This window comes from Hylobates moloch, unplaced genomic scaffold, assembly GCF_009828535.3.
Source record: "Hylobates moloch isolate HMO894 unplaced genomic scaffold, HMol_V3 SCAFFOLD_2, whole genome shotgun sequence".
NCBI classification, from domain to species: domain Eukaryota; kingdom Metazoa; phylum Chordata; class Mammalia; order Primates; family Hylobatidae; genus Hylobates; species Hylobates moloch.
The window spans coordinates 24,093,608-24,165,696 of NW_026652277.1; the positions used below are offsets into that span (position 1 = coordinate 24,093,608).

Genomic DNA, 72,089 nt, shown 5'->3' on the forward strand with positions numbered 1-72,089 from the left:
ATATGGTTATCCAATTGCCCCAGCACCGTTTGTTAAAAAGGCTATTCCTGCCATGGGCGGTGACTCACACCTGTAATCCCAGCAGTTTGGGAGGCCAAGGTGGGCAGGTCACCTGAGGTCAGGAGTTCGAGACCAGCCTGGCCAACATGGCAAAACCCCATCTCTACTAAAAATTAGCTGGGCATGGTAGCAGTCACCTGTAATCCCAGCTACTCAGGAGGCTGAGGCAGGAGAATCACTTGAACCCGGGAGGTAGAGGTTGCAGTGAGCTGAGATCATGCCACTGCACTCCAGCCTGGGCAACAGAGAGAGACTCCATCTCCAAAAAAAAAAAAAAAAAAAGCTATTTGTTCCTCATTGAATTGCCTTGGAACTTTTACCAAGTCAATGGGTCATGTATGTGTGCATTAATTTTCGGACTCTCTTCTGTTTTATTGACCTATTTGTCTATCCTCAGGTAGATTAACTTTTTTCAATCATTTCAAATTTATTACAGCTGCTTTAAGGCCGATCTTATGGACTATCATGTAAACATGTGATGTGCACACCCATTGTTGGGTGTAGAGTTTTGAAAATGTAAGGTGAATCAAGGTGGTCGATAGTGTGATTCAGGTCTTCTAGGTTCCTGTTAATTACTTGTCTTGTTGTTCTATCAATTTCTAAATAGAAAATGTAAAAATATTCAACTCTGAAACTGCTTCACTCTCCAATTTTGTCAATTTTGCTTTGTATATGGTGAGGGTCTGTTATTAGCTGCATACAAATCTATTATTGTAATGTCTTACTGCTAAATTCACTCTTTTGACATTATGAAATTGAAATATACATTTTTATCTCTGGGGATACTTTTTGTTTTGAAATTTTAGTAGACATTAGTATAGTCAGTCCAAACTTCCAGTGCTAGTGTTTGCATAGTATATCTCTTTTCCCATTTATTTTGAGCTGTGTCTTTATATGAAAAGTAAGTCTCTCATAAACAGCATACAATTATGTATATGTGTGTTTATCCATCCTGACAATCTTAACCTTTCAGTTAAAGTGTTTAGTCCCATAACATTTAATATAATTACGGATATGGTTGTTTGAGCCCACCATCTTACTGTTTTCTATTTGTCTCCTCTGTTTTTTGTTTCTGTTCCTCCTTTCCTGCCTCTTCTCAATTTTGTATTATGTGAGGCTGGGCAGAGTGTAATTCCATCACTTTGGGAGGCCAAGGCAGGCAGATCACTTGAGGTCAGGAGTTCGAGACCAGCCTGGCCAACATGGCAAAACCTAGTCTCTACTAAAAATGCAAAAATTAGCTGGGTATGGTGGTGTGCACCTCTAATCCCAGTTACTCAGGAGGTTGAGACATGAGAATCATCTGAACCCAGGAGACAAAGGTTGCAGTGAGCCGAGATCATGCCAGTGTACTCCAGCCTAGATGACAGTGAGACTCTGTCTCAAATATATATATATTTATTTATGTATAATAACAACATATATTATGTACTATAATACAACCTTGCAACTGTAGGCCTATATCCCATCTCTAATCATTATGCTATCATGTTTATATGTATTACATCTATGTACATTATAAACCCCACAAGATACAGTTGTTATTCTTACTATAAAGTTGTATGTATTAAAAAGAAATTAGGGAAAAAATTAAAAAGCCTTTTGCATTGACCCATATATCTACCATTTCTGACACCCTCCATTGTTTTATAAGGATCTAAATCTCCATTTGCATCATTTCCTTTCAATCTGAAAAGCTTCTTTCTTTTAGTGCAGGTCTTTGGACAACAAATTTTTTGTTTTCTTTCATTTGAAAATTGTATTTCATCTTCAGTCTTAAAGAAAATTTTCATTGGTTATAGAATTCTGGGTTAAGCAACTTCCCCCACCCTCACCTCTACCCCAAGCCAAAAACACTTACTATCTAGCCCTACTTAGAAAATGCTTGCCAACCACTGGTCTAAAGCAGTGGTTCTTAAAATGTGGTCCTTGGATCAGCAGCATCAGTACCACCTAGGAACCTGTCAGAAATTCAAACTCTCAGACCTCATCCAGACCTAGTGAATCAGAAACAGTTACTTCACACTTCACAATTCAAATAAACATTAACAAATACAGTATAATATTTCTAAGCAAAATATAAAGGTTTTCTCCATTTTAATTCTATTAACAGCATCTTTTTTCTTTTTTCAGTCTTGCTCTGTCACCCAGGCTGAAGAACAGTGGTGTGATCTCTGCTCACTGCAACCTCCACCTCCTGGGTTCAAGTGATTCTTCTACCTCAGCCTCCGAACTAGCTGGGATTACAGGCATGTGCCACCACACTGGCTAATTTTTGTATTTTTAGTACAGACAAGGTTTCACCATATTGTCTAGGTTGGTCTCGAACTCCTGACCTCAAGTGACCCACCCACCTCCCTCCGTCTCCCAAAGTGCTGGGATTAGAGGTGTGATCCACCATGCCTGACCAGTATTTCTTTTTTTTTTTCTTTTGAGATGGAGTCTTGCTCTGTCGTCCAGGCTGGAGTGTAGTGGTATGATCTCAGCTCACTGCAACCTCCTTCTCCCAGATTCCAGCAATTCTTCCACCTCAGCCTCCCAAGTAGCTGGGACTACAGGTGCACACCACCATGCCTGGCTAATTTTTTGTATTTTAGTAAAGACAGGGCTTCACCGTGTTGCCCAGGCTGGTCTCGAACTCCTGAGCTCAGGCAATCCACGTACCTCGGTCTCCCAAAGTGCTAGGATTACAGGCTGAGCCACCGCACCTGGCCCAGTATTTCTTTATAATAGGTTTTCTTTATAAATTTGTAGGGCCCAGCAATCTGTGTGTTAATAAACTCTCTGCTCTGTTTGAGACCCATTGGTCTACGGTAGTGTTGTCCAACAGAAATAAGCAAGCTGCATATGTTAATTTTCAACTTTTCCAGTAGCTACATTTCAAAAGATAAAAAGATGAAATTAATTTTGAGATTTAACTCAGTATACACAAAAATTTCAACTTGTAATCTACATAAAAATATTGAGATATTTTACTTTTTGATATGAAGTCTTTAAAATCCAATGTGCATTTCATCCTTACAGCACATCTTAATTCAGACTACCTCCCTTTCCAATACTCAATAGCCATACATAGCCAGCAGCTACTCTATTAGACAGCTACCACATAATCCAATTATATTTGCTCTTTGAGATGGTAGCATTGTTGAAATTTACTTAATTCTAATGACTGGAATTAATCATTCCAATTTGAATTACTTAAAATTCTAATGATTTGGCCGTGTATGGTGCCTCACGCCTTTGGGAGGCCAAGGCAGGTGGATCACTTGAGGTCAGAAGTTCGAGACCAGCCTGGCCAACGTGGCGAAACCCCATCTCTACAAAAAATACAAAAATTAGCAGGGTGTGATGCCATGTGCCTGTAATCCCAGCTACTTGGGAGGCTGAGACAGGAGAATCGCTTGAACCTGGGAGGTGGAGGTTGCAGTGAGCCGAGGTCACGCTACTGAACTCCAGCCTGGGCAGCAAGCGAGACTCCATCTCAAAAAAAAAAAAAAAAAAAATCTAATAATCTTAAAGTGACACCTTTTTCAATTAATATGTTAGATAAAAGGATGGCCCTAGTTTTCTGTAGCACAATAGGGTGATTATAGTGAAAAATAATTTATCGTATATTTCAAAGTAACTAAGAGTGGAATTGGAATGTTCCTAACGTAAAGAAATGATAAATGCATGAGGTAATGGATACCCCAATTACCCTGGTTTGATCATTACACATTGTATGCTTGTATCAAAATATCACATGGACCCCATAAATATGTACAATCGTTATGTATCCATGATAATTAAAAATAAGAAAAAACCCGAAGACACACATGGTGTATGAAAGCATCTTAGCAAATTTACCGGTGTTATAAGAAATAAAAAATGTGGTGAAAAGCCAGTACTATCATCCCTTGGTGCATATTAATGCTTCTACTGTTCAGACCTTGAAGCACAAGCCAACAACATAACCCAACTCTTTGAATGTATTTTCCAACATGAAAGAACACTCCAGGTAAATACATCAACCAAACTGGTCAACTAGTCTTTTCTCTGGCACTTCTGTACTTTGAATCTGTTAATGGAATCAAGGAAATTTCCCCTGTGGTGGCTGAAGGCATCAAGCGTAATAATCAAGATAGGTTAGCAGTCATGATTCTCACCACTCTGAACTGGAAGTGGCTAGTTTTATAGAGAGGAAAGCATTACACAGACCCATACAATATATCAGAAATGAACAAGAGTTCTTCCAGTACCACATTCCCCATTCTAGTACTCCCTGCTGCACTCATCTTTAGTATCATGGTTCTCCAGTATCCTATTATTCTCTTTAAGATACTCTGAGCTTCTCTTCCTTGCAATTAAGTCTTAGTACGTAACAAAAATGAGTGAAAGATTTGGACAAACATGTATTAGTGCTCGAAACTTTTAAGCAGATTAGTAGCCCACTGTTCCAAAAACAAATTACAGCCTTCCCTTATCTCAAATCTGGGTTTAGGTGTTGCTCCTACAGCAAAGAGAATTTGCCTATTTGTGTGTATTCACCCGACTGTAAGTTCCACCTGGACAGATGCTGTATTTCTCTTGCTCATTCTGATGTAATCCAGCATCTGGCACATGCCTTCCTTTGAATAAATAAATGTATATTCCTTATTACTATGTTCAAAGACTGATCTTCTGCACCAGCAAATAGCAGCACATAATGAAAACAACTGCTCTGCTATTCAGAGCAAAATTCAAGCAAAAATAATAATCTTTTTCTTCCAACTTTACCCTTCAGAAATGTACCATTTACTGAGAGCACCTAAGTTAATTCTAACTTTGCAATTCAAGTAATCACAGTGTAATCATTCTAAGCAAATTATATAGGATTTCTTCATTTTAATTCTATAAATGGGATGTTTTCTTTATAAATTTTTGGCAGAGATGTGCTGCTCAGATCTCCCCTCAAGGACTCGCTACCCAACTGCAAGGACTTGCTACCCAGCTGTGGCTAGCTGACAGCCTCGTTATTGGCTTTGTCGGAGTTTACCTCAACTTTCTAGCCAGGTGAGGTGATCCCCAGCCAATTACCTGACAATGCAGTGGGACAGTGGTCTAGCCATTTCTGCCTAACATACCACTCTATCAGGGAGTCTCTGCTCTGGAGCTCCCACTGGGCTGACAGCAACTTTGTCAACTCTACATCACGTGTGACAGTTTCCCCTTTCTGCACCCTTCCTTCTCCTTTCACTGGAGTTATGCTCTACTAAAACATTTTGCACTTCTAGCTACACTTTAGTATCCTCTGCCTGGGGGATCTTTCCTGTGACAAAAATCAAAGATTCATTTATTTCTAATTTAGTCTGTAAACTTACTTTCTCATCTATTAACCTCTTTTATGTTAATAATGCTTGGCAGGCTTTCCCTCAGACTGTGACATTTTGGGTTCATGTCCCCAAAACATTTTAAACCTAGTACAATGTTTGTTTCTTCACATAATCATTGTGCTTTTACCAGCAAAACATTCTACACATTGATTTTAAAGTTTGTATTATTGATATTTTAAAATATAATTAAATATATTTCACTTTATTAGGTAAAGATACGTTTATTATTCCCCCCAAAAAGCCTTAAGAGTTTTGAAACAGAAAAAAACAACAAACCTTAACAGCACCACCTTATGGTACTTAACTAGGAACTATTCACTACTCAATCAATGACAAAAAGCAGACTTTTGAAGCCATAATCACCCATGAGTTACTTCCTGTCCACCTAGTTTGAACAAGGTTTTAAAATACAGCAAATGACCAAAAAACAAAAAACAAACCAAAAAGTTCTTACTATTGAATCAAGTCTTTTAAGTTGATAAGTGCATATAAGTCCTGTTTTCCTTTCTCAAGGCTTTGGAAATACTGCAACCCTTTTTCTCCATCTCTCCCATTATTCTCTATAATACAGACCTTCACTTGCCTTGCTTTTTTTCCCCTTTGTTGAATTTACTAGTATCTGACAGTTTAAAACATTTTAAGTCTGCTGATTTCCCCACAAGAATGTAAGCTCTATAAGGGCACAGTCTTTATTCATTTTACTCACCATGACATTCTCAGTGCTGCCTAGCATGAAAAAGGTACTCAGAATTTTTGAATAAGTAAGTTCTTTTTTACTTAAAGAATGGTTATAATTAAATGAGCCTTGGAATAAGCAGGAAAAAAGCTCACTTGAGAGAAAATTTCACTATAAACTTGAAGATCTTAGGAAAGAATGAATTGAGCCATCAGAGAAGTGAAGCCCATGGCCAGCCAGGGAGAACCGGAAGGCCTGGATAGAAGAAATTAAGTCCAGATTGGTCCAGAGATGTTTTTGTTTGTCTGTTTGTATTTTTAGTAGAGACGGGGTTTCACCATGTTAGCCAGGATGGTCTCGATCTCCTGACCTCGTGATCCGCCCGCCTCAGCCTCCCAAAGTGCTGGGATTACAGGTGTGAGCCACCGCGCCCGGCCCCAGAGGTGTTTTTACATGTGCTCATCTAGCACATTCACATTGACAACTCTGACATAGATATGCAGCCTGTGCTTGACTATTTACAAGGATATAGAGATGCTAACTCTCAAGGTATTCTCCCAACCATATTTTGAAATCTTAGGCTACCAAAAGTAGCTAAAGAAAGTCGTAAGATGGGAATGAATGATTAATAGACCAAAAACTTAACACTGTCAGTTAAAAAACAAATATAAAAGGTATTAATTAGAAAAAGTATTTATTTCTGCTCCGTTCATACATCTTATTGTTCAGGAAACAGTTTTACATACATATCTGAAATAATCTACCATCACACACTCTAGTTAAAGGCAAAGCACCATAGGTAAAGCTGATCAGCTGTTCAGAGTTCTCAGCTTATCGAATCTTGCTTCCGGATTTTATGTTAATTTCTGAAAATCAGAACTGTCATCTCCAAAAAATGTTAAGGGGGTTGTAAAAAATAATCACTTTATTTGATATTATAGCTGTAGATGTGGAGTATATTTTAAGAAATGAAAAACTAAAAAGAAAATGCCACTCAACATCACTGGTATAGCAATAGGTCAGCAGGAAAAAAAAAATACTGTGATAAACTTGTCTCTTTAATACCAAGAAGACATTCTAGTCCAAGCTTCAATACGCTTCCTGTTTTTTCACTAGATCTTTCTTTTACTGCTGCTCTTCATTCTTCTCCACTTGTCGTATTAGAGGATTGGTATAGCCTTTAAAACTTCATTGACAGGAGCAAATCCAGTATCCACTGATTTCTTCTCAAAGGCACTCTAACCCATCAGATAGCCCCTGCAGAAATATAATTATAAGCACAAAAAGGGAAAAGAATTGTTTTTGTATTCTCTTATTATTATAGTATTTCAAAATGCCAAAACAAATTTTATGATATATCAAATAAAAATCCAAAAATATAATTGCGTGATTCTTCACTATGGTCCTTATTTCATATCTTGTCCACCTCACCCCAATATACAAATAAATTACTAAGCCTCAGTTCTACTATCCTTCCCTTTTTTTTTTTTTTTTTTTGAGACGGAGTTTTTGCTCTTGTCACCCAGGCTGGAGTGCAATGGTGTGATCTCAGCTCACTGCAACCTCTGCCTCCCGGTTTCAAGTGGTTCTCCTGCCTCAGCCTCCCAAGTAGCTGGGATTACAGGCGTGTGCCAGCACACCTGGCTAACTTTTGTATTTTTATAGAGGCAGGGTTTCGCCATGTTGGCCAGATTGGTCTGGAACTCCTGACTTCAGGTGATCCGCCTGCCTTGGCCTTCCAAAGTGCTGGGATTACACGCTTCTGAAGCCCGGCAAAAAAAGTTTTTTTTTTTCTTTTGAAAGATGGAGTTTTGCTCTTGTTGCCCAGGCTGGAGTGCAATGGTGCAATCTTGGCTCACTGCAACCTCTGCCTCCCGGGTTCAAGCGATTCTCCTGCCTCAGCCTCCCAAGTAGCTGGGATTACAGGTGACCCAGCTAACTTCTTCTGTTTTTAATAGAGACATGGTTTCACCATCTTGGCCCGGCTGGTCTCAAATGCCCGACCTCAGTTAATCCATCCACCTTGGCCTTCCAAAGTGCTGGGATTACAGGTATGAGACACCGCGCCTGGCCCTTCCCTCTTAAAGTTACAAAACAATATGCTAAACAACACAGAATAAGAAAAGGAAGAAAGAAAAGAAAATGATATCTAAAAGTTAAAGTTAAGAGTCAGAATCAATCTATTTTAGGCTCTCAGAAGTGCAACAAAATCAAGCTGTTTTTTATGGAAAGAAACTGGTTTGGATTTCTAAAAACTCTAATATTACCAGAAGAGAACTGGGAAAATCAGAAGCTATTCAGCACTAGGAGATGAGCCTTTGAGACTTCAAAACACAGTGTGCACAAACATCTGCCCCTGAACCTCTAATACTTTAGGAAATGTCTGGATAACAGGAGCTTTAGCTGTACCTGCTGGTAAGGTCAAACTTCATGCTGGTCAAACAGGAGATCCTTTTATTAAATGTGCAAGTTAGGCCCTGAAATCCACTTTAATTTAAAGCATTAAATCTAGTGTTATAAAAGTTCCAAATCTTTCCTTTGGCAATAAGCCCTTAAAGTCTATTATTAATTAAGAATCTACAGGATCAGGCAAAAAAACAGAAAAATTATGTACCAGCATCCACATTAAGAAAGGGTTTACTAGGCCGGGCGTGGTAGCTCATGCCTGTAATCCCAGCACTTTGGGAAGCCGAGGCAGGTGGAGCACTAGGTCAGGAGTTCGAGACCAGCCTGGCCAACATGGCGAAAACCCACCTCTACTAAAACTACAAAAATTAGCTGGGCGTGGTGACAGACGCCTGTAATCCCAGCTACTTGGGAGGCTGAGACAGGAGAATTGCTTGAACCCAGGAGGTGGAGGTTGCAGTGAGCCAAGATCATGCCATTGCACTCCAGCCTGGTCAAAGAGAGCAAAACTCCATCTCAAAAAGAAAACAAAAACAAAAACATCCTGGCTAACCCGGTGAAACTCCGTGCTCCAGCCTGGGAAACAGTGTAAGACTCCCATCTCAGAAAAAAAAAAAAAAAAAAGGTTTACAATACCCTATACTCACTGACAGCTTCAGAATGCCTCTTCTTTTGACCCTACTTCTACCACTTACTGCATGAGCCTGGCAAACCTCACTCAGTTTCCTCATCTGTAAAATGGAGTGCCTCAAAGGGTTTTAAGGATTATAAGAGAATCTACTCGTATAGTACTTGCTACTCATAGTTAAATGCGCTTGACAAATGTTAGCTGCTATTTTTAGAGTCCCAAGTTTCTTCACTGGTAACGTAGGATTTAAAAACTACTTGATAATACTGAGGTCTCCTCCAGTGCTTGGCACACAGCAAACACTCAAAAATGTGACTTCCCTCCCTTTCAGCTTCTGAACTCACTTGACTCCCTGTATGATTAGACTTATGTTCAGCCAATGCAATCAACCTAGAACTCACGTACTCTTTTCATTCTGCTATATCAGCCTGGCCAATCCACACTCTGCGTAAAGAGAACTTTCATCTAACACAACCACCTTGACAACCAGATACTTCTCACCTCCTCCCAAATCCAAAACTGAACAAAAATTTAAAAATAAAAAGGTTCAGCTGGGCACAATGGCTCACACCTGTAATCCCAGCACTTTGGGAGGCTGAGGCAGGCGGATCACGAGGTCAAGAGATAGAAACCATCCTGGCCAACACGGTGAAACCCCGTCTCTACTAAAAATACAAAAATTACCTGGTGTGGTAGTGCACGCCTGAGTCCCAGCTACTCAGGACGCTGAGGCAGGAGAATCGCTTCAACCCGGGAGGCGGAGGTTGCAGTGAAACAAGATCACACCACTGCACTCCAGCCTGGCAACAGAGCCAGACTCAGTCCCCCACAAAAAAAAAAAAAATTAAAAATTAAAAGGTTCTTTGGATATATACATTGACTTTAAAGACCTCACATAAATTTGCTACTATTAATGCCTGATGTGTCACAAAAACGATACTTTAAAACATAAGCTTCACAAGAAAAAAAAAAAGGTTCAAGAAGATTTTAAGCAACCATTCACTAGTATCTGCACTCTGTAGTAGAAGTTACCCAACAGCTAGCTTACACTATGAAACAAGGGTACTAAAGACTCATTAGGAGTAACTTCTTGTCATTTGTATATACCTATATGTGAATATACACTTTGTACTCTATCTCTTAACATAGCTATATATTATGGTATCCTTCCTTGTAACTAGTGGGTGACCCATGCTTGTCAACCTATATTTAGATAGAAAAGAATATTTAAATAGACATGTCCTGTTCAAAGCTGCCAAACTTAAAATAGTTTAACCTTAAGGACAATTTTGGAGATACTAAGAAATATTATAATGCTATAACAATACCATGTTAGAAAAAAGAAAAGAAGAACAAATACATTACTATACTTCTTGGTAGGAAATAAAAATAAAATTGTTGAAATACACTTACTATAATATATACTCAATCACTTAGCCCCCTCTCATGACCCAGAAAATTTCATAATCTTACATTCAGGCCTGTGAGAATTTTACATAAGTAAAATTGTAGATAAATACAATAAAAAGTAAATCAAGAACTCAAAAACCAACTAGAAACAAGAGAAGCCACCATGAAGGATCTCCTATTTAATCTTTATTTTAAGGCCATTCTTTCAATAATCACTCAGTGCGTCTGTATATTAAGGCAAGCACTGTGCTAGGTTAGCACTAACAGAAACTTCTCAAAACATTACCACATTCAGTATTGCATTTAACCCTTGCAACAATCTTAAAAAGGTGTGTGAAACAAGGATTAGTCTCATTTTACAGATGAAGAGTGTGACAGCAATTAAGTGGTTTGCTCAAAATCACAAGGCCAGAAAAGAACAGAACCAGCATTAAAACACAAGTCTCCTCACTCCTGGTCTACTACCCACTCCAATGGTCCTAGAAATGGAAACCTCACTTTCTTCTTTTAGAAATAGTAATGGTTTATTCAGGCTGGGCACGGTGGCTCATGCCTGTAATCCTAGCACTTTGAGAGGCCGAGGCAGGGGGATCACGAAGTTAGGAGATCGAGACCATCCTGGCTAACACGGTGAAACCCCGTCTCTACTAAAAATACAAAAAATTAGCTGGGCATGGTGGCGGGCGCCTGTAGTCCCAGCTACTAGGGAGGCTGAGGCAAGACAATGGTATGAACCTGGGAGGCGGGGTTTGCAGTGAGCCGAGATGGCACCACTGCACTCCAGCCTGGGCAACAGAGCGAGACTCCATCTCAAAACAAAACAAAACAAAACAAAAAAACAGTAATGGTTTATTCATTTATTTTTGAAACTGTGGCCATAATCTAACTTGATTAGAACTTTTAGGACTTTTAGGACTCTATCTTTAGAATGAAAACACTGACATTGATTAACACTTACATTATGATTGAGAGCATACCTTCTTATTTAATCTTGACAACTGTAACTCCCCAAGGTATATTAATACTTCATTTAACAGGTTTGGAACCTGAGGCCAAGAGAGTTCACAGAACTAATCCAAAGTCTCAGAGCTATTAAGTGGCAGGCCAAAACTGGACTCCAAATTCCTCACCCTCTCTGCTACACATTGTCCTCAGCAGCTGTACAAATGTTTTGTTTCTTTAGAATGAATTACATCCCTTATTTGCTAAAAATGAACCTTGGATATCAGCTTTTTAGTCACTGAAACAATCCAGCTGCTAGTTTCTCTACAGCCTTAATTCTCTAAAATATAGCTCCAAATCTGGAAGGAAATGAAAGAGATTCTCAAACATCTGAAAGTATGGTTACAAAGCCAAGCCATTAAGCTCTCCTTCAGCCAGAACTGATTTAAAAGGTAATTAATAGCTAGGTTATCTATTCCCTCAAGTCACAGAACAACCAGCAAACTGAAAAGAAGAAGAGGGAAAGGATGAAATTACAATAGGTATATACTGATCACCATGACAAGTGACAGGCCAGTGAAATCAACAAAACTGAAAAGTAGTACTGTGCATAACAGAAATGTAAAATGACCCTCAGTGGAGAACGTTAAATTATGTTTAATCGCACAGTGTCCAGCAAATAACAGTTATCAAATAATAAATATTTGCTACATACAAAAGTGAGTGTTAACGTGTAATACAACAAACGCTTTAGAAAGAGGTCTGTTGAAAATGAATACAATGTTTTAGTATTTATGTATTTTCAATTACATGGAATCACATATATGCATCATATCATTCCCTAAATATGTTAGTTTAAATATTATTACATTTATATTTTTTATTCCTTTCTCCCTTTAAGAGAACTTGTTTTCTGAACTGATCCCATGATCTCAGATTTATCCAGAAGATCCTTAGCTTTTCCTCTCAAGCTTAATAAACACTAGGTAAAATTGCTAAAAAGCCATTTTTGCCAGCTGAAATAAGGCAGGCCTTTTGTCCTCAATTATATGATAGTATCTATTTCAAGTAGTTTTATACAGCTTTATAACAGACTTGCCTGAATGTAGGAACCCATCCCTCCATCTCCAATTGAACACTTCGCCTGACTTTAGGGCATTACCATGCCACCACAGGCCACCTTTTATTTTTATTTTTTTAAGATTCTGCTTTTGGCCGGGCATGGTGGCTCACCCTGTAATCCCAGCACTTTGGGAGGCGGAGGCAGGCAGATCACTTCAGGTCAGGAGTTCGAGACCAGCCTCGGCCAACATGGCAAAATCTCGTCTCTACTAAAAATACAAAAATTAGCCTGGCATGGTGGCGCATGCCTGTAATCCCAGCTACTCGGGAGGCTGAGGCAGGAGAATGGCTTGAACCTGGGAGGCGGAGGTAGTAGTGAGCTGAGACCGCGCCATTGTACTCTAGCCTGGGTGACAGAGCAAGATTCTGCCTCAAAAAAGGAAAAAAAAAAAAAGAAAAAGATTCTGCTTTTAAGTTAAAGCTGCCCTAAGAGTGGAGGCTAAAGACAATCTAATGAAGATTCATTATTTTTTCAGAAGAACCAAGTTCAAACTTGTACCAGTTTTCTACTCAGTAACTGAACATCATTTCCTTTGAGTCTATGTATATTTAAAATGCAGTGAACATACAGGCGCATACATACATGATTTCACATACATTACCTCATAAATTATATTAGAACATTTTCATTTTCACAAAATGAAAATTACTCCTTTGAGACTGTACCAATAAAAATATTAGGGACTATGGTTTAATTTTTTCCTTTTAAATGTACTGCTATGTGTGCAAAGTTAATAAACAATCATTCTTTTTTTTTTTTTTTTTGAGATGGAGTCCCACTCTGTCACCGAGCCTGGAATGCAGTGGCACAATTTCGACTCACTGCAACCTCTGCCTCCTGAGTTCAAGCAATTCTTGTGCCTCAGCCTCCCAAATAGCTGGGATTACAGGAGTGACCACCACACCCAGCTAATTTTTTTTTTTTTTCTTTGAGACGGAGTCTTGCTCTGTAGCCCAGGCTGGAGTGCAGTGGCGCAATCTCGGCTCACTGCAAGCTCCGCCTCCCAGGTTCACGCCATTCTCCTGCCTCAGCCTCTCCGAGTAGCTGGGACTACAGGCACCCGCCACCACGCCCAGCTAATTTTTTGTATTTTTAGTAGAGATGGGGTTTCACCGTGGTCTCGATCTGACCTCGTGATCTACCCGCCTCGGCCTCCCAAAGTGCTGGGATTACAGGCGTGAGCCACCACGCCCAGCCCTAATTTTTTTATTTTTTAGTAGAGACTGGGTTTCACCATGTTGACCAGGCTGGTCTTGAACTCCTGACCTCAAGTGATCTGCACACCTCGGCCTCCCAAAATGCTGGGATTACAGGCCTGAGCCATTGCTCCCAGGCAACAGTCATTCATTTTTGATGTTTCTTCAAAAGTCAAGACATCAAATAAAACATGTTTTAATTAGTAAAATTATATCAATAGGGGAAACATCAGATCTTTCAAAAAAGCATAAATCAGAAAACAGAACCAGTAATACTGTTTCAGTGCTACTGTTTTCTCCTTTTCAAAGGCATCTCTTGCTAAAGGTAACATCTTTGTAAAAAAGAATTCCACCCTGGAGGTTATCATGGTGCATCTTATGATACAGCCATCCTTTATCTCAGATGCTAGAAACTTAGTTGATTTGGAAAAACCAGTGGCTATTGGTGTTTTTTTTTTTTTTTTTTTGACATCTTTTTTATTGTTGTGGTTATTCCACTCACTATAATCAAACTGTTAGGTCATCATAGATAATTTGCATGAAATAAGAAAGATACACCCTTTCCTTGCTGGGATAGTAACCACAACCCTGTTGTGTGTAATACAGGCCAAAAGTCCTTGCTCATCATCTCCTCTGGGACCTGCAAATATTCCAGGAAAGGTAGTATCATTACTTCCATTTCTTATATAAAACTGTCCATTGTCTCTCCCCACTCCATACCCAAGGTACCAGGCATTAGGAGCTGCAGATGAGAAATGGTATCACAAAGGGAACTATAAATTAATATTAAAAATTCAAATCCTCGATTTAGCTGCATAACAAGATACAGAAGGTAGCAATTTTCTGTTTGGACCACTGTCCTGTTTTGATTAGATCTAAACATAATCTATAACTGAAACCCAGAAAGTATACCCTTTTTCCCTAGCCTAAAGTTTGGATTTAGTCAATGGTGTTACATACTAGCCTATAGAATGCGGACAGGAAGACAAATGTTCACATAAATGATTGCAAAAGTAAGATGAAGGCAATCCAAAGTATTAAACACTTGTCAAAGCTTTTCTGTCAGTAGGAGATAGCTCTATTATCCTGAAAGTCGTATTTTCTTAATAGACTCATTCCTAAGAAGAGGACCTAAAACTATAAAGAAGGAAAACACTACGTAGAATGAAAACAGCAGGTAGAATGAGAACAAATTTGATTCTATAAGCAAAACCAGGACACTTTCTCTGTTCTGACACATGCCTCCAAAGGTTTCTTTTGTTTTGGTTGTAAATTTTCTTTTTTTTTTTTTTTGAGATGGAGTCTTGCTCTGTCGCCCAGGCTGGAGTGCAGTGGCGCAATCTTGGCTCACTGCAAGCTCTGCCTCCTGGGTTCACGCCATTCTCCTGCCTCAGCCTCCCGAGTAGCTGGGACTATAGGCACCCGCCACCATGTCTGGCTCATTTTTTGTATTTTTAGTAAGAGACGGGGTTTCACCACGTTAGCCAGGATGGTTTCAATCTCCTGACCTTGTGATCCGCCCGCCTCAGCCTCCCAAAGTGCTGGGATTACAGGCGCGAGCCTTTTAGTAACCTCTTTATTCTACCTGGAAGTCTCCTCTTTTCTTGCCCTGCTAATGAAAACTTCAGTCTTTTCTATACCAGTATAACTTACCAGGCTATGGTGACTTACTTCCACTACGAGCAGAAAAACAAGGAACAAAAAGAAGAGGCTGGAGTACCTTAGTCTTCATACAACTTAGCCAATGGCCAGAAATGCCTTCCCCAAATGAAAATAAGAGCTGCTGCCGGGCCCAGTGGCTCACGCCTATAATCCCAGCACTCTGGGAGGCTGAGACAGGTGGATCATGAAGTCAAGTGTTCCAGAACAGCCTGGCCAACATAGTAAAACCTTGTCTCTACTAAAAATACAAAAAAAATAAGCCAGGAGTGGTGGCGGGTGCCTGTAATCCCACCTACTCGGGAAGCTGAGGCTGTAATCCCAACTACTTGTGAGGCTGAGGCAGGAGAATTGCTTGAACCTGGGAGGCGGAGGTTGCAGTGAGCCAAGATTGCACCACTGCACTCCAGCCTGGGCAACAATGCGAGACTCCATCTCAAAAAACAAAAACAAAAACAAAAAAACAAAAAAAGGGCCAGGCGCAGTGGCTCAAGCCTGTAATCCCAGCACTTTGGGAGGCCGAGGCGGGTGGATCACGAGGTCAGGAGATCGAGACCATCCTGGCTAACACGGTGAAACCCCGTCTCTACTAAAAAATACAAAAAAATTAGCCGGGCGTGTTGGTGGGTGCCTGTGGTCCCAGCTACTCGGGAGGCTGAGGCAGGAGAATGGCGTGAATCCAGGAGGTGGAGGTTGCGGCGAGCCGAGATTGCGCCACCACACTCCAGCCTGGGGGACAGAGAAAGACTCCGTCTCAAAAAAAAAAAAAAAACAAACAAACAAACAAAAAAAGAGCTGCTGCCAGAGGAAACTGAGGCAGCTATATGGCCACACAGACATTCAGCTGACAAAGAACTCCATGCTTTCCCTCCCATCCTGCCAGGACTAAAATGGGAACACGATGATTGTGGGATCATCATGTACTTTTGCCCATTCTACCCCAGGTGTGTTACAGATAATGGACAGGTTAAGTCACAGAACAAGTGAATTTGTAAAATTCAAACACACTAAGAAATCAGCATAGTTGACACTTGATGTTTAACACAGTCCCTAAAAAATAAAATACTAAAAATAAAATACTAAGAGCTAATCTTTGTGGTATGCTTGCCCAAATTTCCTGTCGTTACTGTAGTTACTAATGCATCCATGAATTAAGTCAGAATATATGGAAATGTGATTGTATTTGTTCACATTTCAAGTAAATAATCTTAAACAGAAATATGAAAGATGTCATAAACCATTTTATTTTTCTTCTAAAGATATTGAAAAGTTTTCTGAATCAAAATAATCTTTAAATAGACATTAAACACACATACACACACACACACAAATATATAAACATCCTTTTCCTATCTTTTTGAAGGGCAATAACTCTCCCTTCCCTTACAAGGCATAATGGGTTTTCTTCCCACCAATATTCAAAGAGCAGCAACGGCCGGGCGCAGTGGCTCAAGCCTGTAATCCCAGCACTTTGGGAGGCCGAGGCGGGCGGATCACGAGGTCAGGAGATCGAGACCATCCTGGCTAACACGGTGAAACCCCGTCTCTACTAAAAATACAAAAAAAAATTAGCCGGGCGTGTTGGCGGGCACCTGTAGTCCCAGCTACTCGAGAGGCTGAGGCAGGAGAATGGTGTGAACCCGGGAGGCGGAGCTTGCAGTGAGCCGAGATGCACCACTGCACTCCAGCCTGGGGGACAGAGCAAGACTCCGTCTCAAAAAAAAAAAAAAAAGAGCAGCAACAGTGAGTGATTTGAAGCTATTCCCTACCATTAATACTACTGGAATCCTGTGTTACAGATTAGCCAAAAGGCATTTTAAAGAAACAATGACAGCCGGGCACGGTAGCTCATGTCTATAACCCCAGCACTTTGGAAGGCCAAGGCAGGAGGATCACCTGAGGTCAGGAGTTCAAGATCAACCTGGTCAACCTCGTGAAACCCCATCTCTACTAAAAATACAAAAAATAGCTGGGTGCTGTGGTGCGTGCCTGTAATCCCAGCTACTCAGAAGGCTGAGGCAGGAGAATCACTTGAGCCCGGGAGGCAGAGGTTGCAGTGAGCCAAGATTGTGCCATTGCATTTCCAGCCTGGGCAACAAGAGCAAAACTCCGTCTCAAAAAAAAAAAAAAGAAAAAAAAAAGAAACAGTGACTATCTTCAGTCATTGATGCCAGGACAAAGTCACTAAATTTTCTCATGAACATTCTTGGGGATAACAACTAAGAAGATCTATTAGTTTCAATTTTATAAACTATAGCTATAACCTGACGAAGTCACAAATATATTTGGTTTCTGGATTTTTCACCCATGTAAATGAAAGTTAAATTAAATGTGCTATGACTTTACGTTTTCCAGGTAATCATTTTACCAATTTGCAACATAAGTTGTTGATTACACAAATAACTTACGGCAGTTTCATTCTCATGAATACTCTAGCCATGAAAAAACTCAACAGGACACAGACGAATCCAATGAACAGAAGAAGAAATCTATTGAGTTTTGGGATATTTGGTGCATTCGATCGGTCCAGGATTATGAAACCTAAACCTCCCATTGTAAATAGGAAGCTGGATGCAAGTCCTTCCATAATATACTGTCCATTTACTCTGGAAAAGAAAAGAATGACCACAGAAAGATAATAAATAGAAATGTTTCCCCTTAAATTGAAATTTCTATTTCCGTTTTGTGCCAAAACATTTTTGTGCTATATTTCTTATTCTTATCCTTACAACTATTTTACTATACCTCTGGATATTCATCTGTCCATTCAACAGATATTTGTTGAGTCTATTAGGTAGCAAGCACTGTTTTAGGTTCTGGGGGATACAACAATGAATAAAACAGACAAAAATCTTTGTCTTCATGGAGTTCACATTCAAAAAAAGTTGTAAAACCTCAACTAACACAACTGTTTATGTAAAATAAATACTCATATTTTATGTATATTAATGCTTTACCCAGAACTTTAGCTTAACTTTTTTTTTTGAGACGGAGTCTTGCTGTCGCCCAGGCTGGAGTGCAGTGGCACGATCTTGGCTCACTGCAACCTCCACCTCCCAGATTCAAGCAATTTTCCTACACCTCAGCCTCCTGAGTCGCTGGGACTACAGGTGCGTGCCACCACGCCTGGCTAATTTTTTGTATTTTTAGTGGAGACGGGGTTTCACTGGGTTAGCCAGGATAGTCCCAATCTCCTGACCTTGTGACCCGCCCACCTCGGCCTCCCAAAGTGCTGGGATTATAAGCGTGAGCCACTGCGCCCGGTCTAGGTTAGCTTTTTTTAAAAGTTATGCTATTTAAATTTCTACTATCAATTTCAAACTAATTTTGAATCGGTTAGATGTGTTTCTTGAAGTTTTATGTTAATAATAATAAACTTGTTTCAAATGGAAATATTTTAAAAAGAAACTGTTCTTAAATAAGGCTCCATGAGCCCCATAAGAACTTCAGTGAACTACAAACCCCTATAATTGTATGTAAAAGTGTGTGTGTGTGTGTGTGTGTGTGTGTGTGTGTGTATTTTTCTAGGGATACAGAGCTTTTATCAAATTCTCATAGTTCAGGGACCTCAAAAAGAAAATTTCTCGTTAAAGGGATGATTACACATAGGCATATGTAAAGAGAGTTTTTTTTTTTTTTTTAATCAATTGTTTTCATTGAAAACACAATATATGCACCAGGTTCAAAATTCAAACAGTGTGAAAGAGGGCACTATGAAAAGCCACCCTACCATCAACCTGTCATTAACTCCCCTCCACAGAGAATACTAATAAATCTTTCCAGAAATATTCTATGCATAAATAGCATTACTGCAAACATAAACATATAGCTATGTTTAGGTAGATATTTATCAAGTAAATTTTAGAAAGCAATATAAGCATTGCTCAGGTGAACAAAACCACACTGGAACGGGGTTTCACTGATGAAATAGAACCCTCAAGTCTCAAAAATTTTTTTTTATTTAATGGTATAGACCAGAGTATAGTCCAAAAATATTTTCTTAAGTACCCATATACTAAATATCTTAGGCTTGTGGGGTATATGGTTTGTGTCATACTTATTCAACTCAGCCACTGTAGCTTAAAAGCAGCCATAGATCATATATAAACACATGGGCATGCTTACCTCCAATAAAACTTTTTTGGGGGAAAAAAAAAAGCAGCTATAGTTCGCTGACTCCCAGAACAATCTGTAAATGTAGTTTAAACTGACACCCTACTGTAAATTGGTGATACATCAATCATTATGAAATACTTTCTTAATAAATAATATACTCTTGTTCTTGACTCACTTTCTGCCATTTCAGAATCCAGCATTTTAAAACAGCTGTTGTCTAAATACACATGGATCCCATAGGTTTTATTCTATTTTTAAATAAGCTGGCATACCCCAGCAACCTTCTTTCCCACCACCAAATCATTCAAAAAGGTATCTTTTACCTGTAGGCCAAGAAAGCTACTGGCCTCTGATGCCCGTGTTCATCAGTCATAGAGCCAACACTTGGAGGTTCAACAATAACATCATAAATTATTCCTATAAGAAAGACAACAGAACAGATTAGATTGTATTACTAATTTTTGAAAACAGGATTATAGTTTTCATTGTCTTTTAAAGTTCATTTACTTTTTTTTTTTTTTTTTGAGACAGAGTCTCGCTCTGTCGCCCAGGCTGAGAGTGCAGTGGTGCCTCTTGGTTTACTGCCAAACTCCGCCACCCAAGTTGAAGCAATTCTCCTGCCTCAGCCTCCTGAGTAGCTGGGACTACAGGCGCCCACCACCATGCCCAGCTAATTTTTGTATTTTTAGTAGAGACGGGGTTTCACCATATTGGTCAGGCTGGTCTCGAACTCCTGACCTCAGGTGATCCACCTGCCTCAGTCTCCCAAAGTGCTGGGATTACAGGTGTGAGCCACTGCACCCGGCCAAGGTTAATTTACTTTTAAATAGGAATGCTTTGATTGTATTATTATAACCAAATGTGGCCCAACTCATCTAAGGTTCTGATAAATCATTCAGACATTCAACTCAATGTTTTAGAATTACTTTGAAAACAGTATGATATCTAAATGAAGTACAAATTTCATAAAGGAAATTCATCCAATAAGGGTTGCTAATACTCAGGAATGACTTTAGTATAAAGGGGATTTAAAACTAAAGGCTCTACTTCAGTTCACAAAAATTGTCTCAGATATACTTAGTTTCTATAAATTGAAAAATAACTAGAGAAATTGCTTAAATGTAAAACAAGGAGACATTTTAAAACCATGCCATCAGGCAGAATGGCAATACTAGAGATTCATAATCATTAATATTAATGTCCACCATTATGTCATAATGTCATCGTGATCATTAATGTTCATCAGCACTAATAGTTTTCTCAATCTCCCACTGTCAACATCTACTCTACCTTCTCCACTGTTCTCAAACATCTTCATCTCCAGCTTTTCTTAAGCATAACAAGCCTATCTCCCTTATCCTAGCCTGACAAAACAATCCTATAGGAATTCCCTTGTCTTTTCCCCACCAAATCTACAAATACCTGGTACCTGCATCCATCCTCACTTCCTTCTTTCCAGCTACAAAAAGGAAGATTCCCACCTCCTATTACGTGGGATCCCTTTTGCAATTATCAGGAGTCCATTTCCACTTGGACTCTCAGGGACCTTATTCCTTTGGATATCTCTCCTCTCTCCTGTATTTTCAAGCTCTCCTTCCCTACATCAACCCTCCTTGACTTCAGATCCTCTTAGCTAACATCCTATTTCTATCTTTGCTTTCTGAAAGGGAGTCAGACTTTCTCCTGGAAAGACTTAGGCAAACGTGCCATCTCCCCTTTCTTACTTACCCTTCATTCTTCAACTCAATCCAATCTGGCTTCTGCAACCATTGATACTGCTCTTTCTAAGGTCACCAATGATCTCCATGTTGTCAAATTCAATGGACACTTTTCAGTTCTCATCTTAGGAGACTTCTCAGAAGCACTCAATCCAGTTTACTAAACCAATTTCTTGAAAAACACCTCCTTATAGCTTTTGTGATACTCCTCTTCATGTTTTCTTGCTACCTCTCTATTGGGCCTCTTCTTTTATAAAACCACTAAATGTTGGAGGCCCTCAGGGATTGGTCCACTGTCCTCTTCTACTTCTCTCCAAAATGAACTCCCAGGGCTTTCAATTTCATGTGCTAAAGACTCTCAATGTGATGTGCCAAGGCCTCTCAAATAATGCCAGTACCATTAGAATTACAGGTAAGCTCCTCAAGAACAGGGACTTTGGACTTTGCCTATACTCTTCAGTGTCTCATGGGAGTTCCAGAAATGTCTGTTAGTTGACCAACTTCAACACAGGCCTCTTTTCTCAGGTCTAGACACATGTGACATATCCAACTAATTTTACCCCAAAACAACCTCTGGTGCACCATTTCCACCAAAAGCTTTGTTTTTTCAATCTCAGGAAATGATACTTCCATCTATTCAAGTGCTCAAACCAGAAACCTGTAAGATTCCTTCCCACTTCACTCTTCCCCTACACCCAGTGAATTCAAGACCTACTGAATCTACTTCCAACATATCTTTCATTGTATTATCCTAATCTCCACTACCATAAACCTTGTATAGTCTAAGTCAACTACAAAGGCCACCTAATTGGTCTTTTGGTCTCACATCTGCCCTACGTTTCCCTCTGCCTAGCATATCCTTTCCCCGAACTCTTCAGATTTTGGCTTACATATCATTTCCTCAGGAATCACATCCAATCCAATCCAGATGATGCTTCCAACTCCCTTCATTTTCTCAAAAACCTCTTGTTCTTTTCTTTCACCGTATTTACAACCATTTTTTGTTTGTTTTTATTTTTTGAGAGAGGGTCGGGTCTTGCTCTGTCACCCTGGCTGGAGTGCAGTGGTGCCATCACAGCTTACTGCAGCCTCAGCTTCCCAGGCTCAGGCGATCCTCCCACTTCAAACTCCTGCACCGTAGTCCCAGCTACTTGGCATGTACCACCACGCCTGGTTAATTTTTTGTATTTTCGGTAGAGACAGGGTTTCGCCATGTTGCCCAGGCTGGCCTCGAACTCCTGGGCTCAAATGATCCAACTGGCTCAGGCTCCCAAAGTGTTGGATTACAGGCGTGAGCCACTGCGCCTGGCCTGTTTTTGTGACCATTTTTAATGGACAAAAAAATTACGTGACATTTAACATGTCTTAACTATGACATTATAAGCTTCAGGAGGTCAGGGTCCTTATGTTTTGTTCTATTATCTCCAGTACCTAGTGCCTGGAACTTAACAGGGACTCAGTATCTATTTGCTGACTATTTGTCAGCAACAAATAGTTTATTTATAAAGGTGCACTCAGTTTTTAGAAGAGACTTCTTCCCTTCCAGTGGCAAAACCAATTCAGCACACAACATACCTCATAGACCTGGCCACTAAAAGGCATCCTTTCCACTTTCCCCCAGTGGTTGGGACGGAGAATCTCCCCATTGCAATAATCAACAGGGAAAAAAAGAGGGCCACAAAGAAAACTGAGGCTTCTCGCAAAGAATCCGACTCCAAGAGAAGTAAGGGTTACAGGAAAGAAACTAGCATTATTCATTATTATTACTGAATAATGACTTTTTTTTTTTTTGTCCAACGACCTTCGTGAACTGTGCAAAAATATGGAACGCTTCACGAATTTGCGAGTCATTCTTGCACAGAGGCCATAGTAATCTTCTCCCTATCATTCCAATTTTAGTATATGTGCTACCAAAGCGAGCACTCAATAATAATACTGAAATATTCTATATTATTTATTTTTAAAAGTTTAAAAGCCACATGCATTTTAAATTTTGTTTATTCAGTACAGTAGCTATTAACTTGATGAGCAAATGTTAATGGTTAATGCTAATGCAATGCTAGATAGTATCTTGTTACCAAAAAAGTATTTAAATGTAACTCAAATATTTAAATGTAATTTACTTAAATGAACAAAAGTTAATTTTCATTATTCTAGATTGGGGGAAGGGGGTAAATTCAAAGGTGCCTTCTAGAACTCAGCTCTCTCAGTCTGAATCCTCCCCCTTCAGTGCCAACTATTCTCACAAAACATCTATGAAAATAACAATTATATGGCCACGCCCTTAAAAGTAGAACTACTTTTGCTATCCCAAACCGTAGCTTTAATTTTATAATTTCCAGGTTAAGTACACCACTTCCCAAAATCTAAATTAATTTTATAATTTCCAAGTTAAGTACACCACTTCCCCAAATCTAAATGTACACAGTAGCACAGTTCTAAGTAAATCTTGGAACTGTGGCCTGAGAGGGTAGTGGCTCTGAAAAGACTGTAGCCGGACTGCCAACTCACCAGTACATAAGGCAACGCCCCTTGCAATTTTCTATTTGAAAAGGACAGAATAAGATGACAGACAATTCAGAAGCGTTTAATAGTAATGCTATTTATCTTATTTTTTAATTCTCAACTTCTGCCCACTGAAATACAGTATCGTCTGCAAATCTCATCTCCAATCTCAAATATTTATCACACCTGTGATTTCATAAAATTCCACTGATATTTATTGTAGGTCATGCAAAAGGCAACACAGAACCGTAGGTTTGAGCCAACAAAACTAAAGATTGTCAAGTCTCTCCAAGATTCCAGGACAAAGACAAGTTTAAAAGTCCCACAAGCTCTTGATCAACCATGGAAGCGGAGTTGGCCAAACTAGACTTTCCCAGGACATTTATCAAACAACGTATGGCAAGCAACAAAAAGAGCAACAATTTGGCCTTGAAAAATATATATTTGACTCGGATCCCTGGGATGGGAGGGCTAGGAGAGGAAAGGCAATGGGAGTGAGAACACGAATTCTCTCAAGACAGGGCCTGAGGGCGAATAAACTTGGACGTTAACACTCCGGACCCCAGAACTCCCCTCCACCCTCAGAAAAGATCCAAAGCAGAGCGATGCTTCCCCCGGGGCTGAGAGTCAGCGGACCAGACGCGCCTCCCGGGGCGGGTCAGTTCTCCGCGCCTCAGCTTCTCGGGCCCGACAGCCCGAGTTACCTCCGGTGATGAGGAAGTAAGACACCACCACCAGAGCATACACAGTCATGGCCGACGGCATGTGTAACCAAGGCGGCTTCTTCAGCTTCAGGTTGGGACATTCGAGCACTAAGAACGGGACACGGTACAAAGTCTCCATGTTGGTGGCAGCAGGCGCCGTTCTCCCCCTCAAGCCCCACGCGCCACCCGGAAACAGGCCCGCCCTCCCTAACAACTGCGCGTGCGCGAGGAAAGGACCTGCAGATCCGTAAAGCTCGGAGGTGGTTACTATACTCATAGAAGAAAATAAGAAACTAAATAAAACAAATAAAGGATACGAATAAAATGTTGTAAATTATTTAATCTAATTAAACTTAAATTGTGATAATGTACTCTACTTTTTTCTAATGGATATATACGTAATTTGTGTACCTTCAAGGACCTGCGGGACTTCTAACGTGGCCAAGCCGGAGAAGCGGAGGCCAAGGAATCTAGCTGAGCCCCGCCCACTCGCTGATGCTGGGGATTTGAGAGTTGATTGGACAGGGGACGCTCCCGGTTCCCAGAGCGGGAGATGAATGGGAACTTTTGGATAGAAATGCCTTTTATATTAGAGGTTTTTTCAAGGCATAGGAAAAGCCGGAGGCTGCTGAGCTTTTACTTCCGGATGTAGTCGTGGTAATAATAAGAATTAATAATAATTGCTAAAGTAATATGTTATCAATTTTTTTAAACATCCAGCCTGGATCACAAATGTCAACAGGACATCTTTACAGGGATGCCTTAATGCTGATAGCTTGGCATGACCATAATACTCTTTTGAATAACTCATCCTCTCAACTTTGCTCTTCCCTTGGTCATCTGTATGTCGGTAAAAGGTAAAATCCCTCTGGCCAAAAATCTTAAAGTCGTCTGGATTTCTCTCCTTACTAACCTTCTGCATCCAAAATATTAGTAGGTCTCTTTGGCTGTACTACCAAAATATCTCCAATTCATCTGCCCCTCACCACTGATACCCTAGTGTGAGCCATCTCTGGTCTGGGCAACATTTACAATCCAAATAGATGAAAATATATGATGGAGAATTAGCCATTAGGGATGGACTAGAAAGTCTAAAAGATTTTTTGTTTTCTGTTTTGCTTTTCTTTTTTATATAATCTTTGAAGACTCTACAAATGTTAACTTCCTTTTGGAGCAAGAGTTAAGAGTCACTGATTACATAAGTCCAGAGCATACTGACACATTATAGAGCCAATGTTTTTATATTTTTTATTTGCTTGTTACTAAGCCCGTGGTTTTTTTTTGCAGGATGCCATGTATTGGTTCTGCACTTCTAATTAGCTAACAACTCAATGGTTAAGAAATTGTTTGAAGACCATAATGAAAATACTATCAAAACATTATAGTATCCAATTCTAAGTACAGTTGAGGCTTGCTGCCCTTACTGTTCATTAGTGAGCCTCTCTCCCAGAGTCGTATTACCTATGTCTTAACGGAGCCACACGAATCTTAGGTTATGTAAAGGCCAGTGATAACACCAATAATGAATGCATTTACACCAGAACCAGCGTTTATATGTAGGAAGTTTCTCTGGGCACTGTAAAGCAGAATGTTTCTGAAATTCCCACAGTTTTATAAGTAAGGAACACTTTGGAACAATTAAAATATTTTGCTTTGGTATGAAGAAAAAAATAAAAATAAAATATTTTGCTTTGGAAAAACAGGGATTAAAGGTTTTTTAATTTCTTTTATAACTTAAAAAGGAATCTAACATTAATTAACCACTGCTTGGCAGGTACTATGTTAAGTGATTTACATTTGTGCTTATATACTCTTCATGACAATTCTGTTAGGTAAATACTAGTATAACTGCTTTACATATGACAAAACTGACTCCTGGGAAGGGAAATAAACTCAAAAAGTGTAGTATAGTCTGTGACTGGATGAGACCTAAAAGGCAATTGCTGTAGAAGTAAAATAGATTTAAGAGGTTTAAGATGGCATACGTTTATATACTTATTCTTCTTCCTGTATATACTAGGGACACATCCTTTCTACATACATTGTGGAAAACATCGAAATTATTAATATATAATTTTTAAATGAAAAATTAATTTCATAAATAATAAAATTGCCAAGTGAGAACACACTGCATTCATCTCTATGTTGAATTATTCTATCACTTTCCAAAAAGTAAGTTTGCTCCAGGAACCAATTCATTACTATTTTTTAACCTCTTAAGCTTTGAAATATTTTTCAACGTGAGTTTATAATACTCTATAAGCCACATATAAAAGAGACCTTTCATGAGTAAGATATGCATGTCTCTTATCATCCATGTCCTAACCCACAATTCCTACAGAAAAATGTTCTATTTAAACATAACATAAACTCTGTAACTGAAAACCAAAGAAATAATGAATATAACAGTGGGCATTAGAGCATGCCCTTAAATAAACATATAATCTAATCATTCAGTGGTTGTCTATTTATAGATGAAGAAGGACAAATGTTCAGAGAAACACAGTTTATAATATGCAGTAGAGCTGTCATCTTAAGCTACACATAAAAGCAAATGTTAATAATTCTTACTGTGCACAAGCAAATATATATTCAAAGAAGAAAAAAGTGTAAAGATCATATCTACCAAGCTTTTTGTGTTCATTGTAGAATATTTTAATAAAAAGCCTTGAAGTCAGAAATGGTTCTGCCAGTCAAAAGAGAGGGAGAGCTCCACAAATAAGTTTTTAACTAAATTCTAAACAAACCAGAATTACAAAGGCTACAAATACTATTGATTTCTGTTTATTTAAATATGTGTTGGAGAGGAAATTAGTAGCTTTGTTTTTTGTAGGATAATAATACTAATATTAACCTCGATTTTTATTTATGAAGACATTTTGCAGTTTGGTTGACAGTCTCTTGAATTATGTTCTTTCCCACTAGGTTCTGTATAAGCATGAGTACAAAGCACTATTATGTCTCATGATCTAAATAAAAACTTTTTCTAATACAATATTGTGGAGTTTGGTGTTATTGTTGTAGTTATTTTACATTTTGAAGGTTGTTTTTAAAATTATATGCAAGTAATGGCTGGGCACGGTGGCTCATGCCTGTAATCCCAGCACTTTGGGAGGCCTCCTCACCTGAGGTCAGCAGTTCGAACCCAGCCTGACTAACATGATGAAACCCCATCTCTACTAAAAAATACAAAATTAGCTGGGCATAGTGGTGTATGCCTCTAATCCCAGCTACTTGCAAGGCTGAGGCAGGAGAATGGCTTGAACCCGAGAGTCAGAGGTTGCAGTGAGCCAAGATCACGCCATTGCACTCCAGCCTGGGCAACAAAAGAGAAACTCCATCTCATAAAAATAAATGAATAAACAAATACATAATGAAAATAAGAAATAAAATTATGCAAGTAAAACATAGGAACCTGCCCAATGTAAAATAATTAATTTATTCAAATATTAGAGACACATATGGAACAAGTTTCCCATTATCACTACTCTAATTTTAGTTCTCCTTCCAGAGGTAGTGAAATCACTGAGTTCTAAAATGTACAATTGGGATAAATGTACTCAGTAAATGGAAGAATCACCATATTGGTTTCCTCACCCATATTGTGAGGGCTTTTATGGCAGGAAAGTCTAAGTGTAACCAGTAGAACTGCTTTTACCTACAGAAATAATAAATCTAAAGTGACTTCAGTGACTGATGTGCTATCAAAGACTTGAAAGATGCTGAGTAGTGATTTCTGCCACATTTCGCTCAATTAACTTGGCCCTTGCAAAAGAAAGATGGACCTTGGAGAACAACAGTGGATTATTGTAAATTTAATCATGTGATGACTCCAACTGCAGCTGCTATTCCACTTGTGGTTTTGTCGCTGGAGCACATCAACTCATCTCGTGGCACCTGTTAGCTGTTCTGGCAAATGCTGTTTCTACTTACGCCTATGGTAAAGATCATCAGAAGAAGTTTGCTTTCAACTGGCAGAGTCAGCAACACACCTCCATTTCAGAATTATATCAATTCCCCAGCTCTATGTCATAATCTGATTTGCAGGAACCTTGATTGCCTTCTCATTCACAGAATATCACACTATGACACTGCATTGATAATATGCTAATTAGACATAGTGATCTAAGTAGCAACTACACTAGATATATTGTTAGGACAAATGCATGTCAGAGGATGGAAAATAAGCACAATAAAATGTCAGGGTCTCCTCAGGGAAATGTCTAGGGGTTAAGTGATCTGTAACACATAGAATATCTCTTTCAAAATAAAGGATATTTGCTGCACAATGCTCAATGGACGGACCACTTGCAACATACACTTCATTTGGTCATACCATTTTGAGGTATTTGCTGAGCAATCCAATAAGCTGCTAGTTTTGATTGGGATCCTGAATAAGCAAACGTTCTTCAATAGCAAACTGCTCTGCCACTTGGGCCATACAACTTAGTAGATCCAATATTACTTGTAATGTCTGTGGTAGATAGGCATGCTTTATGAAACTTTTGACAAACCACTATAGCACAGAGCCTTAGAGCTTTGGCACAAACCTATGTCATCCTCTGCCGAGAAATAATCTCCAGGTTTGCCACTGAGATTATTTAACAGGCAGTCATTGACAAATGACTCCAGGCTTGCCACCGAGCCTTAGTAGAGATGAAGCTATTGACCATGGGCAACAAGCTACCATGAAACTTGAACTACCCATCATTTGACAATTTGGCATTGTCTAATCTATCATCCAATAAATGTGGGTGTCTACAGCAGCATTCCATCATCAAATGAAAGTGTTGTGCATAAGATCAAGCTCAAGTAGATCTTGAAGGTACAAGTAAGTTGTACAAAAAATAGTTTCAAATGCACATGGCCCACATTCCTGCCACATTGTCTCTTTTCTCTCAACCTATATCTATGGCATTATACCTTCAGGCAACCTATGACCAGTTGACTGAAGAAGAAGAAAAGCCTGATTTACAGATATTTCCACACAATGTGCTGGCACTCTCTCAAAGTAGATGGCTTTGCACAACAGCCTCACTTTGACGGAGAGTGGTAGGCCTGAAGGAAAGTGGTGAGGAAAAATCTTCCCATTGGGCAGAACTTTAGCAGTGTACCTGGTTGTTCATTTTGCCTGGAAGGAGCAACAGCAAGAGTTGCAGATCAATCATTTAGTTAGATTCATGGGCAGTTCAATCATTTAGTCAGATGGTTGAAAAATGGGAAGAACACAATAGGAAAATTACTGATGAGGTCTGGAGGAGAGGCATGTGGATAGACCTTCCTGTAGGGGTACAAAATGTAAAGATATTTGTGCCTTATGTGAGTGCTTACCAAAGAGCAATCTCTGCATAGGAAGATCTTTATAATTAGGTGGACAAGATGGCCCATTCTGTGGACATCAGTCAGCCTCTTTCCATATCCATTTGTGACCTTGCCCAAAGGACCTACAGATGAAGTGGCCATGGCAGGAGGGACGGAAGCTATGCATGGCCTTTCATTCACTAAGGCTGATCTGGCTAGAACCATTGCTGAGTGCCCAGCCTGCCACAGGAGAAACCAACAATGAGCCCACAATATGTCACTATTCTACAGGAGGATGAGCCAGACCTGGTGGCAAGTTAATTATATAGGACCAGGTCCAGTAGGCACTTGGTTTTTACTGAAGTAAACACACTAGAACAAAGTTTCCTTCCTTATGCACGATGCTGCTACCAAAATCACTATTCTGTAGGCCTAGGGAATGCCATAATCATCACCATGGTTTACTATACAGCATTGCTTCTGGCCAAGGAACTCATTTAACAGCAAATGAGTTGTGGCCATTGGCTCATGTTCATGAAACTTACTAGTCTTAGTATGTGAAATGGTGGTATGGTCTTTTGAAAACTCAGTTATGATGGCAACCCCTTTGGGAGCAGGTCCATGTCTTCTAAGATACATATATGCAGTAAATCAGTAAGCAACATATTTCTCTCACAGTTAGAATTCACAAGTCCAGCAATCATGTGTAGGGAATGGGAATGGCTCCTCTCACTTTTTCTCAACTTAGGGCTCTACTGATCTAGAAGTATTAGTACCAAAGAAGAATACTTCAACCAAGGAACACATTAATGATTCCATTAATTTGAGAGATGAGACTGTCCGCTAGCTACTTCACAAGTCCTCGTGCCAATGAATCAAGAAACAAATAAAAGAATACTTTATGGGCTAGGCAGATTTATCTTGATGATCAAGAGGAAATTAGATTGCCATCACAAAATAGTAGTAAGGAAGAGTATGCCTGGAATGCAGTAGATCCCCTGAGATGCCTTAGTAATCTCATATCCTGTGATAAACTTCAATGGAAAATTACAACAACCCAATAGAGCCAGGACTGTTAGTGACTTAGACCTTTCAGGGATTAAGGTTTAGGTCACTCCAACAGGCAAGAAACCACAACCAGCTGAGATTTTTGCTGAGGGCAAAGACAATATGAAATGGGTAGTGGAAGAAAGTAGTTATAAATACCAGCTATGACCATGTAAGCAGTTTTAGAAATAAGCACTGTAATAGTTAGGAGTATTTTATTTTGATACAAATATATTTTTATGTATATTAACCAATTTTTTTCAGGCTCCCATTCTCCTAGTCAAATGTAATATACAATTTGTTGATAATATTTAAGCTCTCAGTGTTTAAGTAATTGGATATCAAAAAGAGAATATTGAATCACCTAGAAGAGAGATGATTATCACCCAAAAATGGATAAAAGGAGTTCATTTCCTCTTTTGGGGAGACAGCATGTTTCAGTTGTATGAGGGATAGTTACATTATTAGGTGGAAGCATAATGTTGTTATTGCTGTCATTTAAAAATTAAGCAGGCCGGGCACAGTGGCTCATGCCTATAATCCCAGCACTTTGGGAGGCCGAGGTGGGCAGATCATTTGACGTTAGGAGATCAAGAGCAGCCTGACCAACATGGAGAAACCCTGTCTCTACTTAAAATACAAAATTAGCTGGGTGTAGCCCGGTGTGGTGGCACATGCCTGTAATCCTAGCTACTTGGGAGGCTGAGGCAGGAGAATCACTTGAACCTGGGAGTTGGAGGTTGTGGTGAACTGAGATCACACCATTGCACTCCAGCCTGGGCAACAAGAGAGAAACTCCATTTCAAAAAAAAAAATTAAGCTAAGCCGAGTGTGGTGGCTCACGCCTGTAATCCCAGCACTTTGGGAGGCCAAGGTGGGCAGATCATTTGAGGTCAGGAGTTCAAGACCAGCCTGGCCAACATAGTGAAATCCCGTCTCTACTAAAAATACAAAAAGTAGCTGGGCATGGTGGCACACACCCGTAATCCCAACTACTAGGGAGGCTGAGGAAGGAGAATTGCTTGAACCCAGGAGACGGAGGTTGCAGTGAGCCAAGATTATTCCACTGCACTCCAGCCTAGGCAACAGAGTGAGCTCCTTCTCAAAAAAAAAAAAAAAAATTAAGCCAAATATGGTTCAGAAAGGTATATAGAGATATTTAGTTGACAAGGAATCAACTGTGGTGGATTTGTATTTGTATTGTGTTAACTTAGCTAAGCTGAACTACATCTCCCAGAATCCCTTCATTGCAGAGCTCTAAATTAGTATGGGCCATAAGAGACATCATTATTTTTAAGAAACATATTGTTTAACTAGTGAAGTAACTTTCCAACTGATCTTCAGTTATTTCTGAAACATTAAAAATACCCAATTAAAAATAGTGGGTTAAAAAAATTGTAAAGCATTCATATCGTGGAATATTATACAGCTATTAAAAAGCACACTGTGGAAATTTATTTTCTGGAATGGACAGATGTCCAAAATAGCTGTTTTTTTCTGAGACAGAGTCTCACTCTGTCACTCAGGGTAGAGTGCAGTGGTGCAGTCATGGCTCACTGCATTCTTGACCTCCTGGGCTCAAGCAATCCTCCTGCCTTAGCCTCCCAAGTAGCTGGGACTACAGGCACACGCCACCTTACCTGGCTAATTTTTGTGTTTTTTTGTAGAGATAGGGTTTCACTATGCTGCTTAGGCTGGTCTCGAACTCCTGGGCTCAAGAGATCCACCCACCTTGGTCTCCCAAAGTGCTGGGATTATAGGCATAAGCCACCATGCCCGGCCTCCACAATAGGCTTAAAATGAAGAAAATCAGACCATAAAATTGTATGTAGAGTACTGGCTCATTTGTTATTGTATGCATTTTCCACTGGAAAAAAGTCTGAAGGAACATAAGATGACTGTGTCTATGTGATGTGAGTATAGATTATTTTTCCCTTCTTTGAAACTACTCGTATTTCCTAATTTTTCTTTAATAAGCATATATTACCTTTGTAATTAAAATAAACTTTTATAATAGTACTTTGTAAGAACACAGAGTACTTTCTGGTCTCACATCAGCACATCTGTCTCTCTATCCAGGTGTTCACTGCTGTATTCTGTGAGAGATGCATAATAATGCTTCTCATATTTGCTTACATTCAAGTAGGAGTGATTGGGTATTTATTACTATGTACCATTACACAGCCAATTGTAATATCAGAAACTCAGTGTCTCAAATTCAGGGACAAAATCTTTTTCACCATGGAATTCCTACCACCTCTCACAGTGCTGGCACATAGTAGGACTCATTAAATAAGTTGAATGAATCAATAAATGAACCCCTGATTCTTCTATTTCCTTTGATCCTTCAAGGTGTCATCTTAGCAATTGTACTTCCTTAATGTTTATTTAGTTTGTTCCCTCCTTTCTACCTCCACCACCACTTATTAATTCAGATCCACATGATGTCCTGCCTCTATTTCTCTCTACATTGCAGCTAGGGTGCATTGTTTAAGAAACAGAACAAATCTCATTATGCCAATCAAGATGCTGTCTTTACTGCTAGCTAGAGAGAAGTAAGCAGCTAAACAGGAAGTAAAATTTGGTTCTTTTTATTCACTACTGCCTTCTTTGCTATGTTACAACTCCTTTCCATATTTTAATACTTGTTTTGTGGAAATACGCCTAATCTCACACACTTCCCTCCTTTTCCTTGCCAAGATGGGAATCAATGGCAGCAGGCAAGGCCGGGCATGGTGGCTCATGCCTGTAATCCCAGCACATTAGGTGGCTGAGGCCAGTGAATAACCTGAGGTCGAGAGTTCGAGACCAGCCTGGCCAACATGGCAAAACTCCATCTCACTAAAAATACAAAATTAGCTGAGCGTCGTGGTAGGCATCTGTAATCCAAGCTACTCGGGAGGCTGAGGCACGAGAATCACTTGAACCCGGGAGGTGGAGGCTGCCGTGAACTGAGATTTCGCCACTGCATTCCAGTCTGGGCAACAGAGAGAGACTCCGTCTCAAAATCAAACAAAAAAAAAAAGACAGTAGGCAGTAGTGTTGGTGATGACAATGTTCATCACTTATTCATTCATTCATCAAGCATTTATGGATCATGTAGCAGAAACAAGCTGTCCTAAATGCTGTCAGTGCCAAGATAACCAGTGCATAACTCTTATCCCCAAGAAACTGTTATCCTAGTCTGAGGAGAATGCACGCTATGGCAGAACTGCCTGAGAAGCACATGCCTATTGGAGGTTTGGGCCAATTGGGCTTTGAGAGACCTGAGGAAATAGTGATTAATTCTCACAGGTAGGCAGTGCACAGTGGCTCACGCCTGTAATCACAGCATTTTGAGAGGCCGAGGCGGGTGGATCACTTGAGGTCAGGAATAGGAGGTCAGGAATGGCCTGGCCAACATAGTGAAACCCCGCCTCTACTAAAAATACAAAAATTAGCTGGGCATGGTGGCACATGCCTGTAATCCCAGTTACTTGGAGGCTGAGGCAGGAGAATTGCTTGAACCCAGGAGGCAGAGGTTGCAGTGAGCCAAGATCGCACCATTGCACTCCAGCCTGGGCGACACAGCAAGACTCTGTCTCAAAAAAAAAAAAAAAAAAAAATTCTCAAACAGGTAGGGAAAAGGCAGGCTTACAGAAGTGCTCATATTTGAGCTGGAGCATTGATAGAAGAGCTGGATTCCTCGGTTGGGAAAAGGCTTTCAGGCATGTGGACAAGGCTGAGCAAAGGCAGAGAGATGGGAAAGCCCCAAAGGTGGTAACAGAGTGATGGTGATGATGGAGGAGTAAAAGTGGAGATGCGACCTAAAAAAGAAGAAGCCTGACTAGTCAGGGTCTTTCAATGTCATGATGCTTTTAGATTTCATTATATAGGCATAAAGAAGTATTGAAGGATTTTAAAACTTGAAATGATTAGTATTGTGTTTGGAAGAATAGATGGGATGACAGAAAGACTTGAGGCAGAGAAACCTTTTAGGACCTTAGTGTGGAAGTCCAGATGACAGACAGCGAGGGGCTGAGACAGACTGGGAGTGAGGAGAGCAGGGAGGGTGGTGGTAAAGCAAAAGCTATAAAAGATCTTTTTTTTTTCTTTTTTGTGAGCCGGCGTCTCACTCTGTCGCCAGGCTGGAGTGCAGTGGCTCGATCTCCGCTCACTGCAACCTCTGACTCCCTGGTTCAAGCGATTCTCCTGCCTCAGCCTCCTGAGTAGCTGGGATAACAGGTACCTGCCACCACGCCCAGCTAACATTTTTATTTTTAGTAGAGAGGGGGTTTCACCATATTGGCCAGGATGGCCTCGATCTCCTGACCTTGTGATCCGCCCGCCTTGGCCTCCCAAAGTGCTGGGATTACAGGTGTAAGCCACTGCACCCTACCATAAGATCTTTCTGTGCAGATAGAAATATGAGAATTTGATTAAAAATAAATATAGGGCTTGAACACTCTGGAAAGAGAGGGCTCTGATGAAAGTGAATTGTGTAACAATGGCTCCAGGCAACACTACAGCTGTGTCCAAGCCGGACCAGAGAAGGCTTTTCCTGGAACCAGAGAAAGAGAATGGGAAAATGGCCAGGGTCGAGCAGTAATTCCATGGATAGCAAGAGGCAAGGCCAGAACAGAGCTTCTGCACCCCAGGGACTCTGATTATATATGCACCCCTCCCATCACCCCCAACCCACCCAAGCCTCACAGAGTGGCATGCAAGGAGTGGGAGACAGAGGTTCTGCCACCTGCCTGATGAGAACTATTATTCTAGAAGGACCCTCCAGGAGGGACCTAGGCAGAGTTGGGAAGATGGTCACTGGAGCATGGGAAAGAGGTTTAGGGTTGGAGATCCAGGAATCAGCAGCATGTGGAGGATAATGGAAGTCACCACAGTGGAAGAACGTGCCTACATGTGAGGTGGAACTGGTCAGGGTTGTTATTGGGAGGGTCATAGACCTCCTTGCAGAGCTGATAAAAGCTATGAACTCCTTCCTAGAAAAATGCATGCACACACACACACACACACACACACACACACACATCCCCCAAATGTAGTGTATAATTACAGGAAATTCACAGAGTAAAGTTAAAAGAGTGAGAAAGAAGAAAGCCGAAGATGGATGACTAGGGAATCACCCCCATAATTAGGAGGATACTACAAAGTAAATACAGCAAGATCAAAGAAACAGAAGAGCCAAGGGAGCGGTAGCAAAGAAGCCTTGGAAAGGGAAGTTTCCAGCATGTCAGATAGATTGAAATTGAAAGAAGACATTTAGCTTGACAATTAGACATTGGTGATTTTTGGCCAGTAAGTACAATATATTGTCAAGCACACAGTATTATAATGACTTGTTACTGAGCACAGTGCCTGGGACATGGTATCATGATAAATGCTTGTAAATATTTGATGAATTAATTCATTAATTTCAGTAGCATGTTGGCAGGAGAAGCCAGATTGCAGAGGGGAGTAGTGATAGGAATTTTTAAAATAATAGTAGTGAATGATTCATGGCACCCAACACAGCTGGGTATGAACAGAAGAAGAGAGCTGAAGTGGTAATGACAGAGGTTTTTATGGATGATGAGACTTGGGCATGTTTGTGTAAGATGAGAGAATAAAACTGTGGAGAGGAAGGGACCAAAGATGTCAGAGGGAGGGAAGGAGTTAAGTAACTGAACAAAATTAGGGCCATGGCAAGAGAGTATGGGATAGAGTTCAACAGAGGTAAAATTTACCTTGGAAAAGATGCATGCCATCTTCTAAAGAAAAGAGAGCAGAAAGAAGATTAGAGGCATAAGGCAACAGTTAGGATTTACTATGCACAGGAATTATATTAGGTTGTCTTACGTAATCCATCCAACGAATCTTTGGAGTAGGCATTATTAGTTTCATTTTTTTTTTTTTGAGACGGAGTCTCACTCTGTCGCCCAGGCTGGAGTGAAGTGGCACAATCTCGGCTCACTGCAAGCTCCACCTCCCGGGTTCACACCATTCTCCTGCCTCAGCCTCTCCGAGTAGCTGGGACTACAGGCGCCCGCCACCACGCCCGGCTAATTTTTTTTTTTTTTTGTATTTTTAGTAGAGACGGGGTTTCACCGTGGTCTCGATCTCCTGACCTCGTGATCCGCCCGCCTCGGCCTCCCAAAGTGCTGGGATTACAAGCGTGAGCCACCGCGCCCGGCCTAGTTTCATTTTTTAGATAAGAAAACTGAGGCTCATAGAAATCGGGCAACATGCTCAAGTTGACACAGTCAGAAATTGATAGAGCTCCAGATTACCAATTTCAAAGCCCATGCTTTTACATACATTAAAGTTTTGAGGTGCCAAAGATGAAAAGGGAGTTACAGAAGTTCATAACTGATAGTTTCTACATTTACAGATATTAGAAGACTGCTGGGAGTGAGAGGGAATGTTGCAATAGGAAGAGAGGTAAACAGTTGGGACTGCCACTGTGAAGAATAAATTGTTTTGCAACATCAGGGACCCAGATTAAAACAAAAAACACTCACAGAGGCACATAGATATTAAAATGTGTTAAAGAAAAATAACTGTAGATCTACACGTTTTTTACCTCACTTGCAAAGCTGTTGCAATTCAACTAAATAACAACAGCATTTTTCTCACAGGTACCCACATGTAATTCCTTTCTGTGGCCACAGTAGGGCAGGAGCTCTCTTTTATAGGAATCATAGTCCTGCATAATTTTATCCTCATCAAAGTGTATTTTTGATACTTTGAGATTTACAAACTATATTCGCAAGCATAATGAGAAGGCAAACTTATTTTAAAGAAACTTGCCTCAATGCTGTGATCAAGTAAATGCAATTAAACATTACATAAATGGGAAAAGCTGCATCCCACAGCATTCGAGCATATCTTTAAAATGCAAATGATTTACTTCTTTAATGATGAAAGAAAAAATCTTGTGAAAGCATCATTTTCAGATGAATAAAATATCAAACCCAGGGTATTTTTTATATCTAGTTGTCTTACAAATATTTTACATACAGGCTTGTAAACTAAAAAAGAAAAAAGTATATTTGGCACGTTTTGGTAATTGAATCTTAAAAATAAATAATTTCTAGCTAAGCTTTCAAAAGTATACTTACTAGATTTCATTTTTCAATTCAGAAATTTAAAGAGAATTCATAACAAAAATGGTCTACAACACCATTATACAGACGATTCCTTTTTTAAAAAAATAAGATAACATGTTTGGAGTTATAAATTCAAAAAGTACGAATAATTTTAAAAATGCAAAGCAAATGTCACCTTCCCCTTATCATCTTCTCCCCTCCCCTATTCCTTCCCCCTGAAAGTAACCACTGTTAGATTCCTGCGATTGAAGAACACTTTCCCAAGGAATGTTTTACCCTAAGATTAGGAATGGCATTTAAAACAACAGGCTTTAATCACTTCAAAAGAATTTGAACCAGAACCCAGGTTGCAATTTGATTGCACATGTGAAATGTTGCAATGGCCTCAGAACCAAAATCCCGAGTAAATGGCCAGCTATTCCCCCACCATTCCCACCAACACCTTTCAGAGGGAATGAGAAATCAAAGTGCCTGCTCACCTCCAGAAATGATCTTTCCAGAGGTAAAATATTTGGGGTATGCTTAAGCAGCAGCTGTTCCTGCTGTCTGCCAGAAGCCCAGAAAAAAGACTCTGTCGCCAGGGCTGTCAATATGGTCCTTTCTTACACACTGAGATCAATTTAACAAAACAAAACAAAAATAGGCTAGCTTAGAAATGACAAGGAATTTAGCCATACACGTTGAAGAGAAAAGTGTGTTTTACATATATCCTGAATAAAGTATCTAACTTTTAAAGAATGTTGTAAACTATTTCCATATGTACATTATATCAAAGTACTTTCCGCAAGTTCAGTTGAAAGGAAATACCCAGAGCATTAGGCCCATCAGAAATGATGTCTCCAGTTGTGGTTTTCAGATGCCCTGCCATGCATTTGCCCAGAACTAATCAAAGACAGCTTGATACTATCAGCCAGTGTGTGCGTATGGGGGTGTGTGTGTGTAATTCCTTACAAAGAGAAAAAAAAATCATTTTAGGTAAAACATGATACAGCAGGATATCAGTTGGCTTTTTGGTTTATTTCCAATATTATCACTGCTCTTCAATCATTCTAAATGAGAAGACTTCATCCTGGCCATCTTGATGCATTTTTTTGTGTTTCTCTGTAAGTAGGTAAGAAGGCAGCTCTTGTACTGCAAGCAGGAAAGAGGCTTACTGAGCATCTCTACCATGAACCATGTGCTGTGTGATGTGGACCACACGAGGTATTTCAGCAACCCTCAGAACCTCTGAAATTATGATTATTTATCTTCATTTTTACAGGTGAGGTGACTAAAATGGAAAGAAGGTAAGAAAATTGCTCAGTCACCTAACTGGTTAATGGTAGACCTATGATTTAAACCCATGTTTGTCTAATACCCAATCGTACACAGTTTGTACCACATCGTTGTGAAAGGGCAGTTCAAGATCCATCTGGGTGAAGATCAGCCAGGAGATCTGTTACCATGAAAGTTCTTGGCCTGACTTTCAGAGGTTCTGATTGGGGACATCTTTGATGGAGCTTGGGTTTCTGAATTTTAACAAGTTTCCCAGAAGAATCCTAAGTGAATCTAAAGTGTGAGAACCACTGACAATATTGTTAAGCTCAGATTTTTGAAACAGAAAAGGAAATTTCAGAAGACAAACCTCATGGGAGCTTTTGATGTCAATTTCTGAAGACATGGCAATCCCAAGTGTTTTCTTCACTGCCAATCCTGTCCTTTGCATCACCTCTTAGCTTTGTGTTACGTTGAATAGAGTGATCCTTGACTCCAAACAGATTGAGTTACCAGCTTTCTCTGCTTAAAATTCCCTCAGCAGAAGTCAGTCTTTCAACCCACCATCAGCAATTACAAAACTAAATATATAAATACTCCTTGAGGAGGGAACATGTTGACTCACATGAAATGAGCGTGTGTGTGGGTTTGGGTGCCTAGGGCAGGGGTTCCAGGATTATGTCCAGAAAGAGAGCATACATTTAGGGTTAGCATGCTCCTTGGTCCCCTGAACTCTTTGCTTTGGGGGTGGGATATTGGCAGGTAAAAGCCAGAGCAGCGCCCTCTAAAGCATGGGACCCAGGGGAGAGGCCCCTTGTCTGAGGGCCGCACTGGTCCTAGAGATGAATGGTAAGGACCCACACAACCTGGTGTCTGGAGAACCCCCTAACCTCATTTCTGTTGTGCTTTCCCTCAGCTTCAGGACCTCCTCCTGCCTCCGGACTATTCTCTGCTGGAAAGCTCTTTCCCACATATCCTTATGGCCACCCTCCTCACTGCCTTCAGGTCTTTGCTTCAATGTCCCCCTCTTGGGGAAGCCTCCCCTCACCAGGTTATTCAAACTGCAACCCCTTACTTCCACCCTGCATTCTATCCCCTTTATCTGCTTTATATATATATATATATATACATTTTTTTTTATTTTTTTTTATGTTTTTTTTTGAGACGGAGTCTCACTCTGTCCCCAGGCTGGAGTGCAGTGGCGTGATCTCAGCTCACTGCAACCTCCGCCTCCTGGGTTCATGCCATTCTCCTGCCTCAGCCTCCCAAGTAGCTGGGACTACAGGCGCCTGCCACCATGCCCAGCTAAATTTTTTGTATTTTTTAGTAGAGACGGGGTTTCACCGTGTTAGCCAGGATGGTCTCGATCTCCTGACCTCGTGATCCGCCCGCCTCGGCCTCCCAAAGTGCTGGGATTACAGGCGTGAGCCACCGTGCCCGGCATCTGCTTTATATTTTGTATAGCATTTATTGTTCATATCATGTTTTTTACTTACTTACCTATTGACATATTACTTATTCCTTCATTCATTTATTGTCTGTCAGCCCTCACTGGAAGGTAATCTCCAGTAAGGCGGGGATTTTTGTCTGTTTTGTTCATCTTAGTGCCTATATTAGCATTTTGTACATAGTCAACAAATTGTAAATAATACTTGACTGATTGTGAAGAAATTTTAAAAACCAGGGGCTTGGTGTCTTTCCCATCTTACACTGGAGCAGGATATCCTGGCTGTCACTGGGGGACGGCGTGAATTCAGAGATAATGACAAATGGAGTGAGGGAGAATGATGATGATTTTCATTCAGCAACCTTATCCTCTTTCGTCTCCCCCAAATTGTCAAAAAAATGAATCTTCCTGAGGGAACCCCTTGAGAATGAAGCAGAGAGCATGGTTGAAGAGGCAGCAATCAACGCCTTATTTTATCTACGGGATAAATGAGTGGCAAGACTCCATGACTCTCTCTTTTGCTTGTTCTCTCTTAAAAATAGAATTGTAGGGCCGGGCGCGGTGGCTCATGCCTGTAATCCCAGCAATTTGGGAAGGCAAGTCGGGTGGATCACCTGAGGTCAGGAGTTCGAGACCAGCCTGACCAACAAGGCGAAACCCTGTATCTACTAAAAATACAAAAATTAGCTGACCGTGGTGGTGGGTGCCTGTAATCCCAACTACTCGGGAGCATGAGGCAGGAGAATCACTTGAACCCGGGAGGTGGAGGTTGCAGTGAGCTGAGATTGCGATTGCGCCACTGCATTCCAGCCTGGGCAACAGAGTGAGACTCTGTCTAAAAAAAAAAAAAAAAAAAAAAAAGAAGAGAGAGAGAGAATTGTGGGAATTCCCAATCAGGAAAATATTTCAACATAAAAATATATTGGCTTAAAATTCTCTGGAGGAAATGTAATGGTAATATATGTCAAAAAGAAAAAGGGGTGACACAGTGGCTCACATCTCTAATTCCATTGCTTTGGGAGGCCGAGGCAGGAGAATCGCTTTGAGGCCAGGAGTTTGAGACCAGCCTAGGCAACGTAGCAAGACTCCATCTTTTTTTTCTTTTTTTAAACAAAAACCATTTTACAAATTAGCCAGGTGTGGTGGTACATGCCTGTAGTCCCAGCTGCTTGGAAGGCTGAGGCAGAGGATTGCTTGAGCCCAAAAGTTTGACGTTGCAGTGAGCCAGGAATGGCACCATTAAACTCCAGCCTAGTCAATAGAGCAAGACCCTGTCTCTAAAAAAACAAAACAAAATGGAAGAAAAAAGAAAGAATATAAAACTTCCAAATGTTAGAAAAGCTTGTTCCTGTCTTTTCGAAAATGGCTACTATACTATAACAAAGAACGATATCATGTCCTTTGCAGGAACATGGATGGAGCTGGAGGCCATTATCCTTAGCAAACTAATGCAGGAACGGAAAACCAAATTCTGCATGTTCTCACTTATAAGTAGGAGCTAAATGATGAGAACACATGGACACATAGAGGGAAACAAACACTGGGGCCTACTGCAGGGTAGAGGGTGGGAGGAGGGAGAGGACCAGGAAAAATAACTAATGGGTACTAAGCTTAATACCTGTGTGATAAAATAATCTATATAACAAACTCCCATGACATAAGTTTACCTATATAACAAATCTGCACATATACCACTGAACTTAAAAGTTAAAAATAAATAAATAAATACATTTACAAAAACTCAAAAAAATGGCTATGGAGCTTTTGATATGCTTAAAAATTGATAAAACAGTTCTCTTTAAAATTATTAAAATGTTCACTCTGTTGGAAATGATATCCTTTGCAAGGATTTACATTTTGAATGAAAAGTTTCAGATGACAATCTGAAAATGTGCAAGAGTCTACATAACTTTCCAAAATGTTAAGGGGTACTCAAGTAAAAAGAAATATTTAAACATCATTGCACTGTACCATTGTTTTAGAGGTATGTTGCTATGTAACAAATCACCTCAAAATTGAATGGAATGTAAAAAGCAGCCATTTTATTTTTTCCCACCATCCATTGGGCTGATTAGACATAACAATGCAGTTTTCTACTAGTCTTGCTTAAGGTCTCTCATGCAATTGCAATCAGATGGCAGCTGTGGCTAGAAAGAGTCGTCTAGATCAGGGTCCCAATATATGAGCTAAGAGACCAAATCTGACCTGACATCAGTTTTTGTAAATAAAACTTTATTGGAACATAGCCATGACCATTTGTTTATGTATTATCTATGGCTACTGACACTCTACAATGGCAGAATTGAGTAGTTGTGACAGAGAGACCATATGGCCTGTGACATCTTTTTTTTTTTTTGAGACGGAGTCTTGCTCTGTCACCCAGGCTGGAGTGCAGTGGCGCAGTCTCGGCTCACTGCAAGCTCCGCCTCGCAGGTTCACGCCATTCTCCTGCCTCAGCCTCTCCGAGTAGCTGGGACTACAGGCGCCCGCCACCAAGCCCGGCTAATTTTTTTTTTTTTTTTTGTATTTTTAGTAGAGACGGGGTTTCACCGTGGTCTCGATCTCCTGACCTCGTGATCTGCCCGCCTCGCCCTGCCAAAGTGCTGGGATTACAAGCGTGAGCCACCGCGCCCGGCCTGCCTGTGACATCTTTATATGACTTACACTAAGATGCAATAAACATGTGAATTTTCTTCAAGACCATTTGTTCTTTAGGCAAGTCAAGCTGTAAGCTTATTTTCAACCCTAGAATGAGAGCGAGTTGAGAGAGTAAAGCCTTCAGGCTATTTGCACAGATCAAGGAATATAGAAGCTGAATGAATATCAAGGGAATTTGGTCAGTAAATTGATTCTTTTCCTCCTTAATGGTAGGTGGTTGGTGCCTAAATTATCTAGGGGATTGCATAATTTAAATATCCCTTAATGTAGAGGAGGATTTATTTGCTCCTAACTAAAACAGTTTAGGAAAGCTTTTCTTTTGCTGGTCTCCCTTAGGATGGAAAAGTAGCCCTGGGGCCACACAGGTACAGTAAAAGCTATGTGCTGACAAAGATGTTCCTTCTTAGTGATTAACAATTAGTTCACACATTTCAGGTTTATTGGCCTTTAAATATTGAGAGTGAATTGGATTGCCTGAATTGATTTTGTTTTTCATAAAAACTATTTCTTGACTTAAGGCATTTGCACATGTTGGTTTCTATGTCCGGAGTGTTCTCCCTTTTTGTCACCCAGCCAACACCTACTTATTTTGTTGTGAGCTTAAACATCACTTTCTCAGAAAAAGCCTCCCTTAACTACCCCATGAGGTTCCCTTTCCACATTATTTCACAGCACTGTGGACCTTCTTTTTGTGAGTCTAATCCCAGTGTGTGCAACAACAAATGTATTTATATGTTCCCCATTTAACATTGTCTCTCCTGTGTGCCATGAGGCCAAGGGAAGAGTCTCATCTGCTTTGTTGACTACTGTATTAACATTTATCCAGCAGCATAGTTTCTGGTACATGGTAGTTTCTAATAAATATTTATCGAGTAAATGAATGAAAGCTAAAGCAATTATAAAAGAATGTAAATGTTTGGCAAAAATACATAATCCTTCGGGTTAACCAGAAACATTTAAGAAGATTTATTAAAAATTATTGAATAGCTAATATTTTGGAAACCCAAAAGCATCTTTTCATCCAGAATTATTGCGGATCTTATCCTTTAATTTAGAAAATGTTAGGGACTGAATGTTTGTGTCCCCCTCAAAATTTATATGTTGGAATCCTAACTTCCAATGGGATGGTGAGGCTTTGGGGAGGTATTATATATAATTAGATTTTGAGGATGGAGCCCTGATGACGAGATAAGTGCCCTTCTAAGAAAAGACATGAGATAGGTGATCTCTCCACCACGTGGATACAGCAAGGAGATGGCCATCTGCAAACAGGAAGAGACATGGAATCTGCCAGTGCCTTGATCTTGGCCTCAGCTTCCAGAACAGTGAGAAATAAATGTTGTTCAAGCCACTCAGTCTGTGGTAGTTTGTTACAGTAGCATGAACTAGCTGAGATAGAAATGAAATTCATAAAGACAGTGTTAACTTCTTTTCTTTTTTTTTTTTTTGAGACGGAGTCTCGCTCTGTAGCCCAGGCTGGAGTGCAGTGGCGCAATCTGAGCTCATTGCAAGCTCCACCTCCCAGGTTCACGCCATTCTTCTGCCTCAGCCTCCGGGTAGCTGTGACTACAGGTGCCCACCACCACGCCCGGCTAATTTTTTGTATTTTTAGTACAGACAGGGTTTCATCGTGTTAGCCAGGATGGTCTCCATCTCCTGACCTCATGATCCACCCACCTCGGCCTCCCAAAGTGCTGGGATTACAGGTATGAGCCACCATGTCCAGCCAGATAGTGTTAGCTTTTCTACTCCTGGTTTAGAATAGTGTTTACCACATCTAGTTGTTAAGAAGATGGAACTTTCCCCTTTGCAAGATTTTAAATTCTTTTCCCTTCCATTCATACAGAGAACTGGTCACACAGAGCACTGGATTCAATAAAAGGCTCGTTTTGGATTTTATAAAATCAAACCCCAAACTCTTTACAGAATCAAAGTATTAATAAGTACTCATAACAACAATTTATAAAGTGCAAGTCATTATCAAACATGTACCAGATATATATCAGAGCCCCTGGTACCAAGAGCATACTATATTAGTGATCGTATACTGTAACTTGAGTAATATCTAGGGATGTGCTGGTAGTATTTAACCTCCAGCTCTCTGGGGGAAAACAGGATTTTGTAGCATTTGCTGAGGTGTAAATACTCTCACCATAACAATCTCAAGGTGCCAACCAGACGTCACTGGATGCAAAGCTGGAAAGAGGTGCACACAACTGGCTCTCACAAGCTGAGGTAAGGTAGCTCCAGCACACCAACTTTTTCTATTGGACCTAATAATGGCAGAATAATTATTACCATCAATAAACAATATACTTTAGAGAAAAATCATAACATTCAGAACTGCTTCACAATCTTACGCTGTGAGGATTATATGTGGTTTTAGTTGGTTTGATAAGATGCATAGTTTACAGTGAAAGTTGGACATAGCCCTGACTATCAAAATTCTGGAAGCCCAAGCTCTTAATCATTAGGGTAGAGATTATAGGATGTTATTAAGTTGCTAAAACAAACTCGATTTGCTTACTTAAACATTTGGAGATTTTATTTTATTTATTTATTTTTTTTTGAGACGGAGTCTTGCTCTGTCGCCCAGGCTGGAGTGCAGTGGCGCGCTCTCGGCTCACTGCAAGCTCCGCCTCCCGGGTTCACGCCATTCTCCTGCCTCAGCCTCTCCGAGTAGCTGGGACTACAGGCGCCCGCCACTACGCCCGGCTAATTTTTTTGTATTTTTAGTAGAGACAGGGTTTCACCATGGTCTCGATCTCCTGACCTCGTGATCCGCCCGCCTCGGCCTCCCAAAGTGCTGGGATTACAAGCGTGAGCCACCGCGCCCGGCGAGATTTTATATTTTTAAGGGTAAAAGAACGCTTTCAACCTTCTAACAGAATTTATAAGCAATTCAATGGAAGGAGAAATATTAGACTTTAAAAAGAAAACCACTGACTACATTCACATGTCTTTTTAGGAACCTGTCAAGAATACTTTGTCACACACATAGAACTGGATTCAATAAGAGCTTCATTTTGTTTTTTACAAAAATCAAAACCCAGAAGAGTTATAGAATCCATTTGGGTCACTTGGACAGAGTCGTTACCATGTTCACACCCGTCAATGCTCTTTGTCTTCTAAATACTGAACTTCAACACCAGCTTGTGAATATGAAAAAACAATTCAGCATAAGTGAAATAATCAGATATGTAAGAATGCTCATGTTTTAAAATAGAGAAAAACTGGAAATAGCCCAAATGTTCAAAATAAAGGGAATGTCTAAATTATAGCATGTAAATTTGATACTGCATGCAGCTACTAAAATATTCTTTGAAAAATGTAATCACAGGGGTTATGTGGGGGAAAAAAAGAGTTGAAAGTTTATATATGCAGTGGCCTTCCAGTTTTGACTTAAAATGTCTCTTTCATTCATGGAAAACAAGATGGGAGGAAAAACATCCAACTATTAAAAATGACTGAGTAGTGGCCAGGCGTAGTGGCTCAAGCCTGTCATCCCAACACTTTAGCAGGCCGAGGCAGGTGGACGTCCTGAGGTCAGGAGTTCGAGACCAGCCTGGCAAACATGGCAAACCCGTCTCTACTAAAAATACAAAAATTAGCGAGATGTGGTGACAGGCGCCTGTAATCCCAGCTACTCGGGAGGCTGAGGCAGAATGGCTTGAACCCAGGAGGTGGTGGTTGCAGTAAGCTGAGATCACGTCACTGCACTCCAGCCTGGGTGATAGAGCGAGACTCTGTCTCCAAAATAATAATAATAATAATAATAAGACTAAGTAGTGAAATTGAGATTTTTTTTATCATTCTATTTTTCCAAACTTTCCAAATAGTCTACAAAGATGTAAGTAAAACCATTTAACATACGAAGAATTCTTGGAAAAGAATGTACACCTCAATTCTTTAACTTCCTTACATTTCTCAAAGTTCACCCATTTCATATTTTGCTGAAACTTGCTAGTTCCCACCAGCTAGAGCCTGTGTGTCCGGTCATGTTGTTCTACCTAACTTGGAGCAGCAAGGAGAGGGAGGAGCCTCCCTCCACCAGCAAGAACTCAGGCTGGGGTGGCAAACAGGCTTTCTCTTCCACAGCAATTTTTCAGAAATTACATCTCAAACCTTTCAAAAACTAGACTGGCCTACAGAGCAGCCAATTAATTTAAGTTTTAAGGCACATTATGGTCTGAGCATATTATTAAAAGTGCCAGTTTTTAGATTGTTATATCAAATACAATAAAACAGTCACAGAACTGCTTGGTGCAGTATATATAAGCCTAAATCATGAGACAGTGATGTAAATCTGCCTTAGAATTCAAGCTGTTCAATTCTATCCCTGTTTTATAATATTTTCAATATTGTGATTAAGCATTATACAAGATAATTAATTCTACTATCCTGGTTTCTTAACAATCTTTGGGATTGGCAAGTGTTTGGAGAAAGCTAATGGATCTCAATCGTTTGAGACTATGAATGTTGACAACAGGGATCCCAGCTATCATTGATTATGCTAGCATTTATCAGAGTGCCCAGTCATTAGACTTATTCACTAGCACAGCTGCAAAAATCCTACCAACAATACAAATGGTTCTGGGTTTTCTATAACCTGTGTCTGTTCTCTCACCAGTAAAATGGGAATAAAGCTGTTGGAGTTGCTTGGAGGACTAAAACAGATTTGGTGGAGTCAGGCACACAGCCAGTCAAGTGTACTGTGGTTAAAATGAAATTTTTTTTTTTTTTTTGAGGAGTCTCACCGTCGCTCAGGCTGGAGTGCAGTGGCGCAATCTCGGCTCACTGAAACCTCTGCCTCACAGGTTCAAGCGATTCTTCTGCCTCAGCCTCCTGAGTAGCTGGCATTACAGGTGCATGCCACCACTCCTGGCTAATTTTTGTATTTTTAGTAGAGACGGGGTTTTACCATACTGGTCAGGCTGGTCTCGAACTCCTGACCTCCGGTGATCCACCCACCTCAGCCTCCCAAAGTGCTGGGATTACAGGTGTGAGCCACTGCGCCCGGCGGTTAAAATTAAATTCTTAAAAGGGAGTTCAACTGCCAGCTTTGCCACTTACTAGTTCTGTGACTCCTCTTCTGCAAAACGCTAATTAAAAATTTTTTATACCAAGAACAAGTTAACTGGCAGTGGGGTACAGTAAAGGTGTCATGAGAGCCCATTTTTTTGGCCTTTTACCTTAAGGGGTATTCTTATTTTTTAATTATTTTTTAGGCAGGGTCTTGCCTGCCAAGCTGCCCAAGGTGGTCTCCAACTCCTGTCGTGATCCTTCCGCCTCAGCATCCCAAGTGTTGAGACTGGGACTGCAGGGGTGAGCCACTGAGTCTGGCCTAAAAAAAGGATTTTTTTTTTTTTGAGACCGAGTCTCGCTCTGTCGCACAGTCAAGAGTGCAGTGGCGCAATCTTGGCTCACTGCAACCTCTGCCTTCTGGGTTCAAGCAATCCTCTTGCCTCAGCCTCCCGAGTAACGGGATTACAGACGCGTACCACCACGCCCAGCTAGTTTTTTGTATTTTTAGTACAGCCAGGATGGTCTCGATCTCCTAACCTCATGATCCACCTGCCTCGGCCTCCCAAAGTACTGGGATTACAGGCATGAACCATGGAGTCCAGCCAGAAAAGCATGTTCTTATGTATAACTAAGTGGTAACTCTCCTCTGCTTAAGTAGTTACATCATGCCAGTTAGTAGGTAAATTTTCCTCAACTGAGGAAAATAGTCAAAATTTACTGAACTCCCCAGGTACTTTCAGCTTCTGCATTCCATGATGGCTCAAGGTCTCTGCTCTCTACTCAGAGATTGGAATAAAGCTTGTTATGGCATTAAGAGATGGTGTTGGCCGGGTGCAGGGGCTCACGCCTGTAATCTCAGCATTTTGGGAGGCCAAGGTGGGCGGATCACTTGAGATCAAGAGTTCAAGATGAACCTGGCCAATATGGCAAAACCCCATCTTTATTAAAATACAAAAATTAGCCGGGTGTGGTGCTGGGCGCCTGTAATCCTCAGGAGGCTGAGGCAGAATTGCTTGAACCCAGGAGGTGGAGGTTGCAGTGAGCCGAAATCGAGCCAGTACACTCCAGCCTGGGCAAGAGCAAGGCTCCATTTCAAAAAAAAAAAGGTTGTCAGCCAACAGGCTGGGCAGAATGGCTCATGCCTGTAATCCTGGCACTGTGGGAGGCTGAGGCAGGTAGATCGCTTGAGCCCAGTTTTGAGACCAGCCTAGGAACATGGTGAAACTGTTTCTAAAAAAAAAAAAACAAAAATGAGCCAGGCATGATGGGTGCCCACATGTAGTCCCAGCTACTTGGGAGGATGAGCCAGAGAATCACTTGAGCCCAGGAGGTGGAGGTTGCAGCAAGCCAAGATTGCACTCCAGGCTGGGCAGCATGAGTGAAACCTTGTCTGAGCTGACAGAAACACTACATAGTTCCCAAGAAAAATGAGGTCTGTATTTTAATATTCTGGCCTGGATAATAAATCCAATGTAGATCAGAAACTATACCCTTGACCCAAGGTTTTATATACAGTAGCTCACTCATTTGTTACATAAGGAGTTCTGAGCTCTCCAAGATACCATTTTTGAACTGAAGTGACCTAAAAGGACAGAGGGTTTAAAAACAATCTTAAAAAGGTTCTATTCCAAGGAACTAGAATACCAAGGTTTCTATCCTGTGAAACTTGCTGATGTAAAGGAGATACTATAATAAGGATCAAAGGGATATTAAAGTTTCAGATAGAAGGGCCATTCCTCCCAAACTACCCTGAAGTCTCAGCCCACAAAAAGAAGGACATTATGCTCCAATGCAGCGGTAGAGCTGTCACCAAAAAAATTCTAGCCATCAGTGACCACCAATTGTTTCTTCAGAAAAAGTAACCCACTGGCTGGGTGCAGTGGCTCGCACCTTAACACCAGCACTTTGGGGGGCCGAGGTGGGCGGATCACCTGAGGTTGGCAGTTTGAGACCAGCCTGACCAACATGGAGAAACCTTGTCTCTACTAAAATATACAAAATTAGCCGGGCATGGTGGCGCGTGCCTGTAATCCCAGCTACTTGGGAGGCTGAGGCAGGAGAATCACTTGAACCTGGAAGGCAGAGGGTACGGTGAGCCGAGATCGTGCCATTGTACTCCAGCCTAGGCAACAAGAGAGAAACTCCGTCTCAAAAAAAAAAAAAAAACCAAACCGAACCAAAAACAAACAAACAAACAAAACAAGAAAAAGTAATCTGCTAAAAACTACAGGGTCCCCAAATACCACACAGAAACAAAATCTGTATACCAACACATTACAACAGAAAAAAAAATCATACATACAGCAAGTCTTTTCATTTTTATTACTCAAAAAAGTTTCATTTTTTTTATTTAGCTTTCTGACTCTGTGCTTGTGCCTTCAACACTTTCACAACGATTTTCTGCTCCTCGATAAGGAAAGCACGCTTGATCCTAGAAAGGAAAATACCAAATTAATCGTTTCTTTAAAATGAACTTCATTTTTTATTTAGCACAGAGAAGGCAAACATGGTAAAGAACTAAGCGAAGCAATCAGGGAACCCAGGAAACTACAGGATACACAAATATAGAGTAAAACCTAAAAGCTGAAATTCATTTAAAGCAGGATAATCCTTCAATTTCATGCCAGTAGTTATCTGTCCTCCTTCTAAGTCAAGATAAACTATAAAGTCATCCCCACAGGAGACCACTTACGAGAGCTCTAATTTATTGTTAGCATCCAGGAATAGTGGTATTTCTTGATTTGCAAAATGTCTTAGAATATTTTAACCATATTTTTGAAAATTCCCAGTAAAAAACAACACAGAAGGGGCTATGTGCTAAGAACTTAATAGGTAAAGGGATATTAGCAAGAGACACCTCACCAAGAGTAAGGATTTTAGAACCTGTTTACGGCCAACTCCACCACACACTGGGAGCACACTGGACAAGCAACCTTCTCTATATTAAGGCACAAAATAGTTTCACACCTATTTAACAGGGAGTTTATGAGGATTAAATTTGGAAAGATTTTCTAGACTTTGAACCTCCACTAGGAGTGCATTTTATGGATCACTATCATTACAGTGTTGCACAGGACCTAGCAAAAAGCAGGTCTTCCTAGCATTTGTTAAATCAGAGTTACCGCCAGAGGTAAAGCACTCCTCTTGCTTCAACTTAAACCTTCCCCCACCCCATTTCCCATTGGTAAACCTGGTTATCAAACCCTAGCCTCAAAACTCTGGGTTTTGTAATTTCTTCAAATCTCCCCCATGTGATCCTATCAGAGACACATACAACTGAGTCACTTAAAAATTCTCTTAACTTACTCAAAGCACAGACCACATGCAGACCTGCTCAGCATCACAGCTAACAATGCTAATTTCTAGGCTATCATGTAAACCTAAATTCAAATCTTCAGGAGATAAGGCCCGAGAATTTGTATTTTTAATAAATGTGCCCATCTAATTTTGTGTTCAGCAAAGTTTTAGAACCAAAGACTGGGGAAAAAAAAGCCAAACTTCTTCAGCTTAAAACTCATGACTTATCTCCAATGTACACTTCCATTTCTCACCCACAATGTGCCAGATCAGTCTGTACTTTCCTTGCCTGGAATGCCCTTTCTGCCTTTTGTCCAAAATTTGCCCATCATTTAGGTTCCAACTCAAATGCCATTCCTAGTTATTTGCAAGTAATTTCTCCTTTAAACTTCAATCGTAGTTAAGCTTTGCTGTGTATCACAGAAGCTGTATTTATCCCCTATTTGTATTAATGTAGTATCTCCTACTGTTCTCTTACAAACTACCTCCTAAAATGCAGAATGAAGCCTACATTTGGTGTCAAAAGATTTGGCTTAAAAACTCAGCTAGGACTGGGCGCGGTGGCTTACACCTGTATTCCCAGCACTTTGGGAGGCCGAGGCTGACGGGTCACGAGGTCAGGAGATCGAGACCATCCTGGCTAACACAGTGAAACCTTGTCTCTACTAAAAATACAAAAAATCAGTCAAGTGTGGTGGCACGTGCCTGTAGTCCCAGCTATTCGGGAGGCTGAGGCAGGAGAATCGCTTGAACCCGGGAGGTGGAGGTTGCAGTGAGCCAAGATCACACCACTGGACTCCAGCCTGGGCTACACAGCGAGACTCTGTATCAAAGTCAATCAATCAATAAAAGAATTAAGCTAATCTACCTTTTATTCTGTAAAGCCCCTCATAATCTGGCTTTTCTTTTTTTTTTTTTTTGAGACAAGAGTTTCGCTCTTGTTTCCCAGGCTGGAGTGCGATGGCGCAATCTCAGCTCACCACAACCTCTGCCTCCCAGCTTCCAGCACTTCTCCTGCCTCAGTCTCTGAGTAGCTGGGATCACAGGCATGCGCCACCACGCCCAGCTACCTTTTTGTATTTTTAGTAGAGACGGGGTTTCTCCATGTTAGTCAGGCTGGTCTCAAACTCCCAACCTCAGCTGATCTGCCTGCCTCCGCCTCCCAAAGTGTTGGGATTACAGGCGTGAGCCACCGCACCGGGCCATAATCTGGCTTTTCTACCTTTGTTGTCCATCATCTCCTGCAACCCTATGCTCCAGGCACATGAGAATACACAACTCTTCTATTCCTACACTTTTAACACCTTCCACACTCCATCTATCTTTGTCCAAACCACTAACGGAGACTTTCTTACCCACCTCCCGAACAAAACCAAGTTCCTTTTAATCTCCACATCTAGCATAAATATGCCCCTAAATTATTACCCTAAGTATCATTTCCTGCTTTGTGCAGCATCAATTATCCATAAAGAAAAGGTTCTAAAGTATGCAACTGGTTTAAAATGAGTTGTTTCACCATTGTACTGATTAGCAGACAGTATAACGCACACAATAATTTGCTAAAGAAAGCCCATTTAAGCATTTAACTTACCTGTCACGAACACATTTAGCACACATGGAACCACCATAGGCCCTGCTGACATGTTTCTTTGTTTTGGACAATCTCATAAGAACTTTAGGTCTTACAGCACGAACCTGCATAAGAAAAATATTAAGATTTTTGTGATGCTTTAACAGAAATTTTCCTAAATTTTGTTAAGTGTTAAGCGCAAGTTTAAAGTAGGTTACAAAGGGAAATGGTGTACTGATTTATCTGAAAGGCATTTCACTGCATTTCTCAGATTGGTTTAAGAAGTCTGTGTTCTTGGCAGATTTGGCTCATGAATGTTTAGTAATTCTCAACCCTCTTAGTGGTAACCTCTCCTTGATTCGTTCCATCGTCAAGGGATGAAAGCTCAGTAAGTTCAAGACTTGTTAGGCTGCACACAGTAAAAGGTACACTTACCCCTCGAAGTCTGCCTGGGCACACACCACATGCAGATTTTGGTGCTTTCCCAACCTTCTTGGTATAAAGGTAAACAATTCTATTACCAGGGGTTCGGGACCTAGAAAGTGAAACAGTCAATAATAGGTCAGCATTTTGTAGAGTAAATGACAATATATACTTAAAATTTTTAGAAATACTTACAGCCTAGTTTTGTTAGAGGCTGTATTGTAGGAAAGCCTACGTCGGTATGTCAAACGCTGGACCATTCTGAGTACCTAAATTAAGAATAGAGTAACATCAAATCTTTCTATTGTGAAAGTAAATAAAATCTCAGAACAGTATCACGTGGTCTATTTCATTCACATACATATCCTTGTATGTAACCCCCTTAAATTAAGCTGTATTATTCCACATTTTAAAACTACTTGTATTTAAAGGTGACTGATAAACAAGAGGCCAAGAATGTTAGCTTTCCTGATGGTAATCAAACGTGGCACTTCCTTAACATTCTGATGACCAGGCTCCTTACTCAAGAGTCTGATTTTGTTTGGAGTGGTGTCCAGAAAAGTGCTACGAGCCCAGTTGGAGAAACACTGCTTTAAACAAAGAGCACAAAAAGTGAGCTCTGAAGTCGAATCCTTACCTATGCCATTTATTGGGAATATACAGGGCAAGGAGTTAGCCTCCTTATCTCTAAAATGGGAATTCTGCCTACTTTATACAGCTGTCATTAGGATTAAACGACGTGAGCTATCCCTCCCAACACAATGCCTGGCACATATCTGGGTTCAATGTCTTGCCCTAAAGCACTACCTGCGTAAAGGCATACCCTTTAATACTAACTTTGATATTACACAAGTTTCTTTGGGTTATGGCACCTGCTTTCTTCCCACTTCTGGAAACATCGCGATGTTATTTAGCAAATCGGTTATACAGATATGCATACGAGCAACTTCGTTAAGGGAACTACCCAACGTAAAACATAATCAATACTTGAACTAATTTAATCTTCCCATTCCACACGTTGTAACCACTTCGTTTGTTGTCACAAGCCTCTCACTAAAATTAAACTAAAACAGAACTACCAGACACCAAAACTTGACACGTAAAACCAGTGCGAGTGATTTATGAAGCCATTATTCTGTTTACATCTCCAAAAGCAAGACAGAAACTTCTCTCTCACTAACACACTTTTCTCTTCCTTGACATCGGCCTTGGAAGCAGAAGCCAAATAGCGAAACAACCACCCGAACTCGCCGGTCCCTGCCTTCCCAAAGACTGAGGACACGTACAGGCGTGCTGTGAAAACGTGGATGTAAAATATGAAAACGGTCGGCGATTTCCCAGTCTCCAACCGCCAAACCACAACTCGTTTGTCTCCAAACGCTACACTTGGACTGCAGCAAAGTCCCAGTGGTGAGCTCTGGCTACTCACGGCTTTGGAGGGGCCACCAGGAACAAGGGATTTCCGAAGATCAAAGTGAGGAACTTCCTCACCACCAACCTCCCTGGTTGTGCCCCTTACCCCTACGCCAGCTCAAAGGACTGCTCCTGAGAGCTCTAGGTTTCCTCAGCTCCTCGGATGGCAGCCGATTGGGAAGGAAATAAAGACAGGGAAAAGAGAACGACATCCATACCTGCAGCCAACGTCCCCGGAAGAGGAAGGAAAAAGCCTTTGCCAGTTCAAAGGTCAAATACAATTGCGCAGGACAGGAAGTTGCGTCAGAACCAGCGGCGTGGCGGAGAGGGCGTATCCGTGTTGTACGGAAGCCGACGCACCTCTCCGACGTAGGCGGAGATGCAGGGAACAACCATGTTGTACGGCAACCAAGGTGCCGCCCCTCTGTGGGCGGGGATGCACACTAACTGTGTCAAGGCCACACAGAAATCTGTTGGAAATCCCTGTGGAAACAAACGAAAATGAAAAGCCGCAAAGAGCAAAGGTGGGACAAAATCAACTTCTTTCGTTGTCATGGACACTGCACGTTCAATCTAAAGGGCGCCGGCTCTGGCGTTAGACCTGGGTTTAAATCCCAACTCTTGACATTTATGGTTAAGGGACCTTCAAGGACCAGGGACCTTCAAGGACCTTCCCTTATTCAACCTTCCCTTCTCTTTCCTTGTCATTTATTCAGAGCACAAGCTTTACAAACAAATTGGGATTTTAATCCAGTGTCTGCTAATTATTAGCTATGTTACTTTGAACAAGCCCTTAAATCTCTAAAAGGAAGATATTAGGAACTACCCTGCCGTGTTATGTCATGATCAAAGGCATTATGAAGTTAAAGCACTTAGCACAGGGTCTTATAGAGAGGAAGTGCTCAGTAAATGGTTGCTAATCTTATGATTATGTACAAAGAGCTACTTGAGGCTTTTCATGGGTGGTAAAGTTTAACCTTTAAAACAGTATGTAAAATTTTACATTAAGTGCGCGTGTGTATTTTTCTGTGAAGAGGGTCCCTGGCTTTCATCACCTTGTCAAAGGGATTCATGACCTCTAAAAAAGAAAAGAACTCTTTGCCTGGGCTCTAAAAGACAATTCTAAAAGGGGCCTTTAAAGATTAGGCTCCCTGGAAGCACACCTCGGAGAGACTTGAGTATTGGTTTATGGGGAGCGCCCTTAGAATGTACCTCCAGGAAGCTGAGAAAGGCGGGGTCAGGTGATCCACAACGTGGTTGCAACTGAAGCCTCAGCTGTTCCAACAAGGAGCTCTGGAATTAGGATGAACATCATAGTTGTCCCAAACAAGCAAGGAAGCCCTGCCTTTGTGCTCCCACATCATCCAGTTCTTGGCATGCTGCTCCCTGACCATGGGTGAAGCACTTTCCTGAAGCTGAAAACGTCCAGTGAGGAAGGGAGCTGTGAGGCAGCTGCATTGCCCCAGAAGAGAGGATTTGGATAGGATATCCCAGTACCCACTCAAGGTTCCTTCTAGTATTTCTAATCCATCTAGCAAACCAAGAAAGCAGGCAAGTGACTGAGGGCATGTAGTCTGTCTTGAACTGTGAGGCCTATTAATTCTATCAAGTCTCACATCACTGCCATCTTTGTCACAACACCAGATGGAAGACTCTGGTTATATCCTTCCCTCTGCTCACTCTCAAATAGCTGCTTCTCCCCCGACCTTGTCATCAGCTGCTTCCCTCCTTTCCAGTCCTTTGATTTTTGTCCTCTGAAATCCTTTTCGTCTCTATGCCAGGCATTGAGATGGAAGCTTGCATAGAGAGACAAATGTGGTTTTTGAATAAATGCACTAATGAATGTATTTACTTGCAATATGTTCTCTATATTTTAAGAGAGACTTTGCAGAGCAGAAGAGAACAGGAGATGGGAGCCCTTGGCACACTATGTTGTTGTTTACATCTCTGTCCGTTCCTTCCCCCACCCCAGTAGATAAGAATAGTGGTCTCATTATTGTAGTTTTCCCTTAAGGTACTTAACCCAGTTCCATAATACTATTTTCCCTCTCTTTAAATTTGTATTTGCATTTTTTCTTGATCAGTCTTGAGAGAGATATGGCGATCTTATTGAAAACTTCAAAGACAGCCAGGTACAGTGGCTCATGCCTGTTAATCCTAGCACTTCGGGAGGCTGATACAGAAAGATCACCTGAGACCTGGAGTTAAAGATCAGCCTGGGCAACATAATGAGACGCCCATCTCTACAAATTTTTTTTTTTTAATTAGCCAGGTGTTGTAGCACACGCCTTTAGTCCCACCTACTCAGGAGGCTGAGGCTGGAGGATCACTTAAGCCTAGAAGTTTGAGGCTGCAGTGAACCATGATTGTGCCACCATACTCCAGCCTGGACAACAGAATGAGATCCTATCTCAATAATAATAATAATAATAATAATAATAATAATAATAATAATAAATGTATGAAACTTTGGTATATGACAAAGGTAATATATCAGATTGGTGGGGAAAGATTGGTGACTATTCAGTAAATGAAGTTGTGAAAATGGTTATACATATGAAAAGAAAAAAATTATATCCTTAAGTCACTCTACACCGAAAAAAAAACCCTTAAATTGGTCAATAATAAGGCTTTAATTTATTAGGAAACATAGGTGACTATCTTATAGACCTTGGAGTAGAAAAGGATTTTTTAAACAAGACACAAAAAGCACGAACTCAGAAAAGACCAATAAATCTGCCCACATTACAATTAATAGCTTTTATCAAAAAACTCTTAAATAAAAAAATGTTAAACAGAAAGGTTCCCAGTCCAAGCCAAAAAAAGTATGATGGGTTCACCTTATTTTAATTTCACAAAAATTTGTAAAATATTTAGTAAGTGCACACAAAAATTAATGAACAGAGAACAAAGACAGATTAAAAAAACAAATGAGGTTCTTTAGGCCGGGTGTGGTGGCTCATGCCTGTAATCCCAGCACTTTGGGAGGCCAAGGCAGGTGGATTGCTTGAGGCCAGGAGTTCAAGACCAGCCTGGCCAACATGGCAAAACCCCATCTCTACTAAAAATACAAAAATTATCTGGGCATGGTGACAGGTGTCTGTAATCCCAGATACTCAGGAGGCTGAGACACGAGAATCACTTGTGCCTGGGAGGTGGAGGTTGCAGGGAGCCAAGATTGCACCACTGCACTTCCACTGAAGTTGCCAGCCTGGGCAACATAGAGAGACCCTGTCTGTAAAAAAAAAATTTTAAGGGATTTTGTACATGTGATTGTGATTACTCATCAGTAGACTACAAATGAAGCCAAAATTAGAAGTGGAATGAAGGAATGTGTTACAAGACACCAACAGCTTTTGTTATGCTAAAAACAGAATTCATTATTGGCAGTTGTTTTTTCTTGCTTTTCTTGCTTTCAGTAGTTTATGCCACTAAGCATAAAATAATCATTTTAGTATGCTCATGGATTCTATGGATCAGGAATTTCTACATGGTATAATGAGAATAGTTTGCCTTTACTATGTAATGATTGGAGCCTCAACTGGGGGGTAACTTGAACGGCTAAGGTGTGCATGGGTTCTCTAGAGAAACAGAACCAATAGGGTATACATTTATTTATTTATTATAGGAATTGACTCATGTGATTATGAAGGCTGAGAGGCCTTGCAATCTGCCATCTGCAAGCTGGAAAACCAGGACAGCTGGTGGTATAAACCCTAGTCTGAGTCCAGAGTCCCAAGAACCAGGAGTGCTGATATTCAAGAACAGAGAAGATGAATGTCCCAGCTTAAGCAGAGAGAAAATTCACTCTCCACATTTTTTTCTATTCAGACCCTCAACAAATTGGATGATACTCACCTACATTGTGAAGGCAATCTTCTTTATTTAGTATACTGATTCCAATGCTAATCTTTTCTGGAACCACCTTCACAGACCCACAGAAATAATGTTACCAGCTATCTGGGCATCTCTTAGCCCAGTCAAGTTGACACATGAAATTAATCATCAGGCTGGGCGTGGTGGCTCACACCTGTAATCCCAGTGCTTTGGGAGGCCAAGGTGGACAGATTGCTTGAGTTCAGCCTGGGCAACATGGCAAAACCCCATCTCTACCAAAAATACAAAAAAGTTAGCCAGGTGTGGTGGTGCATACCTGTGGTCTCAGCTGCTTAGGAGGCTGAGGTGGGAGGATTACTTGAGCCTGGGAGGCAGAGGTTGCGGTAAGCTGAGATGGCACTACTGCACTCCAACCTGAGTGACAGAGTGAGACCCCATCTGAAAAAAAAAGAAAGAAATTAATCATCATGGGGTGGGGGTAGAAGGTGAAATTATCTGAACACTTTTTAGTTTAATGCCTGGACTGGGCTACTTCAAAGGCTGGGCTCTCATATGGAACTGTCAACCAGAGCAACTACATATGGCCTTTCTATAAGGCTTAGAATTCTCACAAACGGCAATTTGGTTCTGGGAGGGAGGTTCTCAAGAGAAAGCATCTAGGAAAAAAGCATTCTAAGGGAAACAACAGAAGGTGCATGGCCTTGGAATTCACATAGCATCACTTCAGTCATACTCTATTGGTTAAGGGTGTCACAAACCTAAAAAGATTCAAAGGCAGTAGACATATATCCTCATTCTTTTTCTTTTTTTTTTTCTTTTTTGAGACAGAGTCTCACTCTGATGCCCAGGCTGGTGTGCAGTGGCGCGATCTCGGCTCACTGCAAGCTCCGCCTCCCGGGTTCACGCCATTCTCCTGACTCAGCCTCCGGAGTAGCAGGGACTACAGGTGCACACCACCATGCCTGGCTATTTCTTTTTTTTTTTTTAGTACAGACGGGGTTTCACCATGTTAGCCAGGATGGTCTCGATCTGACCTCATGATCCACCCGCCTCAGCCTCCCAAAGTGCTGGGATTACAGGTGTGAGCCACTGCGCCCGGCCTATATATCCTCATTCTTGATGGAAAGATTGTCAGTGATTTTAGGATTATATTTTAAAACCACCATAGTTTCTTTCCTGCTCTTTAATATTTAAACCTTTTTGTTCTTACGTGCTTCTGACCTGTCTCCCAGTCCAGCAATGTCTAATGTGCTGTTAAACCCATCCAGCGAGTTTGTAATTTCAGTTGTTACATTTTTCTATTCTAAACTTTCAATTTGTTTCTCTGTTTATATTTCGCATTCTAGGCTGAAACTTTCAGTCTTGGCTTTTTTCTTTGAATGCTTAAACACATTTAATGTAATTATTTCAATGTTTCATTATCCGGGTTTTCTTAGGATCTCTTTGTACTGTCTGATGTTTCTCTTGGTTTTATGAAAAATTGATTTTAGGTCCTAGATATCTACTCATTTTCTAAGACCACTTTGTTTTCATTCAAGATGCTTTGTATAATAAATGATATAATATCTCGTAAGACTGACCCCTCCCAATGTTGTTCTACTTTTTCAGGGTTTTCTTGACAATTCTTACTAATTGTTACGTACAAATTTTTAGCATCAACTTGTTTAACTCCAGATAAAAGTTGACATTTCTATGTGTCAATTTTGTGTATTAACTTGAGGAGATTTGACATCTTTATGATCCTGAGTCATCTTATCTAAGAACATGGAATATCTATTTGCTATGTCCTTAAAGTTTTATCCCTAAAAGCTCTGTACATTTCTTATTAAGTTTATCTCTAGGTATTTTATCTGTTTTATTGCTAACATAAGTGGTATACTCTTACCCACTACTCCATTTAATTGTTTTCTTTTAAATTGAAGCCTATGAATTTTTGTTTATTCGTGTATGCCCTGCTACCTTACTGAATTATCTTATGATTGGTATTAACTTTTTATTGATTTTATTTTTTTCAGATATTACCTCTTCCTTTCTAATTCTTATACCTATTATTCAATTCCATTGGCTTATATCTCAAATGCAATACTAAATAGAAATAGTAGTATAGATTAATGGCATTTTAGTCTTATTCCCAAATGCAGGAAAACATCCATGTTTCTCCATTATGTCATATGTTAAGAAAATAGCCACTGATTACTATTTGATTACTATTTCTTTTTTTTTTCTTACCATGTCAGGAATGGATATTAATTTATGAATTGCCTTCTCACTATCTATTCAGATGAGAGTTTAAATTTTCTCTTTAGATCAACTAATGTAGTGAATCATATTGGGGGAGGGCGATGGGGCGCCTTTTCTAATTTGCATAAGACATCATGGTTTTCATGTCTCACTGGCTGTTCTTCTGCCTGTAATGCTGTTCCCCAGGTATCTGCATGGCTTGCTCCCATTTCCTTTATGCCTTTGCTCAAGATCACTTTTGAAATGAGGCCCATCCTAATCATCTCATTTAAATTGCACTTTTTGCTGTCCTCCATTGGCATTTTTAGTTCCTCCCACCAGGTTCTTTTTTTCTCACACTTATCACTTCCTAACATACTATATATTTATTTAGTATGCTTATTGTGTGTCGTCTGTCTCCACTACAAGTGTACTCTGTCTCCACTACAAGTATACCCCATGAAGCTAGGAAGTTTGGTCCTTTTTTTCTTTTTTCCTTTTTTTGACCTACATGTTTCCAATACCTAGAGCAGTGCTTGGCAAATAGTAAGCATTCAAAAATATTTTTTAAATGAATGAATAAGTAGAGATTAGCACCTACCAAGGAATTATTCAAGAAGAATATCAAATAATAAAATTTAGTATTATTTTTAGCAAAGGTTAGACTTACAGCCATGGAGATAAAGAGATTAAAAGCATTTTCATTGTAGAAATTTTACACGTTTTTCCATTATTGGGCCTCATAGCCTATATTGCACCATGAATCAATGCCTTTTATTAATCCTGTGATTATTTGTGAATGGCCCAATTATAGTCATGTGTTGCTTAATGACAGATACATTCTGAGAAATATGTTAGGTGATTTCGTCTTTGTGTGAACATCATAGAGTGTACTTACACAAACCTAGATGGTAGAGTCTACTGCACACCTAGGCTTTATAGTATAGCCTTCTGCTTCTAGTCTACAAACCTGTACAGTATATTACTGCAGTGAATAGTGTAGGCAATTGTAACACAATGGTAGGTATTTGTGTACCTAAACATATCTAAACATAGAAAAGGTAGAAGAAAAATATGATATAAAAGATAATGGTACACCTGTATAGGGCACTGACTATGAAGGGAGCTTGCAGGACTGGAAGTTGCGCTGGGCGAGTCAGTGAGTGAGTGGTGAGTGAATGGGAAGGCCTAGGACATTACTATACACTATGGTAGACTTTATAAACACTACACACTTTATATGCACTATATATATATTTATATATAAAAAGATAAATATATACACTGTATGTATATACAGTGTATGTATTTGTTTTATATACACTAAATTTATAAAAAGTTTTTTTAATAATAAACTAACCTTAATAAGCTTACTGTTACTTTTTTACTTAATGAAGTTTAAAAAAAATTTAACTTTTTGACTTTTTGGTAATAACACTTAGCTTAAAACACAAACACATTGTACAACTGTACAAAAATACTTTCCTTATGTCATGACTCTATGAGCTTCATTCTCCTTTAAAATTTTTTTAAGCCCTTTTGTTAAAAACTGGGACAAACACACATATTAGTATAGACCTATGCAGGGTCAAGATAATCAATATCACTGTCTTTCTCCTCCACATCTTGTCCCATTTTGTCTTCTCAGGCAATAACATGCATGGAGCTGTCATCTGCTGTCATAACAATGCCTTCTTCTGGAATGCCTCCTGAAAGACATGCTGAGGCTGTTTTACAGTTAAGATTTTTGTTGTTGTTGTTTCTTGGTAAGCAGAAGTAGTACATGCTAAAATAATGAGGCCGGGCATGGTAGCTCACACTGTAATCCCAGATACTTGGGAGGCTGAGGCAGGAGAATGGCTTGAACTGGGAAGTGGAGGTTGCAGTGAGCCGAGATCACACCACTGCACTCCAACCTGGGTGAGAGTAAGACTCCATCTCAAAAAAATAATAATAATAAGTAAAATAATGAGAAAAGTGTAGTATAGTCAATACATAAACCAGTAGCATAGTCGTTTATTATCATTACCAAGCATTATGTACTGTACATAAGTGTATATGCTATACTTTTATACAGCTGGCACGATAGTAGGTTTATTTACACCAACATTACTACAAACATGTGAGTAATGTGTTATACTATGATGGTTGTGATGGCCACCACATCACTAGGCTATAGGAAAGTTACAGCTCATTACAATCTTATGGAACCACTGCCTTATGTATGCAGACTGTCATTGACCAAAATGTCACTGTGCAGCACAAGACTGTATACAAATTACATTTTGTGTATTAAAAGGATTAACTAGTTCAGTGTAAATATTTAAAATATATCGTGGCTTTGATGATGTTGCTTTGGCATGTCTTCATTTTAAAATGTATGTTGAGAACCTTAAGGAAAGTAGCAGGAGTAGCCCAAGCTTTTTTCAACTTCTGAGAGGCCTTACTAGAGACCAACTGCTCACCTTGTATTCTGTAGCTCTGGGTTTTCTTCTAACTGCTGTTGAGTCCTTCTGCCAAATGTGTCACTGCATCTTTAATTGCTTTGCCAGCTTGAGCTGTAATTTAGCAACAACTTTGGCTACAAAGAGTTAAAATATCACAGCCACTCTAAATAACCACTGTACATTTTAGAAATAGGAGTTTGAAACAAATTAGATTTTTCTAATAGAAATGTTCTGAGCCTAAAGCCCTAAAGGGGAGTAAGGAAACCAATTAACTTTAATTTAAATAATCATGTCTTAAGTAGCAAATGAGCCAAGTTCTATTGTTAAAGAACAACTGTACTAAATCCCCGAAAGGTTAGATTCAAAATGGCATAAATGCAGTGGTTTCACATCTTACTAATGAAATAAGTTTCTATTGGTCATTGTAACCTCTGCTTCTTGTCTTACTGGACATTGTTACTGAGGGTAGAGGAAGGCAATGATTGAGATTAAGGGCAGAATAACTATGTGCAATTCCCATTGATGTTCCTATTGTTAGTAACTTTTTTAAAAGCAACCAGTGAAACAGCTAATAATTTTATTCCTGGGAAAAAATAAGAAAATCTGAGCAAAGCTTATTTTCTTCTTTTAAGCTTGTATATGTAGTATATGATTTTCTGTTTGTACTTGCTATTTAAAAACAATGTATTTATAATGATTGAGGTCACCATGCTGTTTTATATACAAACATGCCCACTATTTACAGCCACGATGACTGAATTTCTGCCAATATCTATAAGCATTAAAGCAACCATCAAAAATGTATTAATAAGGCATATATTATTAATAAGGTATAATACAGTAGATACTAAACTCATGCCTGGAGTTTTATTCTGGATGAGTTAATGTAGTAAAGTAGGAAGAGAGTGAGTTTAGCAAGCAGTTTGAAGCCAGATGATGGAAAGTTTTAAATGTTACGCTTAAAGGCTTAAATTGTTTCTCTCGTGCCTTCTCTTTTGATTTCTTTCTCCTCACGTGCTACCTTTGTGACCCTCAGAAAGCAAGTTAACCTCACTGAGACTGTCTCTTTATCTGTAACATGGAAGTGGGAATCCCATATTGTGGGTGTGCTGGGGGAATTAACGGAGATAAAGCACATGGCTGAGGCTGGCACACCATGGCTGCTCAATAGATAATTGGTCTTAGTATTGTTTTCTAGAAATCAAATGCTGCCTTCTGCTTTTCCTTATTAACCAGTTTTGCACATCACTGTTACATCTTATACCTTACGAATGTTTGGTGTGTTCTTAGGAGAACATTTTTATTTCCTTGAGTTATTTTGGGGAACTCTAGAAAAACCACTATAGAATTTGTCAAAATGGAAAAATAGCATGGATTGACAGAAAAGGGCAAAAAAGTTAAAAGAGTTAGTGTGTCAACTCCTTGACTTTCTGGAGATCCTTTTTTTTTTTTTTCCCCCAAAACGTAGCCACTGCCTTTGTGTCTTGTTCCATGACCTGTGTCTTGTTCCAATTATTTATGCAAATGAAGACAATTGTTTTCCTATGAAAGCTTGGTGAAAGGATGCTATAGAAAAATCCAGTGCATTTTCATTATTGCTTGCTCAGCAGCAATACTCTTTTGTAGCAAGAAGAAAATAATTTTGCAAAATTCTCCCCCACCCCCACATGAAAAGTAAAAAGTATATAATATCATGTTTGTGTTGAAACTTTTTCTTCCAAAATGTCATAACCCCATACGAAAGAGAATTAAAATCCCATTATTTTAATTTACATCTAGCCACAAGATAAGTAAAGTTATCATTGAAATTCTAATTAAATGGGATGATTGACTAAGGTAGCACATCAAAGAAGAGAAGTGAATATGATAAGTCGAAGACTTATTAATTAGTCTGCGTGGAAGAAATTCCAGGGATGTCAAGCTGAGCCTGCTGCAAGGAGAAAAAAAGCAGACAAGAAAACGTTCGTTTCTTTGAAGTTAGGAACTGAGATAGTGATGGAGGTAATTGCGTCTGACTGGATCCAGTAATGAAGAGCTGTAAATCAGACCGCAGAATCGAAAGGAAGATTCAAGTAACGAATGTGGCTGCCTCCCCCTGCTGCGAAGAAACAGAATGCAGAGCGCACTAATTGACCCAGCCTATTTCCCAGTAGTTCTCTGTTATTATTTATTAATTTTTAATTTCTGAATTATTTACGTCCTGGGAAATTATTCTTGACAGCCTGTTAGGCGTGCCAAAGTTAATGGAGGATGAAAGGACTGATACCAGAATTAGCAGGGATGTAGTCACAGGCTACTGGATTTAATGATTTTGGAAAGAAAAATTGATTTCACACAGCGTGTCACTTTATACTACTTTAGGGATACACCAGCTATTTGATTAATTGAGGAATAACCAATTCAAAGTATATTTGAAGTGTAAATGAGTCACAGTGCTCAGCTGTTTACTTTTCTCTCTTTCTGAGAGATCTGAATTTTCTTCAAGCTGATGATTAAAAGCCGATGAAGACACACTTGCATGCTTTGAATGCACACCTGTTTGATTCATATTAAACTCAGAAGGGAGGAAAACCCTGAAGTACATGAGAAGATAGTTTCACTTATTTTTTTTTCTCCTTTCTAATCGCTTTATGTGATTTCTTTCCTCCAGCATATAGCACAGCAGTAGTTGCAATCTGCATCCCTTAAGAACGAGGCTCAAGAAAATTTCTCATTTGCTTTATGACCTATGAGCACAATCAGAAAGAAGCAGTGCTTGCTAATGAATAGAAGAACCAAGTAGAAAAAATGTATTAACAGAAAACAATGACTTTAATGAATAAGGGAAGAGGATTAACCTATTAGGAAAATGAGTGAGACAGAAATGTGCCATCGCCATCCAGGCTAAAAGCCCTGTGTCATTTCTGTCTTCTCCCTTTCTGGGCTCCCTCATTAGCCACCCTCTTTGTTCAGCTATCTTTGGCCTAGTCCTCTAACTGGTTTTCTTAGGTCAAGTCTTCCTCTTTAATTATATACTATACCAGTGGTTCTCAAATTTTAATGTGCAAACAAATTGCTTGGGACTCTTGCTACTGTACAGGTTTAGATTCTGTGGGTCTGGGATAGGGACCTGAGATTCTGCATTGCTAGTAGGCTCCCAGGTAAAGCCCATGCTTCTGGTCCTTGACCACTCTTTAAGCAGCAAGGTTCTACAAAACTCTGACAGGCACATTTTCTTTAAAACACTGATTTTAACCATGTAACTCTCTCATTCAGACACTTTAAGTGATTTTCAGTGCCTACAGTTAAATACAGATTCCTTAGCATGGCACTCAAGGTCTTCCTAATATGACCACAACCTGCGCTTGTAGGCATATCCTATACTTTCCCATCTCCAGGCTGTTGTTTTTGTTTTTTCTTCTTTGTGAAACACCTTTGTCTTTGGAAATTCTAACAGTGCCTCAAGGCGTGTTTCAAATTCCACATCCTCAATGTTGGCCCACTCAATAAGACATGAGCTGTCCTTCAAACTCTTCCTCTCATACCTTTTTACTTTTTTTAAACTGGTTTCTTGAGAAAGGACAGATGTTTTATCTCTTTCTTGCTATGTGGTGTCTTCAGTCTCATATAATTGCTATTAATATTGCGATTTCTCCCTGTTCACATACAGAATTATGAGTTATGTAGGGGTAGGGACTGTTCCTTGTCTTTGTATTTTCCCCAAGGGCAGGTGCAGAGCACAGAGTATGTGTCTCACAAATATTTCAGTTAAACTGAACTATATAAGAACATTCTCTCCATGGTTGTTCCTACTCTTGCAAATTTGCAGCATCTCTGAAATCCTTCGGAATAGCTCACAGATCCTATTTTTTGCTACTTTATTCATTCATCAACTTACCTATTTACTCATAAGCATTTGAGCATTCTTTTTGTGTCAGTGCAGTGCCAGGGATTGGAAACATTGAAGTAAAACAACAGTCTTTCACTCCTAAGCTCCAATGATTCCCCCTCCCCACATTTATGTCCTGCTCCCCCACTTCTATATTTACTAACGTCAACCCCCAAATATAAATTATATAAGTAATAATTCTGGCCGGGCACAGTGGCTCACGCCTGTAATCCCAGCACTTTGGGATGCCGAGGCAGGCGGATCACTTGAGGTCAGGAGTTCAAGAACCGCCTGGCCAACATGGTGAAAGCCCATCTCTACTAAAAATGCAAAAATTAGCCGAGCATGGTGGCAGGCACCTGTAATCCCAGCTACTTGGGAGACTGAGGCACAAGAATCGCCTGAACCCAGGAGGCAGAGGCTGCAGTGAACTGGAATTATGCCACTGCACTCCAGCCTGGGTGACAGAGTGAGACTCCATATAAAATAAAAATAAAAATAAATTATATAAGCAATAATTCATATATTTTTTAAAAAACCAAAACTCTTCTTGAAAATTCTTGAAGAGAAATGCTTGAAGGCTCCAGCACCATTACCTCAGAATATGGACTTCCATGAATCCTGAGAGACTTTCTGCTGAATCTGGGCCTTGCATTCATTTTCCTCTCCAGAGGATTTAAAAATCCTTAAAGCCTTGGCCATTCACTACATTTCTCACCTCACTCCCACCCCCCAGTACCCATTTTTCAGCCTTGCATCAGTTCTCAAACTGTTGCTTCTACCTGATCTAATTTATCTGAGGGGAGGACACTTCAACATACTTAAAAAACTTACCCCTTCATTTCTTCTGTCCTCTTCCTCTGTCTTTTCTATTTATGTTTCGTGCCCTTTACCCTACCCTGATTTCCAGCCTTAATCCTTATACCCTACCAAATGCAGAGGTAAGAAACATTTTTTAAAGGCTTCTAATTTTGTATCTTTCATAAAGATTCAGTCAAGAATAAACCACAACAAGCAAGTGTGACACAAAGTGTATGACAGGGAGATGTCCAGGAGTCTAATTGTCTAAACTAATTAAAAGAGATCAAAAAATTATATCATGGTTCTTTAGTTGCAGGCAACAGAAGCCAACTCTGGGCAACAAGCAAAAAGGGAAGGAGAAGGATGCAAGGGCTGCTCAGAGAATAGATAATATAGTAAATATTAATGACAATATTATGAGACCGAAGACACCACATGGTAAGAAAGAGGTAAAACATCTGTCCTTTCTCAAGAAACCAGTTTTGGTTTTGTTTTTTTTTTTTTTTTTTTTTTTAGAAAAATGTAAAACAGGTATGAGAGGAAGAGTTTGAAGGACAGCTCATGTCTTATTGAGTGGGATAAGGTTAGATAGCCAACACTGAGGATGTGGCATTTGAAATACGCTTTAAGGCACTGGTAGAATTTCCAAAGACAAAGGTGTTTCACAAAGAAGAAATAACAAAACAAAAGCCTGAAGATGGGAAAGTATAGGATATGCCTACAAGGGAAAGTTGTGGTCATATTAGGAAGACCTTGAATGCCATGCCAAGGAATCTGTATTTAATTTGTAGACACTGAAAGTCACTTAAAGTGTCTGAATGAGAGAGTTACATGGTTAAAATGTAATTGAATTTTGGAAAACAATGATGGCACCAAATAAGAGAGTGATCCTTTAGTGCCCATGCTAGGAGAACCTGCTTTGGTCTAAATCTTATTCTGTCTCCTAAGAACTGATTTATAAGTGGAATGATGCAAAGAAGGGAAATGATTACAGCTAATCCATTTCCCTTGGAGACACTAGCTGTCGATTCCTTTATCCCCAGAGCTGTCTGTCTGGTATAATAAATGTTAATAACAATAATATGAGACTGAAGATACCATATGGTAAGAAAGAGGTAAAACATCTGTCCTTTCTCTCTTTTTTTTTTTTTCTCAAGAAACCAGTTTAAAAAAAAAAAAGTAAACAGGTATGAGAGGAAGAATTTGAAGAACTCATGTCTTATTGAGTAAGAGAAGGTTAGAGTAGCCAACGTTGATTCTTGTTCTTCTTGAATCCTGGCTGTTCAGCTTTTCCTCCACCGATTTTTATCAGTGGAAGCCAAAGAACTCTAACTGATACAAGAGACAGTTGCAATAGCAGTTTCTCAGTAGCGGTTTGCTCATCATCCATGTGGTTTATCAGATATGAGCAGATGAGTTTTTAACTCTATCACAGCTCTAAAAGATTTACTGAGAAAAGCATCCTTAAAGAAAAGGCAGTCAAAGAAAGTTCTAATGGCAATATTTATTAATATTGCTTAAAAGGCCAAACTCTATAGCTGATGAGATAAAGCAAAGGGAAAGTAAAGAAACTTTTGTTGGGATGTTTTAGGCTGATATATTTATATCAGCATACAAATGAGTGATTCAACCTACTAATTATTGAGGAATATTACAAAGCAAAGGCAGTGTGGTTCTGGTGTAGGAACAGACAAATGGAACAGAGGGAGAGTTCAGAAATAGATCTGTGTGCATGTGGGAATTTGATATACAATAAATGTGGTAAAAAAATGGAAAAGAATGCGTTGTTTGGAATATAGCATTGGGAAAACTGGCTCATCATCTGGAGAAGAAGCTGGACTTTTACGTTACACTATACAAAGATGGACTCTAAATGAATTAAAGACCTAAATGAGACAGGTAAGTATTCAGAACCAGAAGAAGAAAATAATTATCTTTGTGAAGTTTATTAAACCACTGAAGTACAAACAATAAGTGAAAAATTGATGATTTAGCTACATTAATGTTACAGCATTTTTTTCAGCAAAGGTTACCAAAAACAAAGTTAATAGACAAGGAGAAGACAGTTGCAGCATCAAAAACAAAGGATAATATTTACATCAGTGCTGTCCACTAGAAATGAAATGTGAGTCACATATGTAATTTAAAATTTTTAGTCACATTAAAAACTAAAACCATTCTGGCCAGGCATAGTGGCTCGCGCCTGTAATCCCGGCACTTTAGGAGGGTGAGGTGGGTGGATTGCTTGAGCACAGTTCAAGACCAGCCTGGGCAACATGGTGAAACCCTGTCTCTACAAAAAATAAAAAAAAAAATTAGTCAGGCATGCTGGCTCGCACCTGTAGTCCCAGCTACTTGGGGGGCTGAGGCTGGAGGATCACTTGAGCCCAGGAGGCAGAGATTGAAGTGAGCTGAGATTGCACCACTGTACTCCAGCTTGGGCAACAGAGTGAGAACCTGTCTCAAAAAAAAAAAAAAAAAAAAGAGAAATGTATAAAGTCATTATTACTGATTTTTATTATGAAGAGTTTCAATTTCAACATAAATTGCTGTTCCTGTCTGGCTAAATCACTAATAAACTCTTCCTTTTTTTTGGAGTTTAAAATTTAGCTTGCTCATATGTAGTGTGATATCCGTGAGAAAACATAAATCATATTGTCATTTTGTCTTTCATTATTGAATATTCCTTCCAATTCAGGAACATATTAAATTGGAGTTAAAAGTACTTTCTAAAAATTCTTGGCCAGGCGCCGTGGCTCATGCCTGTAATCCCAGCAATTTGGGAGGCTGAGGTGGGTGGATCACGAGGTCAGGAGATTGAGACCATCCTGGCTAACGTGGTGAAGCCCCATCTCTACTAAAAATACAAAAAAAAAAAAAAAAAAAAAAATTAGCTGGGCTTGGTGGCGGGCACCTGTAGTCCCAGCTACTTGAGAGGCTGAGGCTGGAGAATGGCATGAACCCAGGAGGCAGAGCTTGCAGTGGGCTGAGATTGCACCACTGCACTCCAGTCTGGGCGACAGAGTGAGACTCTGTCTCAAAAAATAATAATAATGATGATAATAATAATAATAAAATAAAATAAAAATTCTTCCACAACTCTTATCAATGAGCACAGGCAGATAACACAAGATTAAGAAAATCAGTCTTCTATTTCTTTCAAAAGTTCCATAGCTTGGCAATGATTTATAGCATTAGTGTATAGATACTAAATGACATTTATTTATTTATTTAGAGACAGCCTTGCTGTGTCACCCAGATTGGAGTGAAGTGATGCGATCTCGGCTTACTGCAACCTCTGCCTCCTGGGCTCAAGCGATTCTCCTGCCTCAGCCTCCCGAGTAGCTGGGATTACAGGCGCCTGCCACCACGCCCAGCTAATTTTTGTATTTTTAGTAGAGACTGGGTTTCACCATGTTAGCCAGGCTGATCTCGAACACCTGACTTCAGGTGATCTGCCTGCCTTGGCCTCCCAAAGTGCTGGGATTACAGGTGTGAGGCACCGCGCCTAGCACTAAATGACTTTAAAATAATTGTACTCCATAACAGTTTTCATACAGTGTGCTTTAAAAAACTGAGCACAAAGATTTTCAATACATATCATACAGTGGAACAAAGCAATAAATGAAATAGAAATCTCTTGTCTTACTATTCCAACAAATCTAGATTTTTACCTAACATATATGGGCCACCATCTGTCATTATAGGCACAAATTCTTCTTTGATGTTTATAAAAGATAAAAAACTACTCCAGAAATTTAGGTGTTTTTAATTCAAATTTAATAAAACTTCATAATTTTGGAAGTCTTTTGAGACACAAATATACCCAAAGTATTAATAGACATTGTCATTTTTTTGAGATAGAGTCTCACTCTGTAGCCCAGGCTGGAGTGCAATGGTAC

At 40.0% G+C, this 72,089-nt stretch overlaps 2 protein-coding genes and 1 non-coding gene across 4 annotated transcripts; all 3 read right to left on the bottom strand.

Annotated features, from left to right (window-relative positions):
- Positions 1 to 6,764: 6,764 nt before the first annotated feature.
- On the bottom strand, positions 6,765 to 24,692 carry OSTC (oligosaccharyltransferase complex non-catalytic subunit). 2 transcript variants are annotated; one of them, XM_032170645.3, is made up of 4 exons: positions 24,495 to 24,691; positions 19,891 to 19,984; positions 17,860 to 18,057; positions 6,771 to 7,344 (listed from the first exon to the last, which is right to left on the bottom strand). In XM_032170645.3, the coding sequence occupies exons 1-4, from the start codon at positions 24,631 to 24,633 to the stop codon at positions 7,326 to 7,328; spliced, it is 450 nt and encodes a 149-aa protein (XP_032026536.1). In that variant the 5' UTR covers positions 24,634 to 24,691; the 3' UTR covers positions 6,771 to 7,325. The 2 variants fall into 2 exon arrangements, with proteins under 2 accessions (XP_058288298.1, XP_032026536.1); XM_058432315.1 differs by lacking the exon at positions 17,860 to 18,057 and having other exon boundaries at positions 6,765 to 7,344; positions 24,495 to 24,692.
- Positions 23,102 to 23,208, bottom strand: LOC116477183 (U6 spliceosomal RNA). Its single transcript, XR_004250391.1, has one exon. It is a non-coding gene; the product is annotated as a U6 spliceosomal RNA (small nuclear RNA).
- Positions 24,693 to 50,589: 25,897 nt separating the features above from the next.
- RPL34 (ribosomal protein L34) lies at positions 50,590 to 55,297 on the bottom strand. The gene is made up of 5 exons (XM_032170757.2): positions 55,233 to 55,297; positions 53,797 to 53,870; positions 53,614 to 53,713; positions 53,200 to 53,303; positions 50,590 to 50,742 (listed from the first exon to the last, which is right to left on the bottom strand). Exons 2-5 carry the CDS (start codon positions 53,859 to 53,861, stop codon positions 50,658 to 50,660), a joined length of 354 nt encoding a protein of 117 aa, XP_032026648.1. The 5' UTR covers positions 53,862 to 53,870; positions 55,233 to 55,297; the 3' UTR covers positions 50,590 to 50,657.
- Between the last annotated feature and the right edge of the window lie 16,792 nt (positions 55,298 to 72,089).

What these genes read in the sequence shown, in the direction of transcription:
- OSTC (XM_032170645.3), bottom strand. Translation starts at nt 24,633, where the DNA reads ATGGAGACTTTGTACCGTGTCCCGTTCTTAGTGCTCGAATGTCCCAAC. An exon ending in TTACTTCCTCATCACCGGAG is followed by an intron (nt 19,985 to 24,494) that starts GTAACTCGGGCT and finishes TCTTTCTTATAG; the next exon opens with GAATAATTTATGATGTTATT. An exon ending in GTAGCTTTCTTGGCCTACAG is followed by an intron (nt 18,058 to 19,890) that starts GTAAAAGATACC and finishes TTTCTTTTCCAG; the next exon opens with AGTAAATGGACAGTATATTA.
- RPL34 (XM_032170757.2), bottom strand. Translation starts at nt 53,861, where the DNA reads ATGGTCCAGCGTTTGACATACCGACGTAGGCTTTCCTACAATACAGCC. An exon ending in GCCTCTAACAAAACTAGGCT is followed by an intron (nt 53,714 to 53,796) that starts GTAAGTATTTCT and finishes TTCACTTTCTAG; the next exon opens with GTCCCGAACCCCTGGTAATA. An exon ending in GCCCAGGCAGACTTCGAGGG is followed by an intron (nt 53,304 to 53,613) that starts GTAAGTGTACCT and finishes TTTCTTATGCAG; the next exon opens with GTTCGTGCTGTAAGACCTAA.